General features: G+C 37.1%; 1 protein-coding gene across 1 annotated transcript; it reads left to right on the top strand.

Moving 5' to 3' along the window:
* The first annotated feature begins 22873 nt into the window (after positions 1 to 22873).
* On the top strand, positions 22874 to 70997 carry LOC136692760 (urotensin-2 receptor). Its single transcript, XM_066666426.1, has 3 exons — positions 22874 to 22987; positions 23450 to 24541; positions 70870 to 70997. Exon 2 carries the CDS (start codon positions 23452 to 23454, stop codon positions 24538 to 24540), a length of 1089 nt encoding a protein of 362 aa, XP_066522523.1. The 5' UTR covers positions 22874 to 22987; positions 23450 to 23451; the 3' UTR covers position 24541; positions 70870 to 70997.
* Positions 70998 to 72089: the final 1092 nt, after the last annotated feature.

Here is a 72089-nt window from a genome sequence, read left to right as displayed (position 1 = left end):
TTCATTGGAGAAGTCTTGGGCTATATAACCTGCAGTCACACAGGAAGTGGGGCTTGTTCTCTGTGTGCCTTTGGTTGTTCCTTGCTGCTAACACCATTGCCATGTGTCTGTTTGTGTGTTTTGCTTGTTTGTTAGTGATTAGTTTTTTTTTCATAAGTTTCTACTTAGTGAATTCTTTCTAGACATCTAAACGTACACTGTAACTGTAGTAACTGTATACCTCAATAGGCTATTGTTATATCCATTCCAGTGTTGCATGGTGTTGCATTTAGAAATAAATATTTCATCAATCTCCAGTAACATGAAAACCGTGATGTGACACTGAAGGTTAGATCAGTTTTATGCCCTAGAGGCGAATCATGTTTTTTGATGCACAAAATATCTTGAAATATTGCTTTTTTGAGGGGAATTGTCTGGGACATGGCAGGGGAACTAGCAGAAACACATCACCACCATGTAAAAAATGATTTACAGATATGTACTAGGAGATGAAAGTATGAACATGTACTAGTTTCTATTGACTTTTTCACGCTCCTCTTTGATATTAATTCATTATCATTATGAATGCATTGTTTTAATTAAAAAAAAAAGGAAAATGTCTTGAGGCAAAATTAACAATAGGGAATAATGATTAAGTTGTGCACTCACGATTCTTTTGAGAATCAAATGTGTGTTGTTGTTTTTTTCTATGGAGTCACACAGAACATTTTGTGGCCGATTTATTTAATTACAGTGTATGTAATTGTTAAATTAGATCATTACCTGACCTTACTATTTACATATGAGTCAGCTCCAGTTTGTCCCTTTCTCTGAAGGTGTAATATGTGATAAAAAAAAACAATGATTCAGATGGAAATATGGCTGAATATTAACATCCACTCTACTTAGATATGGAGAGCCATTTGACTTCATGCTCCTGAAACGTTCCCATTGGCCGATCGATGCTTAATCCTGAGCCTTGATCCTAGCAGTGTTTGTTTTGCTGAAGGTAGGATCGGAAACCCGTGGGGTCAATAATCTTTTATTCTAGGTTTAGGGCCAAAGAATTCCCAGTCTCATTCTTCTTCTAATGCTGTGACTGCACACACAGTGACTCTGAAGCTTCTCTGGGACAGTCTCCTGCACCTTGTCTCTGATTAATTCACATGCCACTGGATACCAGCTTTTGAATCCATGAATGAAACATTTCCTGTTGTTTCTGCCTAATCGTGATGAGCTTCACAATCCTACTTCTATGGATCTCATAAAAATGCAAGCAACTCTTCAGTCTTCTAGAGATGTTCTCATGCCATTTGTGGCTTGGCATAATCATCTGGAGAAGAACAAACACAAAAGGCATTTTGCGGATTTACTGTTCTTTCACAGAGAGGCATGTGTTTCCCTTTACATCAGCCCATTATCACATAATCCTGTTCAGAATTGTTTCCTTTTGATGCCAGTTCCTTGTGGAATTGTGAAACAGTTACAGATAACAGTGAGGGCAGGGGATCACAGATACACAGAGGACAAATCATGACACGTTTTATTTAATTTTTGTTATGAGACAGGCAGATTCCTCTTGTTGGAACCTCAGCCCACCACATTCAGAGTGAAGAGGAATTTTGCATTTGACATTTTGAAGATGGTGTTTTTGTTTTTTTTTGATTGATTGACTGATATTAAATTTGATCAATTGAAAATGAATTATGTATGATGTATAACAAATCAGATATCAGGGTATATTCTTTTGTATTTCTCCATCTCATGAATATATCACACTATATTGTGTGCTGTGTGCTTAATGTTCTTCGAATATTACTTTACCTAAATCCTTCAATGCTTGGTGAAGAATATGACCAGCTTTACTGTACACCACATAGAAGAAAGTCAAACTAATTGAGGCTGAAGCTGGCTTTCTATTCACCAGCTTCATATTCTATATATTTAATTACACCAGAAACATTCTTTACTTAAAGTAAGATGGAACAGACATTTTGTATAAGGAGCAACTTGAATAATATTTCAACTTTATCAAATCTAAGAGTGTGGAGCACACAGAACCCTGCAGCAGGTTTCAACAATTCACCAACTAAGGTAATGGCACAAGTTTCTGTTTTATTTATAGATGATATCACACTCTCTCTGTCTTTCTCAGACAACTTTATTTCCTTCTTAAATCAGTTTGAAGACATTTGTGACTCCCATTATCCATCATCACCAATGATGACACGTCCAGCTGTGCACATAGGACTTGAACAATCTCCACATATTGAAAATAGAATGACCAGCTCTGAAGCAGTAGCACATGAGCCTAAGATCACCATGCAATAAGCCGAGAAAATGAATAGCACTAATAGATAAGTAGCCAACAATGGTTATGTCAGTTGCTTGTTTTGTTTTGTTGATTCGATCATGGTGTGGTGGGAGGGCTGCTTCTGGAACAGGATCAATCTGCTAAAGCTCCCCAAAAAAGCCTGGTGGTCTTTTTATAACAGTCAATCACTGGTGACAAAAACAGTTGCTAGGCAACTGTACCAACATTCCAAAAATGATTAGCTCTCTAGCTACTGTTAGCTTAATCAGGGGCTAGTGGAAGTGATAAATCCTAAAGGAAGTGTAATATAAGTTCCTAGATGCCACTGACTTTTTACTTTGGATCAAATATAGTCAAACAGTAAAAAGTAAGTGTGGCAGGAACATATGACAATACATTGATACTGCTTAATGTGATTGGTTGTCACTCTCACGTCCCGTCCGGTCCGTTTTCTCAGCACGTGGCTTTGTTTTGTTTATTTTCATGCCCCGCCTTTGTTCCGCCTCCTCGTCTTTTCCCTTGTGATCCGTTTCAGGTGTTTCGCGTTTGTTATCGTATTTAAGTCCCCTTCCCTCACTTCCTGGTGTCGTTCATTGTTCCTAGTTTCTTGTACCTTGTTACGTGTTCCGTTCGCGTTGTTCAAGCCTTGTTGTTCTTTGTTTCGTTTGCCCTGTTCTTCGTATTGTTTGTTTCGTTTCTCGTGCTCGTTCCTCTTGCTCGTTTCACGCTCGTTTCATGCCCCAGTCCTGTTGTGTTTGTTTCATTGAGTTTTGTTAAATAAAGTCTGTGTTCTTAGCGTTTGCGTCCGCACCCCTCATCCCTTATCAACCCTAACATTGGTGTGATGGCAGGTTCTAGTGATTCACTACAAATAGTTGTGTGCTCAGAACACTTTTTAGGATCAGGTTTTATTTCTTATACTGAAAAGACCTCATCCCTCGGCTTAGAAACATGTTAGAATAAATATTTTAAGAGCTCTGTTCTCATTTATGGAAAACAAATGTTTTCACAATAGTTTCTACAATTCCAAATATTTCTATATTAATTTACATTAGCTTGTGATTTCATCATTGCTGTTACTGAATTAATTAACAAAAGAGCAGAATAAAATTATATAGTCCACCCTTCCCTTTTATTTATTATGGTGACTCACAGACTTTTCTTTTTAGTCTTCCACTGTAATTTGCAGTGATGTATTTCATTGGATTCATTCAATATCATTGACTACATATTTAAGACTAAATGCTAGAGTTGTGGAAATGCATCACTGCAAGTGTATTCTTTTTTTGGTTAATTAATTCAGTTCATTACTTCATATTAAATGTATTTTGACAGATATTTCTTTGCACCAGATCAGAAAGTCAAAGTCAAAGCAATTTTGAAAGCAAAGGGAATTACAGCTAGTAACTAACTGAGCATGTACACTTCAAACATTCATTGCAATGATAAAAGACTGGGTAATAATATTGCTGACTTAAACGCTACTGCTCTGATCTTCAGGAGATGGAGGACTAATATTTAATGAACAAAAAGTCAGAGTCTCTGAGCTCCACAGAGAATTACATCATATAGTTTCTACGTGAGAATTTTGTAATATAAAAATATTTTGAATTTTAGAATCTATTGTTGTTTTTCATAAATGAGAACAGAGCTCTTAAAATATTGATTCTAATATGTTTCAAAGCCGAGGGATGAGGTCTTTTCAGTATAAGAAATAAAACATTATCCTAAAAAGGGTTCTGAGCACACAACTATTTGTAGTGAATCACTAGAACCTGCCATCACACCAATCACATTAAGCAGTATCAATGTAATATCATATGTTCCTGCCACACTTACTTTAAACTGAGCTGCATTTGACAACATTTTATACAATTAAGCTAACAGTAGCTAGAGAGCTAAACATTTTGGAATGTTGGTACTGTTGCCTAGCAACTGTTTTGGTCACCAGTGATTGACTGTTAAAAAAAGACCACCAGGCTTCTTTGGGGAGCCTTAGCAGATTGATCCTGTTCCAGAAGCAGCCCTCCTACTACATCATGATGGAATCAACAGCCAAAAGACCAAGAAAAAGAAAACCAGCTACTAAAAACAGCTTTCACAATCCTGCTGAGAAACTCCAACTCAAACAGCAACAAAACAACATTTAAGAAGCCATCAGAGACAACCACATGGATCACAGCTGCATGATAATGAATGCATCTGAAAACAAATTTCAGTCTAAAAATTACATAGTATTTTTAATGAATTCCCAGAGTAGGTTTATTTTGTTTAAGAAACCAAAGAAGGGTCAAGCAAAATTCTAATCTTAGTGATGCCAGCATATCTTATCTTGTTGGGCCATGGCTTTAATCTTCATCTTGACAGTTCCAAAATGAGCTCTTGAGTTAAAGCTATAATGCTACTGCTTTAAAACCTGAACATAGAACAAGCCCATATTATATGGAAACAAACCCAAAGAGGTTGATTGACATGGCAGTATAGCCAAAAGAAATCTCCACACAAATTTAATGATTTCAGGACCAGTGTGCCAAGACTGCAATCCTGTCCAAGTCTGAAGTGAAAATAAATATAAATATCTTCCAAAGTTCACCTCAAAAGTTTAGTTAGTTTAGATTTTTGCCTACGGTTTTTAACATTTCAGGTTGTGACTACAGAAAGTAACTTGCATTGAAGCAAAGCTCGCCTGAAAAAGTAAGTAGGTCAGTTCACAGCCTACTATTGCCAACAGTCAAAACAGTTTCTCCTCCAAAACGTCTAATATCTGTTCCCTCTCAAAACTAATACATGTATTCATCAGGCACTGGGACTGGGATGACTTCTGTGCCATAAAGATATATATTGTAAAATCTGGCTGCCATTCACGGGACTCACACCAGGTGGCACATTCAATTAAAAACATGTATGTCCCACATGTCCCACATGTCATGTATGACTTTTGACTCACCCTGTGTGTGTGTGTGTGTGTGTGTGTAACTGTCCATTCTCTCAGTTTCATTGACCTTACAGGAGGACTTAGTTGTTCTACAATTCCAAGCTGAAGTACATCTGTTGCTCTGCATACTTTGTTTTCCCCAATTCACCCTGTTCTTCAAAGGTCAGGACCAGCACAGAGAAAGTATGATTTAGATTGTGGATCATTCTCAGTGCTGCAGGGACACTGACCTGATGGTGGTGTGTTAGTGTGTGTTGAGCTGATACAGGAAGCTGGAGTTTATGAAAACTGTGTCCACTCACTGTCCACTCTGTTACACAAGTTTGTGTTGGTTTTCCTCTAGACCTTCATCGGTGGACACAAGACGCTATTGGCTGGATATGTTTGGTTGGTGGACTATTTTCAGTACAGCAGCAACACTGAAGGGTTAAAAAAAACTCCAGCAACGCTGCTGTGTCTAATCCCCTTGTACCACCACAACACACACAAACACAGCACCAAGATCCACCACACAAATCATACCTGCCCTGTGGTCCTGTGGGGTTCCTTTCCATTGAAGAACATGGTGAAAAGAGGCAAACAACGTATTCATTCATTCATTGTCTGTGATTGCTTTTCTAGTTCAGGGTTGAGGTCGGTCCGGAGCCTACCCAGTCCACTCAATGCAATGCAAGAGCACACCTTGGAAATTGTGCCAGTCCATCACAGGGCAACCCAAACTCACACATTCACTCACACCCTCACACCTATGGACCCTTTTGAGTAGCCAATCCACCTACCAACAACTGTGGAACTATGGGAGGAAACCTGAACAGACACAGGGAGAATACACTAAACTCCTCCCAGAAATGAATATATATATATATATATATATATATATATATATATATATATATATATATATATATATATAGAGAGAGAGAGAGAGAGAGAGAGAGAGAGAGAGAGACAGAGAGAGAGAGAGAGAGAGAGAGAGATTGAAGGTGTATATAAATTGGTTTTGAATGGCTCAGGCTATTGTCTCAAGAAACGCTTTATTGAATGTCCAATATCTGTACTGAGGGATTTTCTGCTGCTTTTTGTTGCACACATTACTGACACATTTTTATAATGTTGTGACAAAAGCACTGCTAACAGAATTAGGCAAACTGAAGAAGTCTCATGCCAGTTGTTTGCTAAAGAGGAATAATGTCCTCCAGCATTGGGCAGTGAAGCTGTGGAACTGCATGCTCTGTGGTGATTCGTTGGAATGGGTTTCTGATCCAGAACTAATCCTCTAACATTCTGACCTTAGTAATGTTAACATGGCTAAAGCCTTACTGGGGAGAAGAGGCTGTTTCTCTGGAAAAGAGGGTCTCTGGTTTCCTCCACAGCCCAAAAACATGGACGTTAGGTGAATTGTGTGAATTGAGCTGTGTGGGGTATGGTGTCATTAGCTGACCTCTAAACTGATTCAAACTTTATTTCATTTGAACAATTAATGCAGGAGTATAATGTTCACAGCACACTTTCATAGATATATACAGCTTAGGTGTTTCATGGCCTCAAATCTGGATTGTTTTCCAATATTACCCCCCCCACCTCTTTGCTAGAGTCATTGACTGTAACATGACTACAAAACGCTCAATACGTTTAATTTATGAAAAACATATTACACATGATTTGTCCTGTTTGGACATATTTAAAGCAAGTGGGAAGCAGATCTGGATAAATCAATTTCAGAAGTTGTCTGGCATAAAATATTAGGGAAAATATTTTCCTTCTTCCCTTTGTTCAAGACATGCAGTTATTCAGTTCAAAAGTGTGCGCCGGCTTCATTGGTCAAAAGTTAAACTCAGTAAGATTAATGCGCTACTGGACCCCATGTGATAGATGTAAGCAGTACTCACCAAATCTCATGCATATGTGTTGGACATGCCCAGAACTTCATGCCTTTTGGAAGTCCTTTTTTACACATTTTCTTCAACATTTAGAGAGTGGCTCCGTCGCCATTTATTGCATTGTGTGGTGCGGCCCCAGCAGGCGCCTCTCTCAGTGGATGGGAATTAAATATGTTATCCTTTTGTTCACTTTTTCCTAGGAGACTGATTTTGTTTAAATGGAAAGATGCCATCCCACCATCTTACAATTACTGGATCAAGGAAGTCATGTGTCATCTCAAACTGGAAAAGTTTTACCCTCAATGGATCTGTTGTCAAGTTTTATAATAGTTGGCAACCTTTTTAAACTTTGTTGAGAATCTGGACACAGACGGTAATCATTATGTAACTCTTTTTATGTAACTTCTTTTTTTTTATTTAAATTGGAGTAGGTCATTTTGTAGAAACCAGAAAGTGTATCCTACTTTTGGAAAAATAAATAAATAAAGATAAAAAATAAATAAATCCCACCTGCAAAGTGTGCAGAAGTGGGCAGGTTGTGCAGTAGGTAGGAAGACAGACAGGTAGACCATTCAATCTTTTTTTTTTTTTTAATTACTCACAGGAGTGGGTTTCTGTAAATGTTTGGCCATAAATTGTAAATAAATCTATTTTGGTAGGTTTTAGTTCCTCTGTTTGAACATTATTTTGTTCATAATCCTGATATTTTATTAAGAATGATATTTGTTAACACACTGTCTATTGCTATTAAGTATTGAGACCCAACCATTGTGTTTAGTCTCTTAAAAGTTTAAAGTCTCCTAAGAGTTATTTTTTCAGCTCAGTGTCATTTGAAAGATACGCCAATGTCCTGGATGTTAACTAAATAAATATTCACTGAATGTGAGGAGTCTATATCAGTGCCCAAACTGTTGAGAAATGTCCACATTTTGCTGCCTTTATTTATAACAGTCTAGAGGCTTCCCTCATTCATTTTGCTAATCCTGGAGTTTGCTGCCTCCGTTCACAGCCTCTGTAGATGTGGGTCACACTTGATCCACCCCCACGTTTGATCACACTGTCTTTACAAAAATGTACCTGGTGTTCTTGGTAGGATGCCTATGAAAACTGCCTTTCAGCTCTCCAAAAACATTTCAGTGAATTTTTTCTAATTAAAGAACCATTAAAAAAGGAAATGTGCCAGTATGAAGGATCTTGCTAATGTTTAAATAAAGAATAGTTATTTTGTCCTCTCAATTATAACAAGACTTCACTGTGCTGTTGTTGCATTTATGGTACATAATGTATGGGATCATACCAGAGGCGATTGCTCTAAGACTGCAAGGGAAGCTCAGCTTCCTCTAAAATGTCAAAAAATAAGTGATCGAATATATACTGTTGTGTGTACATGTCATTGAATAAATATGCACTACAACGCGCTCAACTTCTGTTCAGAATCAGCTTCTTATCACTGGTAAAGATGTGGCTTTCCTCTCAATCATTCCCGCAGCTTCACAGTGATTTAAACAGCGTCCGCAGAGTTCAATAGCGAAGCAGCGAAGTGGAGCGAAACGAGACGAGTGATTGGATAAATGTTGGGCTTTGTCCCGCCCATCGGACACTCAGCGTCTCTGGGGGTCTATGGGGCAGTGGGCTGGCCTCGGCTGGCCCGGACGCTTAGCTTCTGCATGATGATTGGATGATCTGTCTGAGGCTGAATCCCTTTTTGATTGACAGCGAAATGAGCGAATCAGCGACCCTTTGGTGTAAAGATCCATGGGAGCATTAAATTTTCATTCTGTTCTGAGTTGAACCGGAGACTTTCTTAAACCTCTTAGCGGCATTTTCTTTGTTAAAAACGACTAGCGACAAATCGAGCTTCTATTTCTGGTGGGGTTTTTTTTTGTAGCTGCTTGTGTTTGGAGACTGACTTCTATCACTCTTTCTGACTTCTATCACAGTTTCTGTCCAGCGGGTGCTGCTGAGCCCTTCCACCGTCACAAAGCACTCACAGACTGATACACTTCACATGGGCCAAGGCCGTTTAAGCAGCCTAGCTCTGCTGGTCATTGAGAAGACACTTTTCAAATCCCTGGAAAAGACGCCTTGTTGATACGACAGGGTCACAGATCATTTTCTTGAAAAGGAACGGAGGGTAGAATTTACGTATAAATAAACCGACACATTTTATGATGTAGGCTGAAATTGAGCTTCCCCCTCCTTGAAAGACCAGCATCTGCCACTGGATCATACTAAGCCAAACATACAATTATTTTATTTGTTTTGTGAATTGAAATATATCTCACAGGTCAGTACTTGCCGTTCTGACTGTTCTATGTTAATGTGTTATGAGCTGCTTTGCATATTAAATGCAGTTAACCCATCAGATTTTCATCCAAGAAAGCACAGATGTATTTGACTAGCAAGTGTAAATGGACATGGTTGCAGTCCAGATACAAATGGCATGAAATGACCCCGTGTAGATGCAGTCTTTGTCCTGGTTCAAAAGAGAATTTTTTTAATAGATTAGCTAGTGACTGAGTGGAGCTGTTGGAGACATCATCTACCCATGTCAATGTTTATGAAAAAGGCCTCTTCTAACCTGAGTTTGGCCCCCTGCCCCCCCAGGAGCAGGGCTTTAGATGCTAAAATCTGAGCTTTTATACAGGGTGGATGTTTAGAACACAGTTTTCTGTTACTGTGATACAACTCTTTCAATGTAAAAGTGTCTCTTCCAAAAAAAAAAAAATAAAAAAAATAAAGCCCAAGTTCTTGCTTCCCTGGGCTTAGCACTAAAGATGTACTGTGTAACTTTTGAAAGACAGTTAATGCCACCCAAACCCAAGGGGACCCCAAGGTCAAAAATACCAAAACATACATAGAGTTCCTTTAAAGAGGACAATTCATTTGTTTATTATTTTGATCCATCTTAATAATGTACGGGAACAAATTAACATGGTGTGAAAGTGATTAAGCCTAAGCTTAAACTGTGGCAACACCACCATGACCAGATGTGTGCGGGAAACTGCAATAGCTGAAGCAAGGGAGAGTAGACTCTTTTAGGGCAATGTAATCATTGGGTTTAGCCCATTTTTCGCAGAGACATAATACATTAAGTTTGTTATCTGTAATAAACTTATGGATAATGAGTGCTTTAAATGCTAGAAGCTGTATATTTAAAAGGCCTTATTTGATACTGGAGGTGCTGGAACTTTGTGTCAATTGTGATATTTGAGTTGGGGATTTGTGTTAATTCTAATTAAGCTGTTAAAACTTTTGGCACCTAGGATAGCAAGCTTTGCAGTGTCAATACTGAAGAATTCAAAAGTGCTAATCAGAGTGGGTGATGTGGACATATTATTCCTCATATTAACTGCTGAGAGATGGTCAGGTGGATTATTAGGAACTATTACTTACCTGCCTGCTGTCCAGGCTACCTACCTGACTGATGTGCCTAGGAAAGAGCAGTCAGTCCTGGTGCAGAACAACCTTAATATTCTCTGAGAGTATTTTTGATAATAATGTGTAGGGAACAACGTAATAAGGCATAGGAGTGACTTTAAATAGTGTGAGGGTGTTTTTATGCCTTATCATGGAAGTCGTTAGACCTGTTTTAATTGTTATTGTTATTTACACATCCCTCTCTCTCCCAACCACCCCCACCCTGTCTCCAATTTAACAAAGTAATGAAGCCTGGGTGCACAAGATCTAGGGGACAGAATACGCACACGGTGTATCCGGTGAGAATGTGTAGGGAGTTGTCTGACGAGGAGTGTCATTTCAAGACAAAAATAAAGAAAACATGTTAATTGAATTCCTGTTACATTCTTTACTTATCCAAATTGAAAAGCCACTGATGCACTAGTTGAAATAGCTTTATGCTAGCTAGTTAATTATTTTGTACAGCCGCAACTCCTCCAAAGGCCACTCAGGTGAGAGGATTTTTTTTTTAAAGTTTAAAGAAAACATTCTAATCCGTTTCTAATTAGTTTTAACAGGCTTTTGATTAAAAAACTGTTTACTCAAGGCAGGAAATCAGAGGGAGAAAAAATAAGAAGGAAACTAACCTTGATTTAAATGAAGAAGCAAGTTTGATTAAAGTTAGTAAAAACTGTAAATTTATTATATAAGGTCTGTTACTCATACTAGACATAATTATAATGCATTCTGATACATTAAATATCATCTTTCATGATTCTAATTCCTTTTCTTAGAAATCCACTAATTAGTCAATTTAGCAAGAATGAAAAAGACTTCAAATCTATTTCTGATGGCAAATGTCACATTCAGAACAAAGGTGCATTGATTGTACCAGTCTATATTCTAAGTATTAGGAGTTGGGGGTTGCAGTGAAGGTCAGAGGTCAAGCCCCTTCATTGTCTCTCTGCTTTTCAAATAAATTGTTTTAGCTATGCCTTTTTAGACAAACAAACAAAAACAAACAAACAAACAAAAATGCAGACAAATTAATATATCTAATATATAAGAAAAATATATATTATATATGCCTTTATTGTCATCTCAATGATGACATGTTTGTAATCATATGCACATTTCATAAAATATTATGGCTATTAATTTGTTCATTTTTGACCCTACTTTGACAGCCAATTGATGGACCAATAGGAAAACTTTAGCTGGACCAATCAGATCACGAGGTTTGTTTAATCAATCAGAGCACTGATTTGTTGCTATCACTCAACATTTGCATGCTGTTGGTAAAGACCTCCAATTCTCCGTCATGGTGCATCCAGACAGATATACAATGGAGAGTCAGCTAAGTAGCAATGCTAGTTGATCCATCAATTGGTTGTCAAAACTCACATTTTGAACCTCTGTTTGTGCTGGAACATTTATAGCCATTTTAGAGGTACTGATTCACAGATTCAGAACATATGATTTACAGATACAAATCTTTTCTACACATTTAAAAATTAATTCTATATATTACAAATATTTTTCCACATATATGAATTTAATTATTACTATTGTTGTTGTTGTTTTAAATTTGAGCATTCCAATACATTTGTTGATTTGAATTGTATGTGTATGTAATTGCTCAAACCAGTTCCACAAATCTTTTACATCTGTAAGTATTGTTTTACAAGCTTAAAATCTTTTTGACCCTTTTTGACTATTTTTACTTAGTGAAATAAAAAGTCTGTTTTGCTGCTGTTCCTCTCTTCTTGATGATACTGAACCAAATCTCAAAATTTTATGTACCATACAATATTAAAATATCTGAGCAACATGTTTCCAACCAACTGTAGGGCAGGACTTGATTCACAACATGATTCTCAGCCTTTGATAGCTCAAATAGAAGGAATCCCACAGCTTCATTCATGCCAGCAATGTAGTACTGGCATTGTAAAGCATAATTAGGTTACATTTGTTAGTTTATTTATTTATTTATTTATTTTTTATTATTTCAGTGTAGAAGTATGAACATTTAAATAACATATTGTCATTGGCATTGGCATTATATATATATATATATATATATATATATATATATATATATATATATATATATATATAGGGACATTATTTCTATATGCAACTATGCAACTTCCTTGTTTTTACACACACTGTCCATTCCATCTGTGGTGGTCTTGACCATAGAAAAATACAGGGGAATAAAGAATACACAGCAACAAATGTATATTTGGTAATTATAAAACTCCAAGGTGCTCCTATAGGGTCAGTGGACCTCAGAGAATTGACAGTGAGTGTAGAAGCATGGAAGTGATCATAATGTTATGGTTAATCTTTTTTTTTTTTTTCTTTTTGGTGTGTGTTTTGTTAGTCTTTTATGTCATATCCTCAGAGACTTGGTTAACTATTATATTTTCATAGTACAATTAACACTACATACTCATTTTAAGTGTTTGTTTTACATTATGTTTTATGACCTTCTTTTTTACTGATATGTTCAAGACTTTTGACATTCCATAGAGTTCCAAAAAACAGATAGGAATGTTGACTCGGAAATAACCAGATAGGAGTTGATAATTTCCAAAACTCACTGAAATCTGTAATCTGAATTTATAAAATGTATATATTTCTGTGGGCCTTGCAAAAAGGGTCAATAATTGGACAGGGGTCATGCTATTTGGCCACTCCTAGACACTGCTAGTGTAAACACTTGTGTATTTGATTCTGATAAGAGTCTGTCTCATATCCTGAGACATAATAACTCTCCCCTGACCATTTTATTCTTATGACAGTGTGTTCTCCCAGAGAGCCAATTTTTGTTATTATTCTGTCAGTCCTCACTGGCCTTGGTGGAATCCTCCTACAAATGCTCACCCTTTGCCAAGTCAAGCACACTGTTCTCCTCTGGGTGACTTTTCCAAAGTGTGGCCGATTTTAACTGTTTATGTGCTCTTGGCTTTTGACTGTTGAAACAGTCACAGGGAGTCAGTTAATAGCACATGAAGTGCCAGTAAACTGAAAAGTTGCTGCCAGTGTAACTGTTGTGAATGTTTTGCAAAGACTTAAAATAGAGGATCTTTCTAGGAACTCTTCTATATCTGTGACATTACGAATTGTTCAGTCTGTTCCCTAATTAATTTGAAAATGTATGTGTGTGTTTTTGTTTTGGGTTGGTGTGTTGCTATTAGAAGTTCTGTGCTTGTGTGGGTTTCCTCCGGGTACTCCAGTTTCCTCCCATAGTCCAAAGACATGCACGTTAGGTTGATCAGTCTCTCTAAATTGCCCGTAGGTGTGAGTGTGTCTGCTGACAAGAGATTGGGATGCTCTGTCAGTTTATCTATTCCCACAGAGCACCATGAGTATGGTGAATGCCTGACTCTTCAGTGTAGCCAACCATCATAAATCAATTATGGCGATGTATATATGTATGTACAACAGGGCTCTGGAATCAATTTGAAAATGTATGCACGTGTGTGTGAGTTTTGGGTGGGTGGTGTGCTATTAGAAAAATGGTTCTGTGTGTGCCACTCAAAGTCTGTGGAGAAAGACACTGCAATATTTTCACTCAGTAATGTACACATGGAGTACATGTTTTGTACAGAAACCACCTTTTTTAAATTTAACATTACAACAACCATTAATTTTAAATTATGACTTCTGAGGCAGTATATATTCATTAATGCTGGAACACAGAGATAGAGGCTATACTTAAAAAGCTACTGTTTGTATCTGCTTTGACTCCATTTATTAAGACTAAGTATAGATGACCTTGTCCACTAAAAATGAATGCAATCAGAGGAGCGCCTCTTCAGTATCTGTAGTATCCTGCTGAGTCATTTAGTTAGTGAATTTGAAAGGGGGGTAGGGGCTATCTTTGCTTGACAGAGACGTCCTGACTCTACATCTTCCTAATGAAAGCACTGACCTGCTGTGCAGTTTACAGAACCGGATCTGTACACAAACTGCCCCCTGCAATGTCCTTTCCTCTCCAGAAAGAGCTGGACAGACATTTCATCAAGCCACATGCCCTTAATCTATTAGAGTTCGTCAGATTTTCTCCATGGGCAATTCTCTCTCTCTCTCTCTCTCTCTCTCTCTCTCTCTCTCTCATATATATATATATATATATATATATATATATATGTGTGTGTGTGTGTGTGTGTGTGTAACAAAAACAAACACAGGGTGAGTCAAAAGTTGCCGGATACCCTTCTATTTCTTTGATTTTCTGCATGACCACTTTCCCATTACAAAAAAAAAAAAAACTTGCCCTTGATTCAGTACGATCTCCTTTAGATTTAAATAATTTTTTGTCCAAATTGCATGGTCTCTCATTTTATGCAAATTAGTAAATAATAATATAACCATTATAAGACATTAATCAATGTTAATCTGTCTTGAGTTCAATAATTTCATGATTTCAAATAGTGGTTATTATCTGGTTAGAACAACATGGGCAAGACAATACGAGTTCCATTCCTAGCCCAGTCCGTTCTGCATGGATTTTGCATGTCTCCCTTGGCTTGCGTGGGTTACCTCCAGGTACTCCGGTTTCTTCCCATAGTCCAAAGACATGCACGTCAGTTTCTCTAAATTGCTTGTAGGTGTGAGTGTGTCGACTGACAAGAGATTGGGATGCTCAGTCAGTTTATCTATTACCATAGAGCACCATGAGTATGGTGAATGCCTGATTCCTCAGTGTAACCAACCATCATAAAGCAATGATGGAGATGTATATATGTACATACGACATACTACTACTACTACTATAAAAAATAAATAGAAATAGAAATGTAGCATTTTACAGTATCAAAAGTTCATAAAAACAGAATTGGTTTAAAATAAATAAACCAATAACCAAATAAACCAAATAAAAACATATATATTAACTGTCTTTTTCCAAGATGCAAGGCTACTATCCTACCACAACCATATAAATGTTGAAACTGAATGGAAACTAAATAAATTTTTTGGCATAGAGCACATGGCATTGAATGTACTGATTGAATTGAATGTATGTTTAAACACATTGAATCATGCCTGTTGTATTCAGTTTAAACTCTGTATTTAAAGCCTAGGATTTGGATTAGACTGGAGCTGGATGTGTTATAAGGCTTTTTAAAGTGTTTAAAGAGTATTGCTGAGATGTGTGATGTGTGTGATTTAACTGCACTGCTATGGGTCTATGTGCTAGAGGGCAGCATGGTGTTACATTGTGCTTACTGCACACCTCATTAACTCACAGATTACATTGTCTTTATTATTATTTTTTTAATATCTGGCTCATCCTTCTTCAAATATTGGAGAAAGCCTCAGTCAAGCTATGCTAAAACATTTGGTATATCCTGAAATCCTGAAAGACATATTCAGAAACATTTAGGTGCTAGTAAAAACACACACACATACACAGAAAGGCAAAGGCATTTAAAGACAATTAACACTAGCACAGTCAGTATCATTTTACAGAGAGCGACTCTATGGGCTTTGTTCTGCATTGACACAGAGATGGCAGATATTGGAAGACTCTAGGAGCATAGCAGCAGAGAGAGCAGAAATATGACACCAGAGCTCAAAATAATTAGCAAAAAGCCAGCAGTGAGGCAAGAAACTTTTAAACTACAAGGTCTCTGTAGAACCCAAGTCTTTTTTTGTTCAGTTATTCAAGAGAACTATAGTCATTAACAATACTGAATAATTTGTTAAAAGCGATGTTCACAATTGTAATCAAAAAAACACTTTTTATAAAGTTCAGTGTTCCCTCATCATTTGCTAGCTCTCAAGTCTGTTTGTGTGCTGTCCATTATAATGTTTTTTTAAAGCCCCTGTGTCTGTGGAAGTGGTAGGCTTCCTGTAAAAAAAAAAAATAAATAAATAAATAAATAAAATAAAAAGAAAGAAAGAAACAGGCAACAAAATGAAATGAGGATATTGATTTATTCCTGCTCCATAGGTGGGCAATATTGACCTATTTTAGCTCTTACAGATTATTTAGGTACGAACCTTTAGGTACGAGTTTCTGTGGTAATTAAGACAAATAAAAATGTGAACGAAGAAAAATGTACAGACAAGTTAAATGTCAGGCACATACAAACAACAATAATTTTTCTCCTCAAACATACCATTCTAGCTTCTGAACGTAAACAAACCAGAGAGAGCTGGAGTTCCCCACAATTGTAGACAGTCCCTTTAGACCTTAGCACATTGGCATTTCCTGCTGTCATTCAAAGGCTGCTACTTCTGTCTTGGCTAACACTAGTCTAGACACTGCCACTTTGCATTTCTGGCAACTTTAGCAGATGAATCAACCCCAGAACAAACACTGACCACTCAAGTCCAACTTAATACTGATCTTGTCCAAAAACGTTTAAGCAGTTTTTTCCAAAGCTACCCAAAGTAGCCTAGCCTTGTTTACATACATGCTTCAAGTTTCTTCCCACAGACTCTGTTTTTCCTATCAGCTAATACAATTCCCAATCTTACTTGGCTTGTCACAATTAACAGAAAATGTGTCTGTGCTACTGTGGAAGCACGTTATACGTCTCTGAGAAGAAGAAAAAAAGAGTCATGGTTAATGGGTGACCTCATAGAACTCTAAACTGGACTATTAAACTCCTCTCACTCCGGCACTGAGTTCCTCACATCATAATCTCAAAGACTTATGAAATAGCTAATAAGATAATATATGTGGCTAATTTACGTGCTATCTGAACTGCATTCTGCTTGGATGTGGGTTCAAGTTATTTTGCCTTTCAGTTAGTTACCACATTAAGAGATTGTAGTTATTTTTGTGCTTTGAAAGCATTGTTATTTTATTATTTCAGTCATGAGTTAGTCAACAAGCAACTCAATTAGAAGTCTAACTAAAATATTAAACAAAGACCTCCTAGTTCACCGAAATAAAACTCATATTAGTGTCGGGTCAGACACTAGGCCCCAATGCTCCCTGTTTCAGCTTGTGCATTAGTTTCTTAATCTCATAATCTAATTTCTAAAACGTTATTGAGTAATGTATAGACATTATCCAGTCTACACTTTGGTGTAGGCTTTTATAGTAGACTTGGTGACCACTTGACAGCAGCATTCAATAGGTCATGACTGAAGTCCCTTGAGCAAGGCACCTAACCCACAACTGCTCCCCAGGCGCCGTAGCTAGGCCTGCCCACCACTCCTGGCATGTATGCTCACTGCCCCCTAGTGTTCACTAGTGTGTGTGTGTGTGTTTCACTGCAAGAATTGGGTTAAATGTGGAGAACAAATTCCTCTGTGTGCAAGCACAGTGGCCAATAAAGTATTTCTAATTCAGTGTTATGATAACACTTCCCTTATATGGTGTGGTAGTTTTGGCCCCCATTTTATCACATTTTTTATTTTGAAAGCACAAAATCATTGAGCATTGTTCAACAAGGAAACACACAATTACACACTGGGCAATCTGTGCTGTTCCTTATTTCATACAAATGTAATTTTTATTGTCATCTTTTTAGATTAACATTGACCCAGTGTATCATTGTTGTGAAGCATGAAAAAAATGTGAGTGAGACTGTAAGTAATACAGCCCCATTTTGTGCAGTTCCTAACCATGAGTGAGTTAGTGAATGAGGAACTCTTGCCGAGTCTTCCCCTCCCTCTGTTGGTCATGTTGTTCTGCCCATTTTAATTATACCTGCTTGGCTACACAATTCGACACTTGGAATTTGTAAGTGAACTTGTAAACTTATATAAGTGTATAAATGATGTGATATAATATCATCTTGCCTCCTTATTTTTCCCCTCTTCTTTCTATATTTTCCACTTTCCCAACTCTCTCCACTCTCTCCAATGTCTTCCTGGGTTTGCACAATAATTAACGTCTGTCTGACATCTTCCAGATGTGACTGTCAAAGCCTCAGAAGGACATTACACGTCAAGAAGTCTGGAGCCTAAGCAAAAATATAAAATATTCAAACATAGAGCAAAATAGCTGACTTTTTTGAACCTGTATTTGTTGTGGATTAACAAATGATCGTTGCTTTATGCTGGGAAGAAGTGCTGGACCCGATCCCAATATTTTCACCTCAACGAGTGATATGACTCTTGTAGCGAAAAAAAAAAAAATCACACTTATACCTGATTCATGTTGTGTACCTTAAGAACCAGAAACTATTATTTGCTCTTATTCCACATCTAAGCCCATCTCATGCAGCTAGGTACCACATTCCATTCCCCAGAATCTCATTTCCAGCCCTATTGTGTTTTATTTACCAACAGAGTCACAGTGTAATTCAATAAAGGTAGCTAACCACATTATCATCCTTAAACACACATCCCAGTTGCTTCATACAGATGGATTGAATAAGGCCATGGCTGGACTTGAATATTTAGCATCTCTGTTTAGCATCTAACTATTTGCAGTTATTCCGGTGCTGTATTTGTCAGTGCTTGTAGATGCCTGTTCTAATAAGTGGCCTCAGCTTCATTAAGGTACACAGATTTCACAATATATTTTGTCAGGGGACTAAAATTCAGTGACCTTAGTGGAAGTGAGTTGTTAACCAAGTCAGTGGCCACAGGAGTGGGAAAGCATAAATATGTAGAAACATCTTAAAACCTAAAAACCATCTAAAGAGATAATTTTAAGGCAACCACCAACAAAACATGAATTGTTACTTCCAGTATTATATATTTATTTATTTATTTTTTATTATTATATTTTTTTTCTTTCTTTTTTGTGAAGCATGACTGTGGGTTGGAGAAGACCAAAACGTCTGTGTAGCAGAGGGGAACAACACAAAGGCTGATTTTTTTGGCTGGAGTGGGTTGAAGTCTAGCTGGAGTGGAATTGCAGAGATCTCTAATGTGGAGCCCGGAAGGTAGTCTCTGGGGTGCTGAAGCTCCAGTCAGTATCACTGAGATCAATAGTGATGCCAATAATGATCCAAAACTAATTGTCCAACATTAATATTTGACCTCACGTATGTGCTTGTACCTGAATACAACTCATCTTCCAGTGGCCTTCCCTGAAAAGTGAAGGCTGTTATTGTGATAAAGAGACCAACAATCTTGCTTCTACAAATTCCACACCTTATAAATCCTTCCCTTTGGTTTCCTGTGACAAAAATCTTTGCATCTCACTGCCACACCGTCACCTCCCACTCTTCCATGACTGCGTCCTCCCACTTAGTGAGAGCGGAGGTGTGGATTCTGTGCCTACACCAAAGCTGCTTGGAAAGACCCCTCAGTTTTCTCAGAATTCACCACTCCTGTCTCAAGCTCAGTAATGTGTGTGGCCCATGCATGTAAAACTCATTATTATTCATGACCTTAGAAGAAATATTGGTCAAGCAAGTTTCTAAAAACTTTCAGCCTAATAGTGTATATATGTTTGCATACAAAATTGATCTTTATCTTTTAAGTTTGGACCAAAACGTTTCAAAAAGTCAACTATAGAACCATCGAACATTCCAGTTCTGCCATATGCTGGATGTATTATGATATACCTCTGCAATCCAGTAAGTTTTCTAGTACCCAAGACCTTTTTTAACTTAATACTGTTCATCTAATAAATGTATTTTTTGGCAAGTTACTTTTACTTTTCCTTAAGCACTATTTTACTTACTGGAATATGGCTTTTGGTTAGTTTTCTAGCATTTGCCAAGAGCTACTCCAACGCTGCAGTGCCTCCTGGTGACTAATTTACTGCCATTCAGATGGTTGTCTTGAATTGCAGCAGATACTCCAATCTTGACATGTCCTTTGCTAAGCTTGGCTCCATTGATTGCTTTGAGGTCTCTCTGACACACTCCCAAATGGGTATTCCAGCTTTTGCTCTGACCTTTTCACTGGTTCATGGTTTCTCATTTATTGAGATGGTGCTTTGGCACATTTGCAGACTTAATTCCTGATGACGAAGGGCAGGATTGAATTCTCATGTCTTAGCTGGTTGATGTTCACAGCCAATCACCCCTCATAACACACATTTTTAAACTTAATGAACCCGTGTAGGATTGCCTGGATACACAAGAACATGTATAGCTATGTATCGACTCAATTGCTACAGAAAATGCATATTATCCTCCTGTTCTCCTGAAGCATTAATAGCAAACTGTATGCAGATGAAACGACAGGAAATGGCATGCTGTGTTTAAAAGTAAATAAGTTCTTTCCCATAAAAAAATTATGATGTCTTTCCTCTCTCCATATCCCCCCAGCAGTAAATGTCAGTAGGAGGACTGAAGTATTATTGAACGTATACTACAAACATACCAATTAGTGGAATAAAGGTCAATTCCATTCTTTCACATCACAGCATGATTCTTTTTACAGCTTCTCAAGATGGAAACGCTCTTTGGATTCTTCAGATTGAGGCTAATTTTGCTGCGCATACTCTCGGTAATGTCGCTTTTCCCAGAAAATTTCCGTAAGCCATTCAAGGGAATATTAAGTGTTATTGAATGTGTATTGCATCTAAAACCCCCGTACTTGTGTTTAGATCATTGTATAGTAAGGTCCCAAACAAGGCTGGACAATAATTCAGTATCAGTATTTATCGCCATAGAAAGTGTTTCAGTAATTTGATTTTTGAACACGTTTCTGATATTTCAAAATACATATATTTACAGCATCTCTCCTTGCTCCTCAGGAACTTTGTGGGTGTTTTTGGCAGTTTTTCCATGCCCTTTATGTCATTCATATTGATATTCTAATTACACTGTATTGACTGAAATTAAGACACGTGATGTTGAATACTGGAAATGTAGAAAAGCATAAGAAAATTGTGATGTAAATTTTGGCCATATTGACCAGCCCTTGTTGCAAAGGAATTACAAAAATAATCAGATATTGCAAGATTAAATTAAATTAATGTTTTTAACATAACTTGTTATAAGTAATAAATACAATCAAAAATTTTCACCCCAAATTTTTCCATATTGTTTAGGCTATATTTGGCAAATGATGTAATGATTTCATTAACATTTTGCACAACATAACATGTGTAAATTATGTATGTAACTTAAACCTTAAAGGAAATAATTGCCAACGCTCTGATTTCCTGCAATGTTAGCTTCAAGTTAAAGAAACAGTAGGTAAGAATTTTTATTTTTATTTATTTATTTATTTTATTTACTTTAAATCCTGGGGCTCCTCCTTGTGTAATTCATTTTTACAGCACTGTACTGAAGTCGTGTAGTGTACATCACTGCCTTTGATCTTGGCAGAGTCATTGAACTTTTGGAGTAGCCCTTGAGCTTTTGAAGTAGCAGAGTAAATGTAAACATAAAAGAATTTCAAAGTGAGTCTTTCATAGTGTCCTGCAGATATTGCCATATTACAGAATGTAACAAAACTGTTCCATAGCTGTAATGAACAAGTTATATGAATATTTCTCCTGAACAAATACATGTAGTAACTTTTCCTGTATAGTTACCACAGGTGTGAACTGGCATGTAGCCTATAAATGTGGAGGTAAATCATTTTTGAGGTTGTATTAATGTTTTATTTAAAGTAATTTGGAGACATTTTTTGTTGGTCCAGTCAACATACCTATAGCAAGCAAACACTCTAAAAGGTAATCAGAGTGACTTTCTGTATAGTAAACACTGTCCTCAAAACTGAAAAAAAAAAAAACAGATAGTGGTAGAAAGTGTAGGGTGGTCTGCAGCTGGACCATTGGGCGCACATAGCTCATACATGACAATTCATTTATAACAGTCACTAGTGATAGTATTCTCATATCCAGAATACCTTCTTGCAGTCACTACCCTTTTCTCCCCAGCTCCCACAGATCTCTCTCTCTCTCTCTCCCACCCGCATTTCCCCTCCCACTTTGTCACTGTGCGCTCCGTTCTCTCTCTCTCTCTCTATCTCTCTCTCTCTCTCTCTCTCTCTCTCTCTCTCTCTCTCTCTCTCTCTCCTCCCTCCTTCTCACCCCTCTTTGCCCTCCCTCTTTCCCACTACCCCTCACAGGCATGCAATGTTGTCAGTGGAAGAGAGGATTTCAAAATCCAGCTGTAGCTCAAAGTGCTCGTCTCCACTGGGTAAATCCAGCAACAATGAGTTTGGCTCTCCACCACTTACCATTTCTTTCATGTTTTTATGACTCCTTTTGAACACGCAATGCTCCGCTGAGATCTCTGCCATCAGGACCTGTGAGGGGGTAGATGATGTGCTGAAGAAGAACAGAAGTTTTACCACCACCAGCTGAAACACCTGCCTGTGACTCATTTGAAAACACAGGCACTCTGACTTCGCCTTCTGTCACAGTGACCATGTGGCTGTAATCCTGACTCTCTCTTTTTCCTTTTCCTTTAATCATTTCATTTTTGGAATCAAGCTCTTGGGATATGTTAGATGGAATTTCAGGATTTGTTTTTATCAGGAATAACTACCAGGAGAGATACCATTATATGGATTAGTGTGCACCATGTGCATTATAAATTCTGAACCACTCTTTGCTGGGAGCTACACAATCTGTGGGAATTGAACAAGGTAAGACTTTATTATTATTTTGTTAAAATGGCATTTAATTCTGAGGCTTGTCAGGTCACTTGTCCACTGCCTTGGCGCATGAGATAAGGAGACGCTGTTAATTAAAGGCAAAAAGTGCTGGCCAGCAATAACGACACTGGCTACACTGTGAGCTTAGAGCAAAAATGAAAGTTGTGCTAGCATTGATCTTTCCCTTATTAAGGAGTCAACAGATTCTCTGGCTGTTGATTTAACCTGTTTTTGCAATTAGAAACTTTGTTAGCACACTCTTGGCAAAGCATGCTTATTTACAGAATGCTTATTCATTCTCACTTACCGACAGTATGTGCTAACAGTGTTCTTTCTGTGATTAGCAATTTGAAATCTCCCACAGATGCCCTGAGTAACTTTTAACTTTCTCCTACTTCACCACCACGTGTGTGTGTGTGTGTGTGTGTGTGTGTTTATCCGGTTGCTCTATAGACATGACCACTGTGTCAGTGGAGTCCCTGGTGGCGATGGTGGATAGGATTCCTAATGTCACAGAGACTCCAGTGCAGGCATCAGCTGAGGACTTGGCTGCCACCTTCACCATCGGCACCATCCTCTCCCTCATGTGCCTGGTGGGCGTTTCCGGAAATATCTACACCTTGGTCGTCATGTGCCACTCCATGCGCTCGGCCGCTTCTATGTACATATACATCGTCAACCTGGCCATGGCCGACCTGCTGTACCTGCTAACCATTCCCTTCGTGGTGTGCACTCATTTTTTGAAGGGCTGGTATTTTGGTGATGTAGGATGCAGGGCTCTGATTAGTATGGACTTTCTCACCATGCATGCCAGCATTTTCACCTTGACTGTGATGAGCACGGAACGCTACTTTGCCGTCCTGAAGCCTCTGGACACAGTAAAGCGTTCCAAGAGCTACCGGAAAGCAATTGCTCTGCTCGTGTGGACAGCCTCGTTGATCCTGACTCTTCCCATGATCATTAACGTGGAGCTGAAGATGGAAAATTCCAAGGACATGTGTCAGACCACGCTGAGTGCCCTTTCCTATAAGATCTACATTTCCTCGCTCTTCTGCACCAGCATTGTAGCCCCAGGGGTCATCATTGGCTACCTATACATCTGCCTAGCAAGGACCTACTGGATTTCACAGACGGAAACATTTAAACAGACCCAGAAGCTGCCAAACAATAAAGTGCTGTACCTCATCTTCACCATCGTTCTCCTCTTCTGGGCCTGCTTCCTGCCCTTCTGGATCTGGCAGCTCCTGGGGCTGTTCAACTCAGAGATGGTGCTCTCCCACAAGGCCCGGCGCAACATCAACTACCTGACCACCTGCTTAACCTACAGCAACAGCTGCATTAACCCATTCCTCTACACACTCTTAACTAAGAACTACAAGGAATATGTGCGGAAAAGGCAGAGGACCTGGACAGCGGGAAGCTATTTCAACCGGAGGAACCGATTCCAGCGGTCACCACGACGCTCCTTGTCGTCCAGCAGCCAGCAGTGTACTGAGACCTTTGTCCTCACCCACACGTCTCGTGCCAACAACAGCAGCTTGTGAGGTAGGTTCCTTCCTTCCTTCCTGCCTTATTCGTTGTGAATATGCAGTCGTGTGCATAACTCTTGGCATCCCTACTTAGATAACATTTTATCTGTCCTGAGTGAAATAAAATCTTCTGTTAAGAACATACTTAAGCACATTTAATGAACAATTATTGTCCATTTACTCACTTTAACTGTTTAAAATACATTAAATAGCATATTTTGTTTAGTTTCTTTTTTTTTTTTTTTAACGTAGCAAGTAATTAAAAAAATATACACACAAAATCTTATTATAATTATATTTGGGAGGACATGTTATTTTAGCTAGGGGATGTTTCTCATTCTCATTTAAACATCAATTAACTGGGCTGACCAGTAGTGTACAAAGTTTTGATCTGTATCATCACTACACTGTGGTCCCACAGACAGTGTGGATCCTGAGTAATGTCCACATGAGTATGAGTAAACATCTGGATTATATTCACATACTTTTCAAAGTGCCTGATCGATTCTTCTGTGGGCAGGCCATTAAAGTTTCTAGTGCTCACTGATTTTTATATCAGCTCTTGAAACAGAGGTGAGTAGTTGCTGAGATGTGAGGACCTTGTATGCCTGGATCATCTTTGGTTTTTTGATCTGTTATTTTATTTTATTTTTTTTGTATTTATTTTTTATTCTCCAAATGTCTACAGCTTTCTGCAAACCCTTTCGATACCCAAGGCTTTGCTTTGGCTACAAAAATAAAGACATGCTGTCTGGTGAGAAAAAGAAGGGCAACTATAAGAAAGGCTATGCCTCAAGCACTACCTGCAGAAATAAAAAAAATGACCACAGGCCTCAATGGAGTGCCTTGTCACTATTAAGTCTGCACATGTGTGTTTATACCACATACGGTATGGACACAACAAAAGCAAAAATGTGTTGTTTTTAAAGCTATTTACAGCAACATAATTCTGCACTGCATGTAGAGTGAAGCCCAACCAATCACAAGTCTTATTGACTGAGACAGAGGATGAAGTGAGTGCAAATAAATTTAACAGTCCATTTAATCAGTAAGGACTTTGAGATGAAAGCCAGATGCTTGCAAACGTTTTTTTTTTTTTCCAGTGCACACATGAGGACACAGAATCAAACAAGCAATGGGGCTTATGTGAGGAGTGACAGATAAGGCACCTAACATGACAAAAGCATTCAGTGTAAATAAATGCCTTTGTCTGCATAATTAAATATTTTCTCATTATTCAAAGCTTAAAACTCTGATGTTGTGCTTTGTTGCATGTAATTAAACTTTAACTTGGGTTGCAGCACTTCATTAGTGCTGGGAACTTTGATTAATTTTATTAGTCAATTCTGTTTTATATATATATAATTTTTTTTTGCTTATATATATATATATATATATATATATATATATATATATATATATATATATATATATATATATATATATATATATAAGCAAAAATAAACAAACACAAAAAATAAACAAATATGTTGAATGTTCTGCACTAAATAAAATGGTCCAGAAAGTAACAGTTTTACAAATATATTGGTTTTAAAATAATAATTTCAAGGAATTTAGCAAAAATATAATACCAAAATATGCCTTTTGTTAATTAGGTATATAAATAATGCCAATCATTAAAAAAAAAAAAACTTGAAAATTGGGGTAATAATTTGATTAAAACCGTTGTCCAAGTGTATTCATGGATATATTGCTGCTGTCACATATTTGAACACCCTTGGAAGAATCTCTAGTCTTACAAAACGTAAGTTTGCTTCCTGTTTCAAATGTGCAGCTCCATTGCAGCATTTAGGGCAGAATAAGAATACGAACAAAAGCCAACATTAGCCTTGTCATAATTTCTGGCCTAAACAGCCTGGAGCTCAGCTGCTCATATATTGTAACTAATACTCTTTCAAAATGAACCTTTTAACTGGCATATTCTATTGATGTCTCTGCTGGCACATTTGGGGTGAATGTTTTCATCACCAAAGCACATAAAGTGCAGTGAAGTATATCAACAACCACGCACTAATTTAAGACATCTATAGCAGACGAAGCATTAACTGCAGTCTCACTTGAAACAAGACTTAAACAAGCACGTTGAGCTCTATAATGATATTGTGTCAGTGGCCTTTTGGGAGTGTTTTATAATAATGATGTGCTAGCCTTTGCCCACCCTGCCTGGTAGTATTGTGTTATTGGGAGAGTTCTAGCTAATGGGTGGACCAGTAGCTAAGGGGGAATTTAGAAAATGTCAAAATTTGGGTTAAAAAAAATTGGGGGGAAATCACCAATGCTCATAGGAAAGATTTCCATGTTTATCCCGCATTCACGTGATTTTCATTGTTCAGAACTTCTATGCTGTAAAAATTTTGAAAATAATGTACACCAAGTAATCACAATTCATTTAATAATTTTGTCTGCCCTAATTTACATTATTTAAAGTTGTTCTTTAGTTCTTTTTAACAGTTTGTTATATTTTATTTCTTTGTGCCAAATAAAACTCCATCCATATGAACTGATCCACTACTGTGATCCACTATAGCTCTGTTATAACGTAAGTCTCATTAAGTCTCTAACAAGGTGGCAAAATGAAGGAAAATAAAAAAGAGGATTTTGAGGCTTGGAGAAAAAATGATTTATGTCTGCACATGAACAAATATTGAAGGAAGATCGGTGGTGTGCTGTTATAATTCTGCCAAAAATCAGCAAACATCCTCTCAGGTTATAAATGTGGAAATTTTATTTTAGCTGTAAATATGACACAACATATCACTGCAGCAGTAAATCTTCTTTGTTAGACTTTCTTAGGGAGTTTGCTGTTCATGACAAATTGTAAAAGAGGAACTGAGAAATCTCACTGAAATATTATTGCAATGGTTAAATGACTTTAAGATTTTTAAAGCAGATTGAACTAAAGAATTAGAGTATGGGTTAAAATTATTTATGGTCCTTCACAATGTTGTCTTTCTGATTTGTATGTCCACATTTATTTTCTCTTGTGGGTTGCCTAAAATGGGGAGTCTTGAGAATTCTCCCTTGACAATTGCCACCCATCTAAGTATTTCCAGCTATTTTAAGGGCAGGAGATATAAGAGAATTGAGCACTAAAAACAAAAGCTTCTACTCACTTGTTGCACACACTCATTTCAGGAGAGCAGTGGTTCATTTTCATTAATAGGAATCGACATTAGTTGTTCACAACTGGGCTGATTAGGTGTGTTGTTACGTTGTGCTATTTTAGAACAAAGCATGTCACAGACATTTTGAACTGTAATAATTTGGGGAAAATTGGTTTGTCAGCTACTGCCTGTTCCACCATGCTCTGGCCTGTTTTGTTTTATGTTGCTATTAGTGTAGTTCTAACAAAGTTTTGGGAGATTAACTATGCCCAGTATTTGCCCCAACAGTCTATATATTTCCACAGCTTCCACCTTAACTGTGATAGTGGCTTCACACATATACTTTAAGCAGCTTTGAAATCCTGCACTGCCTTTCTGTTCTGGCTGTATACGGCACCGTCCAGACTAGAAAAAAGTAAAATAAATCATAACTCATATGTACTAAAGACAAAGGATTTTCAATGCACATCACCTTTTATATTATCAGGATTGTACTGCTGACAGTGGGCAGTCCGTGAATGAATTACAGTGCAGATTAGATCTGTTAAACTGTTCTACATTAATATGGAAAAGGAAAAAGACAGTCTTGTCACGAATAATTCACATTGAGTCAGTTTCTATGTTTTTCTTATGTAGTTTGTTTCCACATTTAGTTAAAATAGATTTGCACTTCAAATCTGAAAATAAATAAGACCCAAGTTAGTTGAGATGAAGGTATGCTCAATAGTGTAAAATGAAAATATAATTAAATAAATTCCATTTCCATGGAGCTTGAGAGAGGAAAGCAGTCAAATAAGAGACTGCAATGTGCTGTGTACTGTAGCGCCACACATGCTGTTGTGTACAGAGAAAACCTGACTGCAGTGGAGCATGAGGCCAGCGTTTAGGAAGTCCAGGTGTACTGCCAGGAGAATGACACCCAACCCTTACCCATATAAATATAAATGGCCATGTTCTGCCAGGCATATAGACCCTGACACGCATTTTTGCCACACATCAATTATGAGCACTGAAGCAAGATAAGACAGTTAATCTGCTGAAAAGTGTGATTAATGATTTGAAAAAGAATTCATTGTAACATTTTTGGAAACATTGGTCATCAGCTATTTCACTGTGAAAATTCCAATCAAATGTTAATTCCAGTACCCTGTGTAAGGTGAAAACACAAATTATGACTAATGCATTCAGGTACATTTAAAGTGCACCCATTGCTGATACAGACATGAAGCTTGTATAATCTCTGTAAAATAGCAAGAGGGTTTATCATTCTCCAGTATTCAGCTATGTAGTGGTGGAGTGATGAAACACAATCCAGCACCTTTTGGATGAGTTTATGATCCAGAACTAAAAATCTTACCTCTGTATCTGACTTCATGAATGTTTTCATTGCTAAATGCCATCCAGTGTTTACAGAAATGATTTACAAATGCATAGGAGCTGTTACTGCAGCAAAATAGGACAGCTTATTAATATCCTCATTAGAAGAAACATTGCATGGGCAGGTGTCTCCAAACTTTTAGGCATATAGTGTATTATCAGTGCAGTCACAGTCAAACCTTTAGGTAATGAATTTCTTTAATGTCTGAGAATTTTCAAAAACAATTTCTATCCAGAAAAAGTGACTGACAGCTCTGAATGAGTTCTGTTAATATAGTTAATATCATTTCTCATTTATTTTACAACCTGTTAAGTTCATCTTTAGTAATAGAAGCAAAATGCAATCTTTTGAAGTACATATTTCCTGCATGTTATCAATTGTAACTTTGTTAAACCTTAATTTGCATACATATTACATGCCTTTACATTTGCTGACAGAATGAAAGGGAACAGGTCCTTGTTCCTTGTAAATTGCTCTAAAGGCATTTTTACTAATCTGATGGTACCATCTGTTAATGCTTGGTCCATGCTATGGTACAACTGGGAGGGTTTTGAAGATTATTTGTCCCTCACTACATTCACACAAGGTGTCCTGACCTCAGGCTGGTCTTATCTGTTGTTTATCCTGATTTATTTTTGCCCCAATTCAAATTTCTACCCAGTCTTTAATCACTGCCTATTCCACTCATTAGCTAGGTCTCCCACCTGGGACAGTGAAGACTAGTACAGGCTTCCTCTGAGACATCTGAAACCAGCCACTGCTTCTTTTCATACTGCCAATAACACAACATCAATTGATAGGTCAAGATGGAGGAAAACAACAATTAACAATTATGTTATTTTGTCTTGAAAGATTCCTGCATTGGTCAGCATTGAGTGATGAGACAAGAGGGAGGGATACCCTACACTCCTAGAGAGAATTAATTAACTGAACCCAAAACCTCCCAATGATACAGCCAATATTTAAAGAGGTGGGCCATTTGGGAGCCCAATTTTAATTTCAGTCACCAATTTCAAGCCATGTTGATTGTAATGATTAAATGATTCAGAATTTTGAACAGTGTAATGAAGCTGATTCTCTGATAAGAAATGCAACACTCACGTCATGCTTGAAAGGCTGTTTATATAGTAAGTTAAGTGAAACATCAGGATGAAGAGAGCTGATAATGCTGATTTGATATGTTTTCGAGATTCAGATTAAAATGAGAGTTTAGTCAGAAATATTATTTTTTTAATTAAATCTTGTGAAGTTTATTATATTCAAACTACACGCAAACTGAATTTTACCACTGAACTGTCCCTGATTTACATTTGAGATGATTTAACCACTTGTGAAAATTCATGACTAGGAAAAAAAAAATCATCTGTGTTCCCTGAATGAGGTCCTATCATAAATCTGAGCGCTCATCTGTCATTCATATAGTGGCAAGTTTTACCTGGTTTGGATCCCTTTAGGATCCAGATCAATAGAAATCCTAGCCTTCATCGCCTCTGCCTGATGCTTTTTAGTCCTGTTTGTGAAACCCCTGGGAACAGAGTTGAAGGATGATGAACTGTTATGACTTTGTAATCCCAAAGTCTGAGGATGTCCCATGGTAGACAATCTAGCAGCTTCCCTGAAAAATGAGTTCTCAGAATGTTGCTTGGTGATCAGTAATGGATGAAAAGGCACAGGAGTGTGGTCCTTCATGATCATGATCCTTCATGACCACATGACAACATGAGAAGGTATTAAAGAATGTGTAGGAGACCTGCAGAGATATAAAGGTGCTCAAAACATTAGGAAATTATATAATATACATTAGGATTATATAAAAAGTTGTGACATCTTATATAAGTATAAGATGATTATATGAGATTTTAATATGTTTAATGCTGCTAAACAGGCAGGTAGATATTGTTGTGTGTTGGGTACAGTGGAAACAGAGCACAATTCAGCTCACTGTACATATTATTGCATATTTTCAGGTTCATATTCTACTTGCATTTTTATTGTTTTTACTCACAGTGAACGGAAAATTTCTTCCTGCAAAAGCCTTATGATTTAAGAGTCCCATTTTTCCCATTTTACATGACCAACTGGATGGTGGGTGGGTGGGTGAGTGAGAGAGAGTGAGAGAGAGTGAGTGAGAGAGAGAGAGAGAGAGAGAGAGAGAGAGAGAGGTTTGATGGTTCGATGGTTTGTGTGAGAGAGGTTTGATTGTGTGTGTCTGTGAGAGGGAGAGAGAGGGAGAGAGAGAGAGAGAGAGAGAGAGAGAGAGAGAGAGAGGTCTGATTGTATGTGTGAGAGAGGTTTGATTGTGTGTGTGTGTGTGTGTGAGAGAGAGAGAGTGTGTTTGATGGGGTGTATGTGTGAGAGAGAGGTTTGATGGGGTGTGCCTCATCATATATTCATCCCCCAACTGCCATCCCAACAAGTCAGTGCGAGTACTGAAAGAGCTTGCAGTCAGTAAAGTGATGAATGCTTCCTGAGTTGACTCCTCACCACAGAATATGGGCAGGAAAATGTGTCATTTTCCTAAAATACCATATAAAATTTTTAAATTGTGGGTTGTATAGCATAGCACCATACATCTCTGGTCTCCACTCTGCAAACTGGGGTTTGGTGCATTACCCAGGCAAGTAGACCATAAAAGTCCCAGGAAAGGGGAAATGGAAACAAGCAGAGATGCAAAAATGAAAAACTTTAACTATGTACCCCAGATAACCATGCAAAAGATATGAGTCACACCATGCTTTCATAACTAATGGAATGCTTTAATGCTGACCGTTACCGGTTCTGCCTTAAGCTAGAGGAAGACTAAAAATACTAATAGCACTTTAAAACTACTTCTGAGCTGCCATTCAAACTGTCATTCGATACCAATCTCCATTTTAAATGTCCCAGGCATGAGAGCAATCATCTCCATTAGCTAAAGGTTTGACTGCCTTACATTCATCTGTATGTGCATATATTTGTTACTAACTGGAAATCAGCATACCCATGAATTCAATTTCCACAGTGTACACATTGAGAATAAACAGAAAATAATGAAATCTAAATAATGTTCCTCATGATGCTGTCAATGCTCACAAACAATAGGATTACAATCCCAACAATCCAGTTTCTTCAGATGTATTTCAGATATTTTCTGAGGGATGATGAAGAGAATACAGTTCCACATGGTGTGATATAATAAAGTCCTTAATTGCAATCAGATATTCTTGTCTGATGAAATCTTAATTATTTAAATCAGAAAATATTTTATTAAATATTTTAATGAATAGTATGGCTTTAATTTGTTTACTCTCATGGGATGGGATGCTGATGGTAATTCTTAAATGTAAATACATGATTAATCATAAAAAAACAGATTAATTTTAATTTGAGTTTAAGCAGACCAAAAAGGAGCTTCAAAAACAAAAGCAAACCAGAGGTTCAAAGCAATTAAACAAAAATGTGGGAATAGCTTGTTTATTGATTTATTTACTTACTTACTGAAACACTGCCAACTCCACTTTCCCACAGAAGTCTGAAGCTAGTTTAAAAAATGAACAAAAATGTATTGATTTACTTTTTGTGTACTTTCTATTTGCAAGGATGGAATTGGTCTTTGACTGTTTATTATTTAGAAATGACGCTATGGTCTAAATGTATAATTAATATCCATGCCTTAGAAAACTTTCTGATGGCTCTGTGTTGAGGTGAGTGCTGCTGAGCTGCTAACTGCTATCTGCTGACTTTCTTTCAGCTTCAGTTTTATTTATATGATTACCCAGTTGCTTCTTGATATGACATTATTAAATATAATTGACAATTACAACAATGAAATGTGTTGTGTATCAGTATAGAGACTCAGTCTAATCTGATTATTATTTTCTATTTATATGTACATATTTAAAACAAACAAACAAACAAACAAAAACACATAGCTGGTGCACACTTAACACAGGACCTTTTCAGACAGCAGTCCTCTGACTGAGCCGGGACAGCTGGCTGTGTTATTGAAGCTGTCTCTCTTACACTTGCTTGCAAGTTTCCCAGTGACCTTAGACCTATATCTTAAGTCTTTACATTGCTCACTTATACCCCAGCTTATATTCCACTTAAAGTTAATTTGCGGATGAACTTGAGGCTAAATCAACCAGGCCAAGACCCAGTAATATTGATCAGTGTTTACAGGAGTATGGATTTACCAGGCTCTTGTTTCACATAAATCTCCTAGCATTTGTCCTTGAAGTAGACAATGCTGAACATAGTTTATTCTCAAGAGAGAAAGTCACTTTTTTCATCCACCTGGCATTGTAGTACCCCCACCCCCCACTCCCCAGCTTCTAGTGCAGTAGAACACTGCAGCCACTCAAGGTCAAGCTGTTACAGGGAGTTGACACCCTCATCACTCATATACCACCCAGTTTTAACACACATCGCTGCTATAATGCCACTGTAAACTAATGATTGGAGCACTGCTCTGTATCAAGGACCTTGAAATTTATATGGTCCAAATAATAAAGCTCAACCCATAAGACTTAACACACTCGCCTCATAACACCCTGTTTGAATGTGAGATATATTGGTCATGCAAGTTTTGGAGAAGCATGAACATGTGCTGTATCTTCTTCTTGCAGTTTCTAAATTGCTCTATTCCTCTGGAAAAGCAAACTGTTTTATCTAGAAGCTTGCGTTACCTATTGCCTAATTGCATTAAAGTCTCTGGAGTTGTGCCATAGGAGGAGCACTTTAGGCTCTGAATTGTCCAACTCACAGTACATGTTTTCTTTATTGGCTAAATATTCACATACATTGGTTTATGGTTACTTACCATAAACTCTAAAATATCAGCTTGGGGTTCTCAACTTTTATTACAATGTGAACATTTTGGGATGGAAAATATTTTAGGACCCCTAAGAGAGAGATTTACTGACAATTCAGAAATAACCTCTGGTTTCCCAGAAATGCATTTAGAGTATCTTCACTAAAGTCCATCAAGAATGAATGAATTCCAATGTTGTCACATGAAGAATCATATTATGTCATGATGTTTACATGTTGTAACTGAACACTAAATTATTAATCTATATGTAACACTACTATTACTACTACTATAAAAATATAGCCTTACTACATTACTAAGAGTTTACTATTGTGAGTTGTATTAATAGTAGTAATATTAAAGGCAATGTAGACGATACTGGAGAACTACTGTTGTCCAGAACAAAGAAAAACAAACTCCAACCAATGTTTGTGCTCATTCAGAAACTCCACACATTTTTAGGTGGAAGCAAGCTAACTAGCTATTTTGCTATTTAGATATTTAGCACTTTCTGTGTGCGTTCACTTTCATGCAGTTAGCGACCTTTCGAATTTGGAGTCAATTCCTTCGTAATGTAACAGTCAAATATTACTCACCTATGGAGCAGAAATAGAGCAATATCCTCATCTCTTTCCATGCTTTTCAGCCTTTGAATTCTTTCCACCATCCAAACATTTCCAGATGAAGTTTCTCAGCTGTGCGTGAGAAAGTGATGGAGAGAGGCAGAACACCTGAGCCAGTTCAGACTTGTAGTTTGTTTCCCTGTTTACAAAGCAAGGACTGTGTATAAACACCGGACCTTTTTCCAGCTTGCAGAGCAACTAGAGGTTGCCTTTTATTGTAATTAGTGATGACAGGAAATGTAACTAAACCTAAAATGCACTTAAATTAATGTAACAAGACAAGAGCTATACGCTTCAGATTCAGACCTGCCTAAAATAAATGAATCTGACCAGGAACTTTTAATAGTTTATCCTTAGAAATCCTTTAGATTTCTCTTAGGATTCTATGGGGAACCAAATCTGATTATTCAATCCCATTGTTCCAGAGAAACATTTTCAAGAGTGTACAGTAATTATGTGAACGATAAACACATTCTGATAATAAGCATATGCTTACTTTGCCCTTCAGCATCTGACAAATTGTTCTAAATAATAAAAGGTTGCATATTTCTGAGCATTTGTTTCTGGTGAACAGTATTCTCTAACCTGTTCTTGTTCTTTCTAAAGATGACTAATGCTAAGCAGGAGCAATATAACATTATGTGCTACACTCTGTCAAAATGATGTGCAGGGTCTGTCATTTGTCTTCCCAATACATTTTATTCGAAAAGGAAAGACTGGAAACTGCTGAAGAGTGCAAGTTCCATGTAACCAATTGCTTCAATAGTGAAAGAGTTTGAAAAAGTGTGGTCAAGTCATTGCTTTTGTATGTAAATATAAATGCCCACATTCACTAACTAGATGTACAAACCACTTATGTATAATGCTGCACTTGTTACCTCAGAATTGGCTTTCAGGCTTTCAAGGTTTCAAAGACGGGACTGAAGGATGACTGAAACCCACAGGGAAAGAGATCAGAGTATAGTCTTTTGGGAGTATAGTGATAGCAATTGATATTTAATAATCAAGTCAATATGTTCTGAACCAGATACTATGTACTAAACAAGGTGACATCCACAGCATCTGGAGCAACTATTGAATAGGCAGCATCTATTGAGCAAGGCAATATCCACTAATCAGAGAAGTATCAACTGAGCAGGAAAATACACTCTGAAAAAAGGAACATCTACTGAAGAGCACAGTGTTTACTGAACAAGAGAAAGTCAGCTGGACTAAGCACTGAGCGAGATCATTCAATGTTTACTGAATAAGTCAAATAACAAAACATCATCTAAACAAGACAGCATTTACTGCAGTATTGACGCAAGTTCTGCTGAGTGAGGCTATATCTTTTGATCAGGGTAGCATTCACTGGATGAGACAATGTTTACTGATCAAGAAAACATATATTGAACAAGACCACATCTACTGAACTGTGAACAAATTAAAATCAAAGCAACATCTGCGCTACACAAGGCAATAGTGAGGCAATCATTCATCAAAATTGCAATAAGGTGAATGTAGATCTGACTGCACTGAACAATGTACATAGTATTTACTGTCTGAGTCACAATACATTTGTATGATAAGAACCATGGACATTTCAGTGCAGGTGATCAATCAGCAGCATAATATTTATATGAAATATGCCATAACTCAGATACTTTGGTAAGCAACCAAAAATAAATAAATAAATGGATGGATGGATCTGGACCCACTGTGACCCTGAACTGGATAATGAATGAATGAAAAGGATGAATGTGTAATAAATTAAGCTTCTTAGATTAAGATGGTAGAATTGCAGTCATGGCAGAAAGTGTTATGTACATGTTTGCATCCACTTCGTGTATTGGAACAACACAAAAAGCAGAAGCCAAAATTGATATAACTTCACACAATACTCCAAAAATGGGATGGCTAAAAACAAACTGGCACCCTCAACTTAATATATATATATATATATATATATATATATATATATATATATATATATATATATATATATATATATATATATATATACATATATATATATATATATAACACTAACTATCAACACGCTTCTTACACATCTCACCTGGAGATTTGGACCACTCTTCTTTTTGCAAACTGTTCCAGATCTCTCATATTTGAAGGGAGCCTTCTCCCAACAGCAATTTTAAGATCTCTCCAGAGGTGTTCAATAGGATTTAGATCCGGACTCATTGCTGGCCGCTTTATAACTCTCCTGTGCTTTGTTTCCATCCATTCCTGGGTGCTTTTTGAAGTATGCTTGGGGTCATTGTCCTGCTGGAAGACCCATGACCTAGGATGCAAACCCAGCTTCCTGACACTGGGCCCTATCGACCAAAAATCCTTTGCTAATCTTCAGATTTCATGCCTGGCACACAGTCAGGGCACCTAGTGCCGGACGCATCAAAACAACCCCAAAACATCTTTGAACCTCCACCATATTTGATTGTAGGTACTGTGTATTTTTCTTTTCATTTTCGGTAGAATCATGTGCTTTACCATAAAGCTCTATCTTGGTCTCATCTGTCCACAAGTCGTTGTGCCAGAAGTATTTTGGCTTACTCATGTACATATTGGCAAACTGCAGTCTAGCTTTTTTATGTTTCTGTGTCAGCAGTGGGATCCTCCTGGGTCACCTTCCATAGCATTTCATTTCATTCAAATGTTGACGGATAGTTCACGTTGACACTGATGCACCCTGAGCCTGCAGGACAGCTTGAATATTTTTGGAACTTGATTGGGGCTGCTTATCTACCATCTGGACTATCCTGCGTTGCAATCTTTCATTCATTTTTTCTCTTCCGTCCATATCCAGGGACATTGACTATAGTGCCATGGATTATAAATTTCTTGATTTCTTGATATTGTGCACCATAGACAAAGGAACATCAAGATCTTTGGTGATGGACTTGTATCCTTGAAATTGTTAATCTTTAGGGAAAGATTGTTTCCACGATTTTGGTCCTCAGGCAGTTCTCTTCTCTTCTGTTTTCCATGTTTAGTGTGGCACACCCAGACACAATGGAGTATTAAGTCAACTTATCTCTTTTTTATCTGGTTTCAGGTGTTATTTTTATATTGCCCATACCTGTTACTTGCAACAAGTGAGTTTAAACGAGCATCACATGTTTGAAACAAAGTTATTTACCCACAATTTTGAAAAGGTGCAAATCAAAGGTGCATGAAATTATATCAATTGTGGCTGTTTGTTCTTCGTTTTATTTTTTGTGTTGTTCCAATACACACAAAAGGAAATAAACCTGTGTATAACAAAAATGAGAGCAAAGAGAAATTAGGCAAGTCTAGTTTTGCCGGACCACCATTAGCTATATAGCCATTGTCACAGAGGTGTTTCTGGTATTTCAAAAACAGGAAAGGCCAAAATACATACCCTTGTGATTGGAAGGTCTGGAGAAGCTTTGGTGCTTTATATAAGTGCCTTTGTTTACAACAATAAAAAATAATGACGAACTATAAAAATAGTTTATCTTGTCTGTTGCTGATGACATGAGATGACATTAAAGCAACTTGTTTACTAGAAAGCAACAATTTAAAAAGAAAGATAGAAAGTTAGAAAAATAACATTTTAACATTTTAAAATCAAACACCTTAACATTTATAAACCTAGTAACCCATACTTGATAAAGGAACAGGGCATGACTGGGAACTAGATATTTATGTACTGAAAAGACGCCTTGTTGGTACGACAAGTCGACAGATCATTTTCTTAAAAAGGAACGGAGGGTAGAATTTACTTATTAATAAACCGACACATTTTATGATGTAGGCCAAAATTGAGCTTCCTCTTTTTGAAAGACCAGCATTCGCCACTGATATATATATATATATATATATATATATATATATATATATATATATATATATATATATATATATACGAGCTTAAGGGTAGGCTGCCAGTCTTAAGAGCAGAGAACTTAAGGAAAAGGAGGAAAAAGAAGGAATATGAATCTGGGAGTTTAAAAGTTGGAAAGAGGGAATTAGAGGAGCATTTCAATTGTGTGTATACAGATAAAGAAGGAACATTTTAACCAAAGTAACAAGAGTTGCCACAGGATATTCCACCATTAGGTGAAATCGAGCCACAAATGGAGATTAGCCCACCAAAATTAAGTGAGGCTCAAGATGTGGTGTGTCATGCAAAGGCAGGTTCAGCTCCAGGTCCTAATGGTGTGCCATATTGGGTGTATATGTATCCACCTGAGGTCTTGAAATTTTTGTGGAAGTTGATGTTTGTTGTGTGGAAGAAAGGGATCATTCAAAAAGAGTGGAGAAGAACAGGTGGTATTCTTATTCTTAAAGAGAAAGATTATGTGAGTATAGAACAGTTTTGGCCCTTAAGTCTTCTTAATGTGTAGGGTAAGATTTTCTTTAGTGTAATAGCACGGAGACTTGCTGCTTATTTGAAAGCAAACAAATAAATTGATATATCAGTACAAAAAGCAGGGATTTCTAGTTTAGCAGGATGTTTGGAACATAGCAGCATGATCTGGCATCAGATTCAGACAGCTAAGAATGAGGGTATGGATTTACATGTTGTTTTCCTAGATTTAGCTAATGAATTTGCCTCAGTGCCACATAAACTTATGTGGAAGGATTTTGAACTCTTCCAGGTGCCAGATACTGTTACTAGGCAGGTTAAAGCATACTTTGAGAATATTCCATTTTGCTTTAGAATAGGGGAATTTGTTACATCATCGCAGCGATTAGAAATAGGTATAATGGCTGGATGTACGATTTCAACATTAGCATTTACAATGGCAATGGAAGTAGTAATTAGGGCCTCTAAGTGGGTTGTAGGCAGGGAAAGTTTGCATGACAGTACTCGGCTCTCCCCAATTAGTGCTTACATGGATGACATGATGACGTCAGCAACTACTGTTCTTTGCACATGGCAGTTGCTGGAGAAGTTAAATGATAGTCTAAGGTTGGCAAGGCTGAAAGATAAACGAAGCAAGTCTAGAAGTCTGTTGATTGTCAAAGGAAAACTTGTGCAAGAACATTTTTTGATGGAAGGAGAAATGATCCCTACAGTACTGGAGAGACCAGTGAAGAGTTTTGGTAGATGGTATAATGCAGCGATAAACAATACAGAATAAGTTGTGGGACTAAAAGCTGAACCGGTGAAGGGTGTTAATAGCATTGACAGATAGATCAGATTATAAATGGTCACAGCAATCTTAGTGATGAGTTGAAGGATCCAACAGGAATTTTATTGGCTGCCAGTAGGAAGAGAGTGTGATGAGCTCTATGTGAAAATCTAATGGATTGGCATAGGATATTTTAACTCTTATCTTGTGTATGATTATAATTATGGAACAAAATGATTGATTTACATTTAATGAGTGACTTCAAGCTGATGATGAGGATGGAATTTGCAGAAGATTTTTTTATATTATTTATGTATTTATTTATTTATTTTCTTTCTATCTTTGTTTTTTTTTTTTTTTTTTTGTAAAAAAAAATGAACCTAGAGAAATAATTATGTCCAGACTATCTGCGTCAGTGTGTGAGGCAGTTAAACACTACTTCTTATTAATCACTAGCATATTGTGGCTTACTAATTTGCTAAGATGATTAGTTAGATATGAGCATGAGGAGCACTGATTATAGCATAACTGCCACCTAAGATTTTTATTTTGGTCAGTTCTGCCCCTTTAACCCCCCTCCACTCTCTTATAGTCCACATGTGGCTCTAAATGACAACTTTGAATGTTCTATTGTTGTTGTCCAAAGAAAAACATACACAAACAACACTGCATGCTGCCATTTACACTGTGTGAAAAGGTCTTGATGAATGGACCAATAGAAATGCTCCAGAATTAGTTGGAATACAATATTTTTTCCAATATGATATTATAATTCTTCATTTTGTAAATACCTGAATTTCAAAAATATTTGGAGAAAAATGGCTAAATAAACAGACAAACCAAGTTAAACTGAACAGTTCTGACATGTTATAATAATAACAACTATACTCCATTAATGGTGAATATCCTACTGTTTTCCTATATTTATTTGACATATGTTCACTTATGACATGTCTATGGATTAACCTTTTGATTAAACAAAGATTGCTTGTTACTATGCTTTAAAAAAACGACATAAGTGTCCTCGGTTCCAATTTGTTTCAAACTTGCTTCTTTTTTCAGTCCAAACCGAATCAGTCCTTGCATATTCAGTATGAACGAAGGTTGGAGCTTCAGAAGCAAATGCATTTACTCTGCTTTATGTAAAACCTGATTTTAGATGCACACCTCTGCTCCCATGTGGGGACCAACTGTATGTAGTGTAATGTAGTTCATTCAGGTACTGTTTGATTCTTTATCTCATGAGTTGCAATTTATATATTAAATATTTTCTGCTATTTTTGGTGGTAAGATTTCTGATTCCTCTTTTTATATTGGTTTGATTTTGTGGTTTTGTAAATCCATTTATGCAGTGTAAGGACTAGAGAATCCCTATAATTTTTTTTTTTTTTTCATAAGTGATAGAACAAGGACCCTTTAGCTCATGTAAATACTTGTGTAAATATATGCTTATGTGCACTCTGTAGGAGATACACTAGAGGATGGCAAATAAATGAATGGTTTAGACAGTAAGTTTAATTAGTACAAACAGCACATGGTTAAATTTATAAAGGAATAAAATTAGCACAAGGCGAAGGCATGGTAACCCACCAATTTGTATACATGTCCTCATCTGCACATTTTCCTTATGCAATTCTGACTTAAGATTTCCGGTTGTGTGGCAATGTCAGTGAGTTTTCCCATGCCTGCCAGTGACATTGATATTGTGTTAATGTCACTACAGAAGTGCATTGTTCACTGGCTGCAACCCTTTGTGCTTTGAGAATATGATAAGGCTCCTTCCTCAAAGTCATCAAACTTTATGTGAGCAACATGCAAAATTTGAAAGGTGCTATTGTGACACTTCCTTTTTCCCCAGAGAAGCCTCATGAATTGCTGTACCCTTGTGCTCTGACCTTATTTGCAATAAATGCAGAAATTTGAATATAATTTTCAGGCAACAATGCAGCTGCTGAAAAGTGAGGTGCAGGGCATTCAGATTCTACAAACAACCTTTCAGTGAATGTTTTTTTTTAAAGTGTCAGATAGATAGATAGATAGATAGATAGATAAATGGGACTATCTATCTATCTATCTATCTATCTATCTATCTATCTATCTATCTATCTATCCATCCATCCATCCATCCATCCATCCATCCATCCATCTAAAAAATATCTGGTACTTCTGTGTTGGAAGGGGACACAATATTTTTTATAAAATGTATAGTATAAAATATAAATATTATTATAAATGGTATCAGTGTGAGCATCTAAGCAAAGTCTTATATATTATTGCAGCCCAAAGAAAAAATATGTATCTCAAAAATAGTAACTTTATAGGAGAAATAATAAAAAACCTTACATTTTAATGGTAGTCAATGTAAAAAGATTTTATTTTAGAGCATTTCACTTGGTCTACAATTTAATACAATTTCAAATTGCAATGAATTTAGACCTTTTGTTCTGGGAAGGTTTTACACCTGATATTAGAAAGTTACTGTGAGGAGCTGATGGAATTTACTGAGAACATTAGGCCAGTCATTTTCAAAAAAAAATATTGTGTGCAGTTGAATGACTCTGTCAATGTAGGGTGCATATTAATGTAGCTGAATTCATTAATAAAATGAAAATATGTCCCATAAATGTTATATATCATATGTATAAATGAACCATTTTCCTGAAGTATGAAGGCAAATTGCAGACTTGCAAATTTCTTTTTACGTAAATTTGTGCATTTCTATACAAATAAAATAATGTATGTTGCATCAACTTTATTTTGATGCGTTACGTTTCTTCATACTTTTTTTTTTTGCATACAGACAGCTTGAACAGGAGGCATTTACCCATGACAATCTGTATTTGGAAGTTAAAAATCAGCCCTCCTCTCAGGAGATGTGAACTCACACTGTTCCTAAGTGCATACTAATGCTATCTCTTTCCTACACTGCTGTGAGTTTCTCTGTACCTGCCGATGGCGGAGCAAGGGGAAGTCCTTGAAGGTTATGTAGCTCACTATGGTTCAGCAGAGGGGTGGGATTGTAATTAGAGCTCTGTGGAGTGTGCAGGATGCGGAAGGAGGGGAACGGTGCATATGCCCTGGGCTGTGTGCACTCAGGATGTGGCAGGAGTCTCAGGGGAGTGATACAGCTCCATGCTAATTCCAGGTGCTCAGCACTCAGGCCCCACATGAGCCATGTTTGTGTAACAGAGGGCAAAAGAAAGGAGAGCAATTAGATGTACTGTCAGGTGTTATACCCATTACAGTTACAAGAACTATTCTGGGATGCATTGGTCTAATACAAGAAAAATAGACACATAATCTGTGGGCAACTTCATGTAGCCCACACTTCTGGCAGTAAGCTGGTTGTATTAGTTGGAAAAAATATGGAAACCTTTTAAAAATATATTTAAAAGGTGTATATGTATATAACAAAATAAGTAATAATAATAATAAATCACAGCCACTGACCACCGCCTCTACCAACTCCTTCATCATCATGAGCACCACAGTCACTACCAGTATCTCCATCACTACTGCAATATCAGCATCTCTACTACTGTCATAATCATCAACATATTGAGCACTCCAAATCTACAAAAATCACTAATACGACCAACACTAACACATCACCATTAAAGCCTATAACGTAAATGTATCTGCATCAAAATGCAGTCATCCTATGCAGACACTCACAGAGGAAACAGCCAACATACATGTTGAATAGGATAAATAGAAACAGGAGGACACTAAATCACTTGTGGCAGTATCAAACTATCTTTTCTGAAAGCTTCTGTATAAGCTCCACTTAATTTAACGCTTATTCAGGTCATGTAGGTCAGATAGTGTTGGTGTCTCGTGACCATGGCTATTGAAGAAGCAAGTCGGATTTACAGGGAGAGGTGCAGGTCAATGCATCTGCAAGCCTCTGCATGCTACACTTTGTCCATTTTTCTCTTCTCTGTGTTGTGATGCAGTGAAGCTTGGAGGGATCTAAGGAGTAGTATAAACCAATCTTCTCATCTACACCACCACTTCCACACATAACCATTCTCTGTCTTTATCACTGTCACCATCACTTCATCACCCTCCCCATCTCCACCACTTCTGCTACCAGTACTATCCACCATTACTAACACCTACGTTATACAAATATGATTATAATACTCAATATTTTAACATTTCAAGTGTAGCAATATCACATTGACCCAAAAAGCACAATTTCCTGATATTTAAAGGAGCATACAGAACTCAGTTCTCTTTGTAGTATTTGTATTTTTACACTATGGCAGTAGTGCTCATTCCTGTTTCTGGAATACCACTGCATGCATGTTGTACATGTGTTTTCTTTAAGTTGTCTTCAGGACCAGGACTGAGAATCATCGCCTTAATGAAACCTAGAAAACCCCTCTTTTATCCTCTTTTAAAGCTTCACTAGCCTCCTTTGTCCTTATAGTGATTTAGGCAGATTAAATCAGTCATAGTTGTAATTGTGGTATTCAATTTGCTTTTTATAAAATTACACATTCAGAAATGTGTCCATCACTGTAATTATCTCAGCTAGGTACAAACGTAAAGGTTAAACCGTTCATGCAGCGCATGATCATGTCTTACATTAACACCTTTTTCATATCAGTGTGAGAACTTCAGGGACTGAAGCTTCTGTTGGTAATTAGCATATTGGTGACACCTGATTCAGAACATAACATTGTGTGTGTATGTATATGTCTGCGTGTACACACATATTCATCAAAATCATTTCTGAAAAGGAAATAGGGATTCTAATAGATTTTCAGAATATCTCAGAATGATTACATACTACACTGATAATCCTGTAGTTCTGGTGGAATCATCAGAAGATCAGTGCATTTCTGTGTAAACTAATGTCTGAAACCTGAAGTAGTGGATAGTAAAAGTACATGAATGTTATAGTTTTTCTTTATAAGAGTGCTAACAATTTACATTAAACTTGATTATTAAAGCCTTAAGAAAACAGTAACTAAATAGTGTTACCACAGAAAACTGGCATTATCTTCTCTTCAATATACACCTAAACAATAACAAAGTGACAAGCCATCCTAGCTCATAAAGGACCAGGGCCCTGATCACAAAAGCTTTCATAAGAAAAAACCTATGAAGGGCCTAAACACTAAAAAGTTAATAAGAATGCTCTCAAATGCAATTCTACAAGAAATACAAAAAAGTAAATAAAAAAATATTCTCTTAAGAAAATCAAAAAACTTTTTACTTAAACATTTTTAAAGACCTTTTGGTTTCTTCTGGAGTCCATATGTAATGAAGCCTTACATGCTGTATTTTACAATTCATGAATGCAGAGACGCATCATTGCCATTGACCATTATTACCAGTATTCAGTTAAATCCATGCAGCAGGTATCAAAATGGATGAAAATCAGACTCAAACTAAGTGCTCAATTCTTTTATTAAACAAGAAGTGACAGTGGAGGAAATGTCCATTACTGATTGTAATTCAGCTATGTAAACTGATCATTAATGAGGTTTACCTGAATTCACACTCAACTATAAGAAGAACTATAAGAAACTGAGTTGTGATCATTGTATAAAGGTATCTGTAAAATATACAGTAATAACATCAGGAAAAACATAAACCTCAATTCATTCATTATCTGTAAGAGCTTATCCAGTTCAGGGTCGCGGTGGGTCCAGAGCCTACCTGGAATCATTGGGCGCAAGGCGGGAATACACCCTGGAGGGGGCGCCAGTCTTTCACATGGCAACACAGACACACACACACACACACACACACACACACACACACACACATTCACTCAAACCTACGGACACTTTTTTTGAGTCACCAATCCACCTACCAATGTATGTTTTTGGACTGTGGGAGGAAACCGGAGCACCCGGAGGAAACCCACGCTGACACGGGGAGAACACAACCTCAATTCAGTCTGTTCTAAATAATGTAGTGTTCAATGCATGAATATTTTAACTTTTTCAGCAAGATTACTTTACATTAATCAGCAATCAGGTTTCTTCTGTTAGCTTCTGCTAGTGCATCAGTGGATTTTCAATGTGGTTAATTTATTAAAAATTGTAACAGGAATTCAATTAAAGTTTTTCTTTATTTTTTTCCTAAAATGACACTCGCTGTCAGGAAACTCACTAAACCTTTTCCCTGCAAACACCATGTGCATATTCTGTCAAGAAAGCAATACAGACTGAGAGCATCAAAGCGACATTCAGTAATAACAGCAGCTCCCTAGGTCCTAATGCGCCCAAGTTTCATTACATTTTAACATGGAGACAGAGAGAAATACTGTTGACAATTAAAGAACTGCAGGCGGCAAAGTGGCGCAGCAGGTAGTGTCGCAGTCACACAGCTCCAGGGACCTGGAGGTTGTGGGTTCGATTCCCGCTCCGGGTGACTGTCTGTGAGGAGTTGGTGTATTCTCCCCATGTCTGCGTGGGTTTCCTCCAGGTGCTCCGGTTTCCTCCCACAGTCCAAAAACACATGTTGGTAGGTGGATTGGCAACTCAAACGTGTATGTGTGTTGCCCTGTGAAGGACTGGTGCCCCCTCCAGGGTGTATTCCTGCCTTGCCCCCAATGATTCCAGGTAGGCTCTGGCCCCACCGCGACCCTGATTTAGATAAGCAGTTACAGATAATGAATGAATTAATTAAATAACTGGGGGTGGATACAGCCCCCTTAAGACAGGTCTAACAACGTTCATGATACAACATAATCAAATCAAAGTAATCTCACAAAAATACAATATAGTCAGTTTAACGAAAGGCAAAAAATAATAATAACAATAATTTTCTACTCAAGCCATATTTTACCAAGGATATCTCTACCTTCTCTTGAGTATAGGATTTTTGCACTTTGCTGAAATAACCTCAAAGTCCTGTCTGAGCGCACACTGAATGGGCATTTTAAATCACTTCCTGCAAAACCTATTTTCTCAGGTCTCTTGAGCTTGCTGCTCTTCTGAGAATTATGGTTGGCATTCTTCCATGTTTTCCTATCGCTGTGGCTTCCTTTTTCACTCCATGTTCTGTAAACACTGGCTTTTATGAACCACATACAACTTTACCAAAACATTGGGTCCTTTTAGTGTCCTAGTATATATAGTGGTTTTAATATAAAACTATAGCAAATCAAAGATAATGTTTATGATTAAATGGTTAAACTGGTAAACTGGTTCTTCATTCTATGTTGAGCTTCTTGTACATATGAATGCAAATGTTTTTTCACTATTTGTCCATTGTATCAAAGGACACGTTGATTTTCTTGGCATAAAATAGACTGAAACACCCAGATCAGGGGATAAGCAAATATCAGATTTGTTGTGGTAGCTTTAATGCACACATTCTATTAATTTCGAGTGGAATATATAGGATGGAATAACAGACAAACTAATATTTAAATATATGTGCTAATTGTCATTAATTTTTAGTCAAATGTTTGCATATGTCTATAGGTTTACTACCAAAATACTGATGCATATAGCAATAAAAATGTTCTAGTCAGTACTATAGAGAACCCCATTTTTTAATGTACAGCTGAGTAGTTATTTAAAAAGGTCACAATATTTATGGACAAAAATGTCTTTATGTCTTAAATGGAATTTCTTGCATATTTCTTCCTGGAGTTTATGGAGCCATTCTGCTTCATGAGGTGCACATGGTTTCTGCAGGAGTCGCAGCCAGTAAGTTGATCTCAATCTCCAAGTTAATCCACTTAGTTGATGGGGTCTGACACTGCAAATGATTATTAAAATATTCAGGAGGAGATACTGTAAAGCTGTGACCTGTGATCTGCTTTGCAGTGTTCTTGGGAGTGAAAGTGAACCGAAGAGGAGCATTAAGCAGCTCCCTGATGGCCCATGAATGAACCGTTAAAGCTCCATTGATTGGGTCCCTCATGTTTTAAAATAGGTTTAGTATAGATTCACTGTCAGTAAATTGTATCTTTCAAGTTAACAAGAATTACTGGAAAAAAATTATGAATGAAACGTGCAATAAAAATTTACATAGAACAACCCAGTAAGGTTTTCTTTGGCTACAATAGGCCATTCTGAAATACTGCATTTTACATGTAGAGTGTGGAGACTTTAGGGTTGTCATGCCACCTCGTCTTAGTGTCTTCAATCACAACACTGGACCCATGTTTATGTGAGTGCACAAAGACAAGGTTATACTGAGCGACACAAGCGAGCATAAAGAAATAAGAATACTTATTACATATGGTGAAAATAGGAGCAGAGCAAAGATAGAAAATAGCTAAAACTAGAGCCATCAAAAACAAAATAAAAAATGTTGTCTTCTAATTTTTTTTTTTTTTTGTCTTACTAGTGAGGTGAGCCAGAAGGGTAAACAATTTTTCAATCATGTTTTTGCGATGGAAGTCTATAGGGTGAGTCTAATTCACAGAACACCCTTTTATTTGAATACCCCAGCAAGTAGTAGGTGAGGGGGTGATGTCCTGAACATGGCCGCCATATTGAAAGCTGCCATATTGGATCAAGTGGATGTTTTTTCAATGGGCAGATGGTCATGTAGCATCTGAAAGAAATAAAACGGTATCCATTCATTCATTCGTTCATTATCTGTAACCGCTTATCCAATTCAGGGGCACGGTAAAACGGTATCCAGTGACTTTTAACTCATGCTGTATTGAGTCAGGCTGCTCCCTGTGCCCAAAGATGGAACAGTGTAACATGCTACATTTTAAGCTTCCATTAAAAAAAAAAAAAATGAATAAACATACCTTTCTGTTTAACCGGACTAGTAAGAGAATAAATGGGAGGAAGTTTATTTTTTTTCTATTTTTGACGGCTAAGAAAGTGATTCTAGACATAGACGTGTATAGCAGGCAGACAAAAATAATATGGAACTTCCATTTTTTCCATTTTCAACTTGTCATTTTGCCCTTCAGAGTTTCTATAGCCTCTTACTCCTCCTGGGTTCTCTTGATGAACTGAGCTCGTTCTGCTGTGTTGTCTGACCCTTGTGATATTTTTAACAAACATCACAAACATTTAAGACCAGATAACTGTGAAAAGGAGCAGAATATGTCCCCTTTAAATATTTGTTGTATTTTACAGCTTCTCTGTGTTTCCATCCTTAGTTTTTGGGCCTTGCTGTTTCTCTCATTACCTTTGCTTTGTTTTATGAGTTTTGGTAATGGACTTTCCTACATTGCCTTTTCCTGCCTCTGTTCTGAGCCCTGCAAACCTTGGTAGTGAATAATTGTTATGCCTTTGTAAAACTACTCTGCACATGAATCCTGCCACCATGCTTTTTTTTTTACCACACAGATTTAAAAGGGAAAATGGGTCAATATTGTCAGTGGCAAGTTGATAGTTTAACTTTTCTAGTAAAAAAAAAGTTACTTTTTTATGAAATGTCCAGTGTTATAAACTTTTACAGCTTGGCTGTTTATGGTGCAATTAAAACCATGTAGTGGGTGCTAATTCATGTCATTGTTTTGGCCTAAAATTGCTATTGTTGGCTTCAGTGGTCTCTATCTCCTGCCTTATGTTTTAACACTATGAAAAAAATATTCATACCATTATAATATGCAAAACTTTGACCCCCTGGGTTTTTTTTTTTTTTTTTTTTTTGATTGTGTACGTATAAGAAAGATCTCCAGATGTGACTTTTCTATGCCAGTTTCTGCCCATGATTCTGATTCATTGGCTGAGTGTAACATATCATGCCATAACTATTGCACAGGCCACATTTTATATTTGCTGGTAAACTCAGCCAACTATAAATGTGCAATAATATGTGATAGAAGGGTGTGTGCGCTGCTTTGAGCAGGGGTTCCCAAACATTGCAAGGTAGAAAATGTAATTTCTAAATTGGAATTTTGGAACCTTTAACCGAGCTCATTTAGAGGTTGAGAAATAGGTTTGTGGGTTGAGTTGTTTTGATTTGGAAGCAGTGGGAGACTTCTTCCAAAACATCTGGATTTAGGTACAGCACTTATGTCACTTTGACACTGTCTGGGGTGCTATCTTTTTCCACTGATTCGGGAGGATGTCTGAAACAATTTAATATAGGAGAATGCTTCAAATGATGGATACACAACTGTGCTTGCATATAACATTGGGAGGTTTATCTAGCAGCCAAGAGATTCTCAAGAGCATTAACATTCTCAAAAGAAGGCCAGGGAAGTGGAAATAGGAAAGCATTAAGAAGGCCATTGTTGTTTTTAACTCCGATAAGAATTTTTGCCATAGGACAAACATGGACATAAAACAGCATGAGGTCTCCAGCTAGAGAAAATGACGTATGTCAGTACAGTTTTTTCCGAGACTGGCTGACAGATACGATGCTTATTCAAACGGGCTCTGTGGAGGTGAATGTTGAACCCCAGCCCAAATGTGCCTAATTAGATCTTTTCTGAATTCCTGCAGAGAGGAGCAGCCATCCAAGACACCTTCAGAGCAAAACACACAACTCAATGACTCTGAAAAACATGCATCAGTTTTAATGCTTCCTCAATGATGATATGAAAACTTCGCCAACACTTTAAAGCATTCTGGATAATAGGAGGCTTACCCTGTGCTAATAACTAATTACACTATATGGTAGAGAGCTTGTGGATCATTTATTATTTCTTTGCAGTAGTAACAGCTTCTACTCATTGCAGAAAAAGTATAGGACCCACTGCACTAGGTACTGACCCTAGACTCTTAGAATATGATTGCATTCAGCCACATAAATATGAACGAGTTGAGAGGCTGATGATGTTTGATAATTATAATACATTGCAGTCTACAAAGTTGGATTCCATAACTTGAGAGGATGCGGCTCCGAAGCTGAGGGCCATATACCCCTCTCACCAGCGAGCAAGGTGACCTGGCTGCTTCAGAGCATCCCATTTTATTGGCAGTGCTTTTCTATGGCAGTTGTACAAACTGTGCACAGTTCAGCACTTTATGTTAATAATGGTTGCAAGCAGTGGAAATCTCTCAATTTTTTCAGACTGGAAAGTGGCCCCTGGCTGAAATACACAATTGGAGAAGCTCTGCTTTTAGATGAACAGTAGCATGACTATGTAGTAAATTTTCCTAGAACTCAGGAAGGAATGCAGTGTCTTAAAGAACCAACCAACTAAAACCTCCAAAAGGATATCTGCATTTTTTTTTATCTTTTGGAGGAACAGTTAGAGAAGGAAAGATGAAGCCAGTGTCAGTATCACATGAATAAAAATTTAAAAAGAAGCTTCATCTTGGAGTTACAAAGACCTATTGCTCCACTTTAGGATAAATTAAATGCAGTTTCGCATGCCAAGTTTCCAGATCTTGTTAACACTTTAAGAATCATTTCTAAAAGATCAAGTTAAGGTGCTTCAGAGAGTTCACTATCTAATCTAAATGTTAAAAAAACTGTCAGAGGTTCCAGCATTTGGGAGGAATGCTATTTCCAAAAAAGGTCCAGTGACATGTGAATGTACATTACTTCCCAAAATACTGTTTTAACCCTTGTATTGTCTACACTTTTGGGTCCCTCTGGTACCCCTTAGGTCAGATTGACCCAGGATATATTTGTGGACTTAAAAACAATTCTGATATAAAATATTACTTCATAAACCATTAATATATATTTCCTTTATCTTAATTTTAAACAATACAAATAACATATGTTCAATGATTTCAATTAGTATCTACTAGAACACAATTAACAATGGACGTGTGAGTTGTTTTTTGTCATAAGGATATCATTGATGTTAAAAATCCACTATACTCAATGCTTGGGTATCATAAATCATGAATATCTTGGAAAAATTAATTGTTTTCTTTAGCATTTATTATTTTGAAAATAAAAGTAAATTTAGGTGCTGTTTAATCATCGTGTATTCATGTGCTGTTTTTGTCTTTTGAACAATGTCTGCACCTGTTCTCACAGATCAGTTTCCTTGTCACATGTTCAGCTTTTGTTGGAAATTTTTGTCTGCCATTGGCCCAAGGAGCATTTAAACCTCTTCAAAACACCTCGAGGTAAAGTTATGGGCTGCCGTTGTGAGTCCTATAAAAATAAACGTGAAAGATTTTGTAACTTTAGAGATTTTACAAACAGCGAGTTTGTGCTGGATTTGAATGAACTCTGCCTTTCGTGGTGATTGATATGTTTCTCTGGACAAACAGGGCTCACGATTTAGTACCTACTTGACACTTGGTTGGAACTGTAAGCGAGCAGGGACTGAAAAAGTACCAGGTTCCAGGGACCAGGACAAAATTTGGCCAGTGGAAAAGCAAAAGAGATGAGCTGAGTCATTTAGGTTCCATGCAGTGGAAAAGCATCATATGATCATTATACAACGAAATTTGACCTCTGCATTTAACTCATCTGTAGCAGTGAACACACACACTCACACTAGTGATTACGAGCAGTGAATACACTTATACCTGCAGAGTGCAGAAGTACTGAGAGAAGAGATACGTCTTTAGCTGAGATTTAAAGGCAGAAAATGAAGAGCAGAGAGAATTCCAGAGCATTGGTGCCATAACACTGAATGATCTACCACCAGCGGTAATTAATTTGAATTTGGGTACTGACAAAACACCACTCTCAGAGGACCTCAGTGACCTTGTAGGGCAGTAGGGGTGCAAATGTTCAGAAATGTAGGCTGGCGCCAGACCGTGCAGAGCTTTGTATGTGAGCAGAACTTTAAAATGATTACAGAGCAAGACGGGTAGCCAGTGGAGCTGATGAAGAACAGGGGTGATATGATTTTTGAATAACAGAGAACTCTAGCAGCAGAGTTCTGAACGTACTGAAGAGAGTGCATGGTCTTGGAAAGAAGGCCAATGAAGACAGAATTAAAGTTGTCTATGCTTACCACCATTGCAGCATTCTTTACAGAAAGCAGAGAACAAAGGTATAGCAATAATACTTGATGGAACAAGGATGTTTTGGTTAGGGCCTTAATATGAAGTTTGAAGGAAAGAGAGGAGTCAAGAAGTACACCTAAATTGCGACCAACTGGAGAAGTTTTTACAGCCACATCATCAAAGTTAAATGCAGTATCAGAAATGTTTGATAGAGTGGATTTTGGGCCAATGAGCAAGACTAGTAGCATAGTAGCATGTGTGCTCAATTATTATTGTTGGTTTGTAAAATTTATCACAGAAAATGAGCTAAGGCCATTGGGATTCAGGTAGAAATAAAAATCACTTGTACCACTCTTCTTCTTGTAAAAATCAGAAACGGGTCAATTTGACCCGGATACCATACACAGGTTAAACTTTAATCCTCAGATTCCAGATTTAGAAACATCTGTATGGATAATTTCACAATTTCAAACAAAACTTATTATCAACTGCAGTGTTATTATCAAGTGCAGTTAGACTATTTGGAGAATGTTTCATCCCAAAAGGGGTCATTATCATATGAAACTCAGTTGCTTTTGTGTAAACTGGTATGTCATCAGTGCTGGACAAAACCTCAGCTTGTCCAAAGGGTACATTTTTAAGAGAAGGAAAATAAAACTTTCTTAACTATTACTATAAATTCAGCTAATAGAAAAATATGCAAAGCATTTTTTTCTTTCTTTTTATACAATTTATCTTCTTCCATTCTTCATTACACATGATGTAACTGACAGTTGCCATTTTCGAAAAATGAACGTCATCACTCCTGCTGCATTAAGAGATTAACTGTACTTATACATATGAATTTATATGCAATATTTTTATTATTATAATATTATATCTTGGCGGGCTAAGGTGTGCACTTACAAAATATTCAATTTATTTCACTGTTCAGACATGGCAAATACAAAGAAATATTCATCCTGCTACAATACCACATAACAGAGCCTTATTGTAATACTAAATTAGACATAACTTTAAACCCTGTAATTAGGCAAAGCCCTAATCCTAAGCTTAAGTCCATTTGGGGACATTTTTATGTGACATTGACACATTGTTCAAGTTGGCAATGTGTATTACACACTTTAGACATGCTACCAGGTTGCTCATTGAAAGTTATTTTTCAGATGTAACACATTGAAAATGTGCAAAAATAAATACATTCATTCATTATCTGTAACCGCTTATCCAGTTCAGGGTCGCGGTGGGTCCAGAGCCTACCTGGAATCATTGGGTGCAAGGCGGGAATACACCCTGGAGGGGGCGCCAGTCCTTCATAGGGCAACACTCACTCTGACACTTTTGAGTTCCCAATCCACCTACCAACGTATGTTTTTGGACTGTGGAAGGAAGCCGGAGCACCTGGATGAAATCCATGTGAACACGTGGAGAACACACCAACTCCTCACAGACAGTGTGACTGCGACACTACCACCATGCCGCCCAAAAATAAACACATAAAAATGCAAAAATAAATATATAAAAATATAATAAATAAATTATGTTGAAAGTGTGAATAATAAAATGCACATATGAGCTACATATCATAAATAAATCCTCTGTTTACAAATATATTTATATCAGTAAGCACTCCAAAGTGCTTTCTCTATTTCATTGCGCTTAAGCTTTATTGCTTTCATTTTAAAATGGACCAAACAAATATGAATTAAATAGTTAATATTAAGAAGATATAGAATGCGATAAAATCGTTAAGTAGTCTTACCTTTACAACTGTCCACGACAAGACTAAGTAATATTTTTTTCCTTGTGTCAGTGTCAGGCTCTGGTTGGGTGTTGTGCAGGTTTGCAGCTCTTCCACAGTGGAGAATCAGAGTTAGATCTGCTCATCCAAGAATATCTCAAACCAGAAATAGAACTCCATCAATAGTACACCTTTTCAGTAATATCAGAGTCATTCTGCATTCTACAGATGTGGGGTAATACCTTGCATATTAACTCACTTTTAGAAATTCACTGAACTATTAAAATAAAAAAAAATAAAAAAAATGGTGTGATATATACATATAGGCTTTGCACATTTTTCATTTTACATAGGCTTTGCACATGTATAGGCTTTGCACATTTATTCTCATTGAAATACTGATGGACACATACTTTGGCAGTTTAATCATATCCACAGATACAGTACAAAGTAATATAGAATTTTTTAAACTACTGATTCTCTTATTTCAGCAGTGAGCTTTGTGTGAGTGTGGCTTTATTCAAACATGGATTGTGATATAAAATAAAAATGAGTCGATGATGAGTGCTGTTTGGATGCTGTTTGCTGCTGTAAGTGTGGTTAAACAGTCACCTGTGAGGGGCTAATATCTAAGAAAAATCACATAACACCTCACTACCTCTTTTTAAACAACAGTATTAGTTTAGTAAGTACCAGGTAACTACAGGAGGACATTCCTAGCTTGTGATGGCACTGCTGTTTGTCTTAAGTGGACACAGGCCACATGACTCATCCTTCTTCGTGTTATATGGTGGAGAGCCTGGGAATAATTAAAAAGACATCTATAAAACTGAGACAGGATTTGACCTATTTGTCTTCTCTCCTCCCTCCTATCCACTGAGATCTTGGACCAAAAGTGTAAGGTACTAAATAATATGATTCCTTTCTTCTTCTTCTTCTTCTTCTTTTTTTTTTTGTGCATGGACTTTACTATATTGCCCACAACTATTCAGCCTGGCACTTTCAATCAGTAAATTGTTTGTCTTTTTGCTTGCATTTTTGGCTCCTGCCTTTGTTTTGGTGGCCATATTAATGTCAAGCGGACTTGCTTATTGGAGAACATACTGTAGGTAATTCAAGAAAGCCGCATTCTTTCCAGTGTTATGGCTTCCACACCATGCCAGTACTTCAAATATAAACAAACACGCACGTGGCACACTAGCTGCCTGGCAGTTTATCTAAGCCTTTCCAATTGCAGATGCCTTTGTGACTGAGTGCCAACTGAGTCTATCTAGGAAAGTGGACCAGACCTTGTGTTTTTTGGATGTGAAGCTTGCGTTATTCTAAAAAAAAAATTGGAAATTACTATGGATATCTTCCCGAAAATATAAACAGGTATTGTTTTCAAGCTCTGGGTAGCAAGAGACACAGACCTAGCCAATAATCACATGGCTAAAAGTAAAATAATGGCTTGTTTAAAGGTCATAATATGGATATAATATCTAATATCATACTCTCATAAATAAATGTGTGCCTCAAAAGCCTTCTCTTTTTAAGGTTGTCTTATAAGTGGAATAACCACCCCAATAAGGGATATTTAATGCAACCATTAAAAAACTTCTGAAATTACAATGCTGGTCTTTCCCCAAGATTTCCCAAAGTTTGAGGCATAAAGACAAGGAAAAACAGTCTCTATCAGTAATTTATGTGCTGTTTTAAGGACTAGTGACTCACAACTCCATTAAGAGAAAAGTGGCTCTTTGGGCTCAATATTGCGAGAGCATCTGGCCAGGATTCAGCCTCTACAGCACATCTCTGGATTCCCACTGAAGCATTGCTGCCTATAGGCTTTTTCCATTCTGACGCCTGTCTGAACTTTTCATCTTTAATTAGGTTGTGAATGAAATGAGAGTTTAAGAGGTTGCTGACCAAAACCCACAAATATTTTTTTTTAAAGGCTGTTATAAAATTAACAGCTGGTGAAATAGGTGAGCACTTTCGAAACCGTGGTAACGTTCTTGAAAAACATGTTTTTAAAGAAACAGTTTGAATGTCAGTGACAGAATATGATTGTGCAAGTTACTTAATTCAACATCAGTTTCTCTTCTGCTATTGAATCAAGGACTTTTGAGATTGTTTTCATTACAGACAACCCATGAGAGTTCACAAGCTGGCCCAAAGAGACCTTCTGTTGGTGGGAAACAATGGAATTGGAGGGATATCAGCCAGAAGGATCATTAGGATGCAAATAGCCTAAGCACGTCTTAAAAAACATGTCTCTGGGGCTAGAACAGTTTCATCACGTGTGTTATTCCATTAACCCCTATGACAAGAGGAATATGCAATAGCCTAAAATAAGTGCAGTGAAAAAAATGACCAGACTATTTATTATATGCTGGTCATTGTCTTTGCTTTTTAAATGATTTTATTACAAGGTTAAAACACTGAGCTTCAAAGTCATGACAGACTTCTGGAAGTGACCAGGATTTTGAGTTGTGTGTTTGGGAGTTTTGGCTGACCAGCCAGGCAGACTAGACTGGATGGCCTGCCAAATCCACATTAATCCAGCATCAAAAACACCATATTTCCCTTCTCTAGAAGCTGGCCAATATAGCCAGAGCTCTTCCTATGAGTGTTCCTTTCGACACATAGCGAAAGGTGTTCCTTTCGACACCTTTCGAGATATAACCAAGGGAATATATTCTTAAACAAATAAAAATTTAAATCAGGCTCCTCTGAAAAATCCATAGTGGTCTCTGGTCATCTTTCAACAGTGAAAAGACTGTTAAACGGTGTGGGTCTGAAAGGATGTGGAGCAATAAACAACCTGTTTTTGTGGTCCCGATATAGTGAACTGGCCCCACTGTATATGTTTGTGATTACTTGGATCATGAGAAGCAAAAACATAACCAAACTCCATGACAGAACTTTGAGAGGAGGAAAAATATCCCTGCACATTTCTTTAAAAAAGAGAGAGCAAGCCTGGAACAATCGTATTGAAGCTGTAATAAAGACAAAGGGTGGGCACCTTGACTGCAGCTCGGCCTCAAGAGGAATTCCTACATATTTGACTAAAAGGCCATTCCCAGAATTTGTATAGTGTTTACCAAATGAAGTTGGTTCCCTTTGTGGCTGTTCGGGTTACTTTGTGATTTGTAATACAGAATCCCCCTTAACCCTAACCCTAAACCTAATCTTAATCTCCAAATGGTCAGAAATGGCTTAAGGAGCTATAATAATCTCCTACAAATATGTACAGTGCTCTGCTTCTAATACTTGTAGAAGTATTGGGGCATTGTTTAAATGTAAATAAAAACAGAACACAGAGCATGCAAATCATTTAAACCCTGTATTTAACTATAAATCATAATTTAAAATCTAACTGACAAATGTTTTTTTTCTAATATATGCACATTTGATTTTAATTCCAGCAACATATGGGTCCCCTAAACACTGGTAAAATGGTGTAAAAGAGCATCTCAGACTAGCAAATATTTTTAATATAGTAAAAGATAAGATCTTAGTCCCACAGTGGGGAATTTCATGGGAATGAATTATCTATAGTACATGATATCATTAAAAGATTCAGATAAGTTAGAGAAATGTCTGCATGGAAGGGAAAATGCCCAAAACTAATATTAGCTTGTTGGGATCTTCAGACTCTGAGGTGGCACAGAGTTAAAAACAGACATTGCATGGGCTCAAAACCACAGTCAGCACAGTTCATCACTGCATCAACAAATGCAAGTTAACTCAAAGAAAATTCAAAGAGGAAATCATATATTTATTTAAAAAAAAAAGACCCAGAAACCCTGCCACCTGCTCTGGGCATGAGCTCATTTAAAGTAGACTGAGGTGAAGTGGAAAAGTGTCCTGTGGGCTGACAAATCCAAATTTAAAATTATACTTGAAAATCATGGACAATACGTCCTCTAGGCTAAAGAGCATCCATCTTTTTATCAGTGCACAATTCACAAGCCAGCATCCATGATGGTGTGGTAAGCATTAGTGCATATGGCATAGGTGTCTTGCACATCTGAGAGGACACTTTTAGCACTGAACAACATATCTGGATTTTGGAGTAACTGCTTTCCAGAAATCTTTATTTAAGAAGGTTTTGCTTATTTCATTAAGGCAAGGCTGATCCACCACACAAACAGAAAGCCCAGAGTGTTGCACAGTATGGATCCTATATCAAGAAATAAGCAGAAGACTTTTCAGTTTTAAAAGTAACACATGTGGTCTCCTCAGTTCACATGTGTTTACAGGGTAGTGTTAAAAGAAGTGGTGAACAAACATGTGGTAAACAAGCCCCTGTTTATTTTAAATAAATACAGTGTTTAAGTGCTTGCACATCATTGCATTCTGTTTTTATGTATATTTTGTGCAGCATCCCAACTGTTTCTGGAAATTAAGTTTCTGCCTAACAGATAGGTTGCATGGATTTAATGAAACACAAGTGGATGGAACCATGCTTAGTGAATGAAAAACAACTCAGTCCTAAACTGATGTACAAATGTTAGGAATATATCCACACTGATTTTTTTGTAGAAAACATGCTTGTTTTCTGGGCTCCTCTGTGATGCTGATGATGATTCTGTATAAATTCCTTGTTAATAATTTTTCATTAAAAAAAAATAAATCACTATGACTGAACACAGAAGAAGTGGAAGGATGTTTTTGTACAGTTGAACACTGCAGATGCTTCGGTTCTTAAAGTAGATGGGGTACATAAGATAGTTAAAAGATTCTTCAGATATTCAAGCATATCCTCATGCTTCTGGAGATTCAAATGGAAGATTATTTATTTTAAAGCTGCATTTTTGACTCATTAGCTGAATAATGAAGGGTTTGAAGGTTTGGAGAACAATTTAATTGCAGCCCACAAACAGAACAATAAAAAGCGCATCCAATTTATGAAAATGTTTGGTGGTCCACCTCAGTGTATGCGCTTGCATAGGAAAGTGTGTGTGTGTTTGTGTGGGTGGGTGCGTGTGTGTAGTAAAGCTGAACAGCTGTGCAGCTGGAGCTAATTGAAGGAATGAGTCACTGACAGAAGAGAACAGGGATCAGACATTAGAGCCTCCAGGTTTCTCTGATTTGAAGCGCCATGCACCCACAGGACCATTCATCAAGAATAAAAGACACAACAACTTGTAGCACTTCCAGCAGTTGCTGGCGGTTTTTGGACAATTTCAACACTTGTTGTCTTCCTACATGCACCAAAACATAAACAAAACTAAAAAAGCAGACGTAGCTGGCGGAAAAAAGGAGAACACTTGCCTCTGATCTTGGCAGCAGAGACTTCAATGGAAGGGTTTATTTAAACAGCTACCTCTGTGCACAGATCCATCGTCTTCACCGCTATTTCTTTTTATTAGCTCTGCTTTTTGTGGTTAGAAATGCTGACCTGGCCGTGACCAGACTGAAATAGCTCCCCGCAGTGTCCTCAGAGACACACAATCAGTCGCTAAATACACGCCTTTCATGATCCCACAGGTCCATCATCTTCATTTCTTCAGCCGGGAATAAGACAGGGTTGTTTGTTTGCTTTATCCAATCACACGCTCTTGATTCTTTGGACAGCAGGAGACAATGTTGACCAAAGAGGACTGTCAGCAGAGAAAGCCAGCTTCTGCTACTTAGTCTTAACCTATAAGGGTCCAGATTTATCATTGTTTCTTGCTGTCTGTACATAAAATCCTTTTTTTTTATCAGATATAAATTTCTCTTTAATGGAGAAATGATTCATACACTGATATCTCATACTCTTCTGATGAGTAATACCACGTCTACTAAATCTGTTACATCTTTTGTTTTAAAGCATGAACAGAAAGAAACAGGTGCTTGTGTAGGAGTGCCTCGGCTTCCAATCACTTTCTCTTTGGTCAACACAATATCTAAGGGTTAACATTTCTGCTTACATAGTGTCTCTTTAAAAGGGTGAATGGAAAGGAACAGGTGCACGCCTGGGAGTCATTGTCCTGTATTGTCCTTCAGCACAGCAGTTGTGTCATGGATCAATGCTGATTGATAGAGATAGATCTGTTTGTGGACCTTTTTGAGCAGCTCGGTTTGTCCAGTGTAAACATCATGTGCTTATCTGTCTACTTTTAGAAACCAACAGGTAGTAAATGTGAAATGCTACATTCAGAATATTAATGCTTTGCTACAGAATTGCTGCTGTAGTAACACATTTGTGATTCACAAATGTAAAACAAAAATGTATCTCCAAATACCAGCTCATTTACTAACAAAATACTAATTTATAGGAGAAGGGAAAAAAAAAACTTTCAATGGAAGTCAATGTAAAAAAACATTACTTCCAGGTAATTTTGGAGCATTTCTGTTGGTCCTTTCATCATGAATCCCAGTAAACAAGGAACATACCTGGACATTCAAAATGGGTCTTTCAAGGACATATTTTAAATGTCAATGGAACTACTGTGCAAATGTTTTAGCAAAATTAGATTTACGAAAATATTTATTTATCTGAACAACAAACCCCTCCCCCCAAACAAAATTAAATAATAATAATAATAAGAAAATTGGTGAATGTGTTGTTTACTCCTCAGTTTACTCCTCATGTGTTGTTTACTCCTCCCAAATTACTCCTCAGTCCAGTGATGTTTGAGATTATCATGCAGCCCCTAATTTTACCAGTTTATACTGGTAATTACTTCATTATGTTAAATCCACTGTGCTGTTGATTTAACAAATCCATGCAATCAAGGAGAACATCTAGAAACAAACTTGTTCTTCACACTAGCTCACCATACACCTACTAGTCTACTAATAAATGATGTTATGTTTTATTATTTTCCTTTTAATGTTTACCATTAAACTATATATATACACACAAACAAGATTCACAGTGTAAATAGCAGCATGTGGTGTAAGGTCAAAAAAAAGAAACAATTTATGATAGTTTATCATTGTTGTTGTCCTATTTCATTGTTCAAAATGTTAATGACTTTTTATTGGTAACCCCAGTGGCGTAGCAGCTAAAGAGCACTTGTGCATTAACTGGGGACACACGCTCAATAGCTGTGAGTGCAACATGCTTGAAAAAAGGAGCTTCTGCCCTTCTGCAGTGTACAGATAAGAGGGAAGTGCACAGGTAGAAAGTGAGTAGGACGAGCTGAAGCAAGCGTAACTGAAGAGTGGGGAGAAAGCTTGCCAGTGCGTAATGAACCCAAACAAGTGCTCTCCAAACACAGCTTTATTTAGAGCAGAGTGTAGTTATACTGTGCATAATGCATTATCATTATCACTGTAGAAATGAATGTGTTTCCTCTCTATAAACCACCTTCTCCATTAACCTTAGAAAGAACACACTTCCACACACTCAGATGGAGAGGTGTGGGCCACATTTTAGGGGACTACTTGTCAAAAGGGCTTTGGAAATTCTGAACCGTGACAGGGGATCTGAAGAGGGCAAACGGACACAATTTACTGACACAGAAATTCAGAGATTGCTCCTCATCCTCTCTCATTTTTTTTTTTTTAATTCAATATCATGTATTAACTAGTAAAACTACTTTTATTTCTTTTCTGATATACACAAGAAATAAAACTAGACTAGCAGCCACACACTGGGCCTCATTCATGAAACGCAAGCAGAACAATTTTGCACAAAAATCATTTGTAAACATCCAGATTAAACATAATGTTTGTAGACTCAATGTGCATAGGTTACAGAAGTTACATCTGTTCCTGAACATGCCTAATGTCAGAAAGATGCTGAAAGTGTCATCTATTGTGACTGTACTTTAATTACAAAGTATTGAAATTAATTAAAAATATGTGAAGTAAAAAAGAGATGATTGATGAATAAGTTACGAAAAAATATTTAATTAAACAGTCCTAATACAGCCTTATTCTGAGCAACTTTCAGTGGCTAAAGAGCAATTATTTGCTAAATTATTTTGTTACTCATGTGGTGAGGTTCCCTGCTTTTTGCCTAATCATGCAGGGCAAACTGCTGTGCAGTATTGTGCAAATATCCTCTTAATTGATAATTATTGGAAATAATTTGCATTAGGGCTGCAACTAATGATTGTTTTGATAATCGATTAATCTGTCGATTATTTTTTCGATTAATCGATTATTAATCGGATAAAAAGGATAACAAGCCAAATTTGGTTTCCTGTCTGTTACTAGCATATTCAGGATACCATCAGTGAGAACAGCTGCTTGCTGTGGTGTACAGATCTTCTTCAAAACATAGTCAGCAATAGTGATGGGAATGGGTGGAGATTATGGTAATGGTATGTTAGTTATAAAGAAACATGCATGCACTTCTAACTTGGGAACATTTGGTATGTACAAAAATGCACACGTTCTGCTAAAATATCTGGTGTTTGCAGAGTGTTCATGAATTCTTCAGGAATGTCAATTTACTCATTTATTATTTCTTTTTTTCATGATTTTTTTTGATCATGAAACCTTTTTATGAAGGTTTCATGAATGAGGCCCACTTTTGTGGAAAAAGGGCATGTATAGAGAAAGTAAGTACTTTCCCTCAGAAAAAGCACTCTCTTCACTCCTTACTCTTAGACTCTCACGCTGAGGGGCTGAGGGGCATTGGGGAGGGGGTCATCTATCTCAGTCAGAGAAAGTGAAATTAGCAATATTCTCAGACAACAGTGAATGATATATTCTTAACCCAACTATGGTAAATGTATTCCTTGATGCCAACACAAACTAGACAAGAACTAAAATATTTGAAGGAGCTATGACATATGAAATGTTTTGCACTTTTAATAAATGAATAAAAACTAAACAAAAAAGTGAAAGACTGATTAATAGTTTTTTTTATTTGGGGGGGGGCTATTGATGTAGACGGACGTTCGATTTCTCCAGTGTCTGGGAGTCACTCGTATCAACTGTTGGCCAGCAATTTACAAAGTTAAAACACTTGGAGTCAACTCAGTCTCTTGTTTGCAGCACACTTTGAAACTTGGAATGTTGCTAAATAAATGTAAAATATATTTGCAGAATTACAGTGACAATATTCCTTCCATCATTTTGGATGTCAAGATTTTAAAACGTAACATGACTTTTAAGCTACTGTTTTTAAAAGTATGAAAAATACCTTTAAAAAAAAACATAAATTAGAATAAACCTAATGAAATTCATAGTGAAAAAAAAAAGATAAAACCAAAATCAGCTGCCAAAATTAACACTTGGGTGGTTAGTATAGTGTAGTATACATCCACAGTCACATACATCGTCAGACTGGTCTGGAAAACCATGCTTTACTAGTAGGAGTCCTTGAGCAAGACTCCTAACATTGCATCTCTTATACAGTTACAAATGTACATTGCTGTGGATAAGAGCATCTTCCAAATTCTGTAAATGTAAATGATTCACACAACAACATCTGGGAGGGTTTGTACTGCAGTCTACTTAGGATTCAGTGTAACACCCCACTATGGCAAAGCTGAATAGAGTAACAGGGCAGATGTGGGGCTTTGGAAGTCTAATAAACATTACATTTTGCAGATTTTTTCTTTCTTTTCTTAACTCCCTGTGAAGCCATGTCCTCTCAATTTCTGTTTAATCAGTGGTGAGAAGATTGTAGCTCCGTCTCATTCCGGAGCCTTTGTTGCCTCATCACGAGTTACTGCATGAACAGCAAGATTATAATGAACACAGGTCATTAGATTTATTTGGGCTTCGTTTCTAATGATCTCATAAATTTAGTTCTGGCAAAGAACAGAAGATTTAATACCAAAAGAGGGACAAGCTTGAAATTTACTAAAATATAACAGAACAATCAAAATGTTGTTTTGATAATATTAGATATGAATGAACTGTCCAAATGCACTGTAATGTGTATGCAGTTAGAAAACTGGTTCTGGGCAACCTCACTTTGCAGGTTTTATTAAAAATCTCCAAAGGCCAATTATTTTTAGAGATCTGGTAAAATGCATTAGATTTTTGAGACTCTGGCTAGCTTTCAATAGTCAAAGCAAATCTAATTGACTCAGTTAAAACACTTAGATTTTAATAGTTTTTGGCTTGTTCAGCCATAATGAGGTAATGGAACTGTGCATTTCATATGACTGATGTTATTCCTTTAAACTTAATAACAATGTGTATATACTGGGATAGTATATGATGCTCTATGTAATAGGTGCCCTAGAAATATATTTCTTTGTACTGTAGATTAATAAAAGACCCCTAGTAGAATTACGCATTTTAACAATTAGAACATCGCCATTGTTAGAATTCAGTTTTTCAGAAAAAAAATAAAAACATGCTCTCTGAGTGGAAGATATGAACAAGCTTTTATCCTCCAGCCAATATGGATAATTTCCCTAGGTATATTCATTATAAAATGTTCATGAAATTTAAAAGGCAGCCGAAAGAAAAAGAAAATAAGTTTATGGTCTGATTTTATTAATGAACTATTGTGTCATTTTTAATTGTTATTAGATAGAATAGTGTAGCTTTAATTTTTAATCAGACCTTCATAAGACTGTTTGTAAAAGAGGTTAAATAGAATCTCTGAGAGCTCCAGGCCACTAGGTGTGGAGTTAGTACCATAGCTAAATTGTAATTCAAATTGAATAATTGGACAAAACAATTGAAACGATGTCTTAAGTATTATTGTGTTTATATTGCATATTTCTAGCATGCAATGTCTAAGCCAGCAAAACCGACTTGCCAAAAAGTGCCTCACATAGAGACTAAGATTAGTTGGTTAAATTTAGCTTGCCTTCTATTTCAGTGACGCACCAGTCAGAGAGCTATTTTGAATGTAAATAACACAGTCACTAATCTGTGAACAGTGAGATTGTATGCAGCCAGAACTGCTCTCTGAATGTCACGTTGCTGAGCTCATTCAATTCTATTTATCTCTCCACACTTGTTTCCTTCAGTGCCTCCATTGTATATCACAAACCTGATTTTGATACGAAACAGATTATATATAATATATACTCCAAACAACTGCTGTGATTTCACAGGGAATTGTGCAATGAAAAACATGTATCTCAATTTTTGTGGATTTTTATTTTACTAGGCATTGTGATGAATTTGACATTGTGATGAATAGCCCAATGCTCCAAAATCACATCCATTGAAGGTTTTTCTACTTCCCCTGTAAAGTTAGAAATACCTGAATATACATATTATATTACATGGGAGCCTACCCAGAATCACTGGGCGCAAGGTGGGAAAATCACAGCCACAGCCTAGGATTACTGCCTATTTTACTTTATCAGTATAAGCTTATATGACTTAAATGAATTTTTATATTATGTAGTTTGTCACACAGCTTTTACTCAGATGTAGACACTGTGAGTTGGTATAAAGTAATTCAGTGCAAGCTTGCTTAGAGTTGTGATCTCTTGCTCACAGTATGCCTTTTACATTAAGTCAACAGGCCTCTCTGTCAACAGTCGTAGCTTACAGAAGCAGTGAAAACAGGTAGGCACAGGAGGAAGCTTACAAAATAAATATGAAAAAACCAGAAAGAATAATAAAAAAAATCAACTGTACCCAAGCTACTATAATTATAACTGATTATAACTGATAAAAACTAATTTTAATAATCAAGGTAAGGCATTTTATGTCACAATATTATTTATGAGACTGAATTAATAAATTCCTGACAAAAACCACAAAAAAAGGTAGCATTATTTTTTACTTGCAATTCAATATGAAATGCTGTACAAATTGAAATCTGGCGACTCATCTCATCCAAGAAACACACATCTTCTTTGTCAGCTACTTTGAATGTTGAGCCAATGAATTTCTTTAATCTTGGGTTATTTGTGTCCATGAAGAGCAACTGTCCTGAATATATGACAAAGCCTTTCCAGATGGTCCTGTAAATAAACAGGTTTTTTCTCTGAGATCTGAGGGTCAGAATAGGTGACTGTTATTTCCTTGTTCAAAAGATTTGCTTATGATTAAATCAGAAGTAACATAGCCAATTAACTAGACTGAAAAACACATTTATAGAGAAGTAAACATGGTGCTGCATTTGTATTTATCAAACCACTTACAAACTGCTGGTAGAAACTTCTTTTTATTTTCAGAAAAAAATATATTTAAATGTTTAAATAGAGAATTTGAAAATTTAAATGGAGAATAAGCCCAGCCATGCTGATGTTCTTCAAGGGGAAAAGTATGCAAATCATTTTAATTATGGGAGCAAATTAGTCACTCCAGATGGTCCTGGATATAAACCAGTACCAATTTTAAGAAGTCTGTGATATGTGTGAACACAGTTATGATTAATCAATAAATACTAAGAAACTATTAAGATATTAAGTTATTAATTAAATATGTATTAAGTTAAAGTTCCTGTAAGATCCTGATTTTTAAAATCCTGATGTTTAAAATGTTGATCAGATCTCAGGGCAAGACACATCTGTAAATGTATTATTACAGCATTTTCATTATTATCTATTTCTTGGTAATAACTAAATTTCTATTTTCATGTAGTGACAAACACTATATGGCCATAACTTGTTGGACACCTGCTTATTAGATGTTTTCTTCAGAAATGTGTTAATAGGGGTGTTAATAAGACATTCTCTGTGGGTCCGTTCCCTACCCAGAAACACTGGGCTCCAATCTTTCTCATAGCATCCCCACCATGAATCTGAACAGGATTATTAATGATTGAATGAAGGGAATGAATGGATGTATGCTTGAATGAAAAGGAACTTTGTCTGAGGATTTGATCACAATCAGCCAAATAAATTAGATAGATTAGAATAGTATATAAGGGGGATTTAAAACTCTGATTTTCACCAATTAAACATTAAGATCACTGCCTTTTCTCAACATCAGTGGTCCATTCTTGAGTTCCACTGACCATGTAGGAGCACTTCTTATAAATAATTTTTATAATTGCAGACTGTAGTCCATTTGTTGGCCTGTATACATTAATTTCCCTCTTTCATTCTGTTCTTCAGTGGTCTGGGCCACCACAGGACCACTAAAGTGCAGGTATGATTTAGATGGTGGATCATTCTCAGTGCTACAGGGATACTGGCTTGGTGGTGGTGTGTTGTGCTGGTATGAATGGATCAGTCACAGCAGTGCTGTGAGTTTTTAAACACTGTTTCCACTCACTGTCCACTCTGTCAGACACACCTACCTCAATGGTCCACATTGTAGATGTAAAGACCTCTAGTCCTTCATCAGTGGTCACAGAATGCTTTTGGTTGGTGTACTATTCTTAGTGCAGCAGTGACAGTGAGGGCTTTAAAAACTACAGCAGCACTGCTGTGTCTGATCCACTCCTTCCAACACAACACATACTAACTCAACACAGCCTCGTCAGTGTCACTGAGGGATGAGAATGATATATAAAATAATATTAATAATAAAAAAAAAAAAGACGTGAGCTTAATGGAAACAAAGCGTAGGGGGACCCCCATCTAAACCCAATAAAAACTGTTCATCATTTTTCTTATTTGCTTTAATCTGAACAATCATAGAAAATTATATTTTTTAGTTGTTTTCGAAAGCTATCAGTTATAAAGTGAGAAGAAATAACTTTATTGATATATAGATGGGCTTACTGTGGGTCAGGTTCAAACAATTACTCTGTTACTGAGTTTATGAGCCCTATATGAGCCTCAGACAGCATTCAAGCAAAGATATGCATTCAATGTTGTCGTGTTTATTGTAACAGAACGAGTTCATCCATCACCAGGTGTCAGCACCTCTGAGGGTAGTTGTACCACAGATCAACAGCACTCAGCAGAGCTGATATCACCACAGTGAGAGCTGTCTGACTCTCTCAGAGGAACAGAATGTGCACTGCAGCCTGCAGGCCAAGCTCCCAATGCACAGGTCAATTCTGTAGGTCCCACAGAAAGGGTTTTATATATATAATCAGACAGTAATAACGTATTACTGTCTGATTAAAATATATCCATAAATCAACACTAGCAGATCCTCACAGATCCATGGTAAGTAGAGGCGAATACCTGGGATTTGTACAATATGTACCAATTTATGTAATTCACATTTAATTTATATGCATATGTTTCTTTGTGCCCAGTGTAAAATATCCCCTTAACCATAACCATGCACATAAGCAGACCCTTGTGTGGATTTAGCCAGGGATATGAAGTGTACATAGACACCAGAATATTGAAATATAGCTCATTCATACATTTTCTGTAAAAGCTTATACAGCTCAGGGTCACTGCATGTCAAGAGTCTCTCCGTAATAACTGGGTACAAGGCAGGTATAGAGCCTTGACTGTGGAAAGAAACCAGAGGAAACCAATGCAGATACAGATACAAACCAAACTCCTCACAGACAGTCCCCTGAGGCTGGGCTCGAACAGACAGATACCCTGAACCCTGGAGCTGTGTGACAGTGAAAGTACCTGTTGCCCCACCATGCCACCTGATATTCCTATCAGTCTATAGGCAATTATTTATAGGCCACTTTGTCTGCCTAATAACCCAGATATAAATATCCAAACCTAAGGTCATAATGTGTTTCACTATCACATGTCTCTGAATAAAAACTAACAAAATAAACAATTTTGTCTGCATCTACTTATTACAGACCCTGTGACATAAATGATCTTCTCAAGTGACTGGGGTCCATTACTGGTTGATCATAATAAAATCCTAAAAATAGATTAGAAGCTATAGACGGATTCTATAAGACTGAATCATGACAATCAAACGTGCTTTCTGAAAACAATTAAGACATATTTAAAGGAAGCCATACCCATCTTTACAGCAATACCAGCTCAGTGCAAGATCTAAATTATGGTTTAGGTCATGTCAATAGTCTGATATTATATCTAAAGCACATTTAAAGACATCAGAGGCCTGTCAAAATGCTGTGCAATCAAAGCTAATATATAAAAATAAATAAATCAAACTAAAAGGGATAAAACTAAAATTCATTCATTCATTCATTCATTCATTCATCGTCTGAAACCAATTATTCAATTCAGGGTCACGGTGGGTCCGAAACCTACCCGGAATCACTGGGCATAAGGTGGGAACACACCCTGGACAGGGTGCCAGTACTTCACAGGGGCGACACACACTCACACATTCACTCACACACTCACACCTACGGACACTTTGGAGTCGCCAATCCACCTACCAATGTGTGGTTTTGGACCGTCGGAGGAAACTGGAGCACCCAGAGGAAACCCACGTGGACACAGGGAGAACACACCAAACGTCTCACAGAGTTCTCCTCATCCTGCCTTGCGCCCAGTGATTCCGGGTAAACTCCGGACCCTGAATTGGATAAGCAGTTAAGACAATGAAAGAATGAATGAAAGATCGCATTTAGACATATCCACACAGGTGAGGTCAGGACCTGGATCTCCACTCCACTCTCAACTCTCAACTCCACTCTCATTTATTTTGAAGCTATTAAATGGTGCTGCATTAATCCAGAGTTAAACCGCTTTACACTTAATTCTCTACGTCTGACATGGAGCATAGTGTACTTAGGCTCATGTGCATCTGCCTCAGAGCATGCGTTGTACAATCTGTGTTAGTACTGCTGAACATCTGTGTTCTCTGAGGGTTCAACAAGCTCAGATAATTAATGATCAGTGGTGTCTACAGATGTTTGGACTTCTGGTGAAACTTGCTTAAATTAAGGAAATGGGTTTGTGGCACCCAGAGGCACCTAGGGAGATCCATCTGGCCCTAAAGATCAGTGCATGACATGAATGTAGGTTGTTGATATTTGATTTGTATTTGCCTTAAACTGACATTATTGCAGATATGGTCATAGATTGGGAAATAATAGACTATAATATTACTAGCGGTGTACTAACCATGGCATTCTATGATTAATCATGATTAAATGCTAGTATTTCCTTTTTCGGTTAGAGGAAAACGTTCTTTTTACTATTTTTTACTATATTTTATATTTTAATTTGCATTCCACGATTTGCTGAGAAACAGTTTCAGGGAAAGAGTTAGCATTAAACAAAACAAAGCTCAGACACAAGCTTTAATTGAGAAAATTGCAGCACGTAGCTCAGAGCTCAGACAATAAAACACCTACATATTTCAGCTTCAACAACTTTATAAGAGATAAATGTGTGGATTAAGCCAGGCAGGAAGAAAAAAAATGTGCCAAACTTCTCACAGCAGCTGCTTTTGTTTTTGTGTGTGTGTGTGTGTGTGTGTGTGTGTGTATGAGATAGCGAGAGATTGTGAGAGTTAGTGATGAGATTTAATCCACAATATAAACAAAATGGCAATGCCTTGTTTACATTGCCTAATAAAATGGCTAATAAGTATCTAGACTCTGTGTAACGAGTGAATTATGGGAGGATATTGTGGCCAAATCTGGTAAAATGATTAATTTGCATTTTATAAAATGTCATGCATTATAGTTTCCAGATTTTATCACACACAAAAACATATTACTGTCGAGAGCACTAATTATTACCCGAAATGCTGTAAGAGGGTATGTGTAATGCAATCACAGCAAATACCCCAGAGTGCGTAGACTCGATTTGTCCTGTGGTATCACGGTCTGCAGGCACTAAATTTTAGGAACCGGGCATTTCCATAATAGGCATTGCTGCAAAAACGGCAAGACAGATAAAGCCTTAGCCGTTGCTCATGGCTTAATCAGTTCCACACTGAGGGTAAGAGTCTGCTCCTGAGCACATTGAGCTTGCTTAAAATCTGACCATATGTGAGAGTGGTCTGTGTCAGAATGAAAACTATCCAAGAGCAGGTTGTATCTGCCAAGTCCAGATCATGAGTATTAACCCAGGACTGTTGCTTTCTTTTTTGCTGCTATTTTCAGGACTAGAAGAGTGGCAGAAGAAGCAAGAGCCCAGGGCAGTTAGAGATGACTGGCATCTCCTTTTACAGGAGTGGAGGAAGAATGCAAGAGGAAGGACAGAGGAAGAGGAGGAGAGTAGCCAAGAGGGGACCAGAAGTTACTGCAAGAAATCTTCTCCTATATTCAGAAGGCCCATCACATCTCAAGACTTAATTTAACTGGGAAGTTAGTGTGTTGAATGGCACCCCAAGGCCAGTTCCGTCAGTGCTAATCCAACATATAATTAGCAGTGTTAAAATCTCAAGCATAAAGATTGGGAGGCTTAATCGTTCCCTTTTATTTTTTTTCCTTCTATCCTTCAAACTAGAGTCTCCTGAGCTAATGTTTTACAAAAAGTCAGCCCTAACTTAGTGTCCAAGTGATTTATTTTGATGACTAACTTCCTGCTGATAATTTCAACAATGTCAGTCTAATCCCATTTAAGCATGTTCTCAGAAAATGTCTGGCAACAATTTGGCATTTCCGTGGATGATCAGAAAAGGGAGAAAAGAAGAATTCTGATATTACTGTGGATCCCAGTCGTGCAAGACTTTGTTTAAATTCAGCTGCCACACATATATCTGACCATCAAATTCAATTTCTCAATATTCTCTGTTTGATTCCTGAGAAAAGTTGTGATGAAAGATGACAAATACTGAGCCTAAGTTCATTTTCAAAGCTTTTACTGCTATTACTGAGAGATCAAATACATGCATACTGTGGAAAAAGGACAGCATCACTGTTTCTCCTTCTTCAATTTTCCCTGACGTCCTCCTCCACCCACCAAAGCCTCAGGCTGACAGCATCCGGGCATGCCACTGACCTCTCAGCTGACCCAAGATCAGTATTCAGCGCATATCTCAGCTCAAACCCTTCACAGATGGACATAGCTACTGTTGATCATTTTATTCTTCTAGCTTTTCAAGTGTGGGTCCAAGTTTAAACATTAGCACAGAAGTCTGAACCAACAACAAGCAACAATGAAAGCCACCACACACTAGATGCATTGTGTATAGATTTCAGCAATTTTTATATATTTTTTTTTTACAACTGGATCATTGCAAGTTCTACTCATGAGCTAGGACTCATCCAGTCACATGATGCTACAAAGCTAAGAGGGTAAATATAGCATGTGCTTGTTCTGAGACATGAGATATGAGGCAGGATCCTTTTTAAATCTCACAACATGTCCAAAACATCTC

The sequence above is a fragment of the Hoplias malabaricus genome, chromosome 3 (genome assembly GCF_029633855.1).
Source record: "Hoplias malabaricus isolate fHopMal1 chromosome 3, fHopMal1.hap1, whole genome shotgun sequence".
In the NCBI taxonomy this organism is placed as follows: Eukaryota; Metazoa; Chordata; class Actinopteri; order Characiformes; family Erythrinidae; genus Hoplias; species Hoplias malabaricus.
The sequence above is the reverse complement of the archived record's forward strand: the minus strand, read 5'-3'. Positions and strand labels throughout refer to the sequence as shown.

Coding starts and splice junctions, on each gene's coding strand:
- LOC136692760 (XM_066666426.1), top strand. CDS start 23,452: ATGACCACTGTGTCAGTGGAGTCCCTGGTGGCGATGGTGGATAGGATT.